We start from the raw sequence: 72,089 nt of genomic DNA, 5'->3' as shown, positions 1-72,089 counted from the left end.
TTGTAAATAGTGCCGCAATGATCATTGGGGTGCATGTGTCTTTTTGAATTATGGTTTTCTCTGGGTATACGCACATTAGTGGGATTGCTGGGTCATATGGTAATTCTATTTTCAGTTTTTTAAGGAACCTCCATACTGTTCTCCATAGTGGCTGTATCAATTTGTATTCCCATCAGCCGTGCAAGAGAGTACCCATTTCTGCATACCCTCTCCAGCATTTGTTTGTAGATTTTCTGATCATGCCCATTCTAACCAGTGTGAGGTGATACCTCATTGTAATTTTGATTTGCATTTCTCTAATAATTAATGATGTTGAGCAGCTTTTCATGTGCTTCATGGCCATCTGTATGTCTTCTTTGGAGAAATGTCAGTTTAGATCCTCTGCCCATTATTTGACTGGGTTTTTTTTTTTTTAATATTGAGCTTCATGTGCTGTTTATATATTTTGGAGATTAATCCTTTGTCCATTGATTCCTTTGCAAATATTTTCTCCCATTCTGAGGATTGTCTTTTCGTCTTGTTTACAGTTTCCTTTGCTGTGCAAAAGTGTTTGTTTCATTAGATCCCATTTGTTTATTTTTGTTTTTATTTCCATTACTCTAGGGGGTGGGTCAAAAAAGATCTTGCTGTTATTTATGTCAAAGAGTGTTCTTCCTATGTTTTCCTTTAAGAGTTTTATAGTGTCCAGTTTTACATTTAGGTCTTTAATCCACTTTGAGTTTATTTTTGTGTATGGTGTCAGGTAGTGTTCTAATTTCATTCTTTTATATGTAGCTGTCCAGTTTTCCCAGCACCACTTATTGAAGAGACTGTCTTTTCTCCATTGTATATCCTTGCCTCCTTTGTCATAGATTAGTTGACAGTAGGTGTGTGGGTTTATCTCTGGGCTTTCTATCCAGTTCCATTGATCTATATTTTTGTGCCAGTACCATACTGTCTTGATTACTGTAGCTTTGTAGTATAGTCTGAAGTAAGGGAATCTGATTCCTCCAGCTCCGTTTTTTCCATCAAGATTGCTTTGGCTATTCGGGATCTTTTGTGTCACCATACAACTTTTAAGATTTTTTTTCTAGTTCTGTAAAAAATGCCACTGGTAATTGATAGGGATTGCATTGAATCTGTAGATTGTTTTGGATAGTATAGTCATTTTCACAATATTGATCCTTCCAATCCTAGAACATGGTATCTCTCCACCTGTTTGTGTGATCATTGATTTCTTTTATCAGTGTCTTATAGTTTTCTGAGTACAAGTCTTTTACCTCCTTAGGTAGTTTTATTCCTAGGTATTTTATTCTTTTTTTTTTGTAGTGGTGAATGTGATTGTGTCCTTAATTTCTCTGATCTTTAGTTGTTAGTGTATAGGGATGCAAGAGATTTCTGTGCATTAATTTGTATCCTGCAACTTTACCAAATTCATTGATTAGCTCTAGTAGTTTTCTGGTGACATCTTTAGGATTATCTATGTATAGTATCATGACATCTGCAAACAGTGACAGTTTTACTTCTTCTTTTCCTATTTGTATTCATTTTATTTCTTTTTCTTCTCTGATTGCTATGGCTGGGACTTCCAAAGCTATGTTGAATAATAGTGGCGAGAGTGGACATCCTTGTCTTGTTCCTGATCTTTGAGGAAATGCTTTCACTTTTTCACCATTGAGAATGATGTTTGCTGTGGGTTTGTCGTATATGGCCTTCATTATGCTGAGGTTGGTTCCCTCTATGCCCACTTTAGGGAGAGTTTTTATCATAAATTGGTGTTGAATTTTGTCAAAAGCTTTTTCTGCATCAACTGAGATGATCCTATGGTTTTTATTCTTCAGTTTATTAATATGGTGTATCACATTGATTGATTTGTGTATACTGAAGAATCCTTGCATCCCTGGGATAAATCCCAATTGATCATGGTGTATGATCCTTTTAATGTGTTGTTGGATTCTGTTTGTTAGTATTTTGTTGAGGATTTTGGTGTCTATATTCATCAGTGATATTAGTCTGTAATTTTCTTTTTTTTTTTTGTAGTATTTTTGTCTGGTTTTGGTAACAAGGTGATGGTTGCCTCGTAGAATGAGTTTGGGAGTGTTCCTTCCTCTGCAAATTTTTGCTAGAGTTTGAGAAGGATCAGTGTTAGGTCTTCTCTAAATGTTTGATAGAATTCACCTGTGAAGCCATCTGGTCCTGGACTTTTGTTTGTTGGAAGATTTTTAATCACAGTTTCAATTTCATTACTTGTGATTGGGCTGTTCTTGTTTTCTGTTTCTTCCTGGTTCAGCCTTGGAAGGTTATACCTTTCTAATAATTTGTTCATTTCTTCAAGATTGTCCATTTTATTGGCATAGAGTAGTAGTAATGGCTTGAGTAGTCTCTTATGATGCTTTGTATTTCTGCTCTGTCTGTAGTAACTTCTTCTTCATTCCTAATTTTATTGATTTGAGTCATCTCCCTCTTTTTCTTGATGAGTCTGGCTAAAGGTTTAACAATTTTATTTTCTCAAAAAACCAGCTTTTAGTTTTATTGATCTTTGCTCTTGTTTTCTTTGTTTCTATTTCATGTATTTCTGCTCTGATCTTTATGATTTCTTTCCTTCTACTACCTTTGGGTTTTGTTTGTTCTTCTTTCTCTAGTTCCTTTAGGTGTAAGGTTAGCTTGTTTGAGATTTTTCTTGTTTCTTGAGGTAAGATTGTATTGCTGTAAACTTCCCTCTTAGAACTGCTTTTGCTGCATTGCATAGGTTTTGGATCATCGTGTTTTCTTTGTCATTTGTCTCTAGGTATTTTTTGATTTCCTCTGATTTCTTCAGTGATCTCTTGCATATTTAGTAACATATTGTTTAGCCTCCCTGTGTTTGTGTTTTTTTACATTGTTTCCCTGTAATTGATTTCTAATCTCATAGCGTTGTGGTTGGAAAAGATGCTTGATATGATTTCAGTTTTCTTAAATTTACCAAGGCTTGATTTGTGACCCAAGATGTGATCTATCTTGGAGAATGTTCCATGTGCACTTGAGAAGAAAGTGTAATCCACTGTTTTCTGATGGATGTCCTATAAATATCAATTAAATATATCTGGTCTATTATGTCATTTAAACCTTGTGTTTCCTTGTTAATTTTCTGTCTGGATGATCTGTCTATTGGTGTGAGTGACGTGTTAAAGTCCTCCACTATTGTGTTACTGTCAATTTCCTCTTTTATAGCTGTTAGTAGTTGCCTTATGTATTGAGGTGCTCCTATGTTGGGTGCATATATATTTATAATTGTTATATCTTCTTGGATCGATCCCTTGATCATCATGTAGTGTCCTTCTTTGTCTCTTGTAACATTCTTTATTTTAAAGTCTATTTTATCTGATATGAGTACTGCTACTCAGCTTTCTTTTGAATTCCATTTGTATGGAATATCTTTTTCCATCCCCTCACTTTCAGTCTGTATGTGTCCCTAGATCTGAAGTGGGTCTCTTGTAGACAGCATACATATGGGTCTTTTTTGGGTATCCATTCATCAAGCTTGTGTCTTTTGGTTGGAGCATTTAATCCATTGACATTTAAGGTAATTATTGATATGTATATTCCTATTTCCATTTTTTAAATTGTTTTGGGTTTCTTTTTGTAGGTCCTTTTCTTCTCTTGTGTTTCTCACTTAGAGAAGTTCCTTTAGCATTTGTTGTAGAGCTGGTTTGGTGGTGCTGAATTCTCTTAGCTTTGCTTGTCTGTAAAGCTTTTGATTTCTCCATCGAATCTGAATGAGATCCTTGCTGGGTAGAGTAATCTTGGTTGTAGGTTCTTTCCTTTCATCCCTTTAAATATGTCATGCCACTCCCTTCTGGCTTGTAGAGTTTCTGCTGAGAAATCAGCTGTTAACCTTATGGGAGTTCCCTTGTATGTTATTTGTCAGTTTTCCCTTGTTGCTTTTAATAATTTTTCTTTGTCTTTAATTTTTGCCAATTTGATTCCTATGTGTCTCAGTGTGTTTCTCCTTGGTTTTCTCCTGCCTGGGACTCTCTGTGCTTCCTGGACTTGGGTGGCTATTTCCTTTCCCATGTTAGGGAAGTTTTCGACTATAATTTCTTCAAATATATTCTTGGGTCCTTTCTCTCTCTCTTCTTCTGGGACCCCTATAATGCAAATGTTGGTGCATTTAATGTTGTCTCAGAGGTCTCTTAGGCTGTCTTCATATCTTTTCATTCTTTTTTCTTTATTTTGTTCCATGGCAGTGATTTCCACCATTCTGTCTTCTAGTTCACTTATCCATCCTTCGGCTTCAGTTATTCTGCTATTGATTCTTTCTACTGTATTTTTCTTTCAGTTATTGTATTGTTCATCTGTTTGTTTGTTCTTTAATTCTTCTAGGTGTTTGTTCAACATTTCTTGCATGTTCTCGATCTTTGCCTCCATTCTTTTTCCGAGGTCCTCGATCATCTTCACTATCATTATTCTGAATTCTTTTTCTGGAAGGTTGCCTATCTCCACTTCATTTAGTTGTTTTTCTGGGGTTTTATCTTGTTCCTTCATCTGGTACATAGTCCTCTGACTTTTCATTTTGTCTATCTTTCTGTGATTGTGGTTTTTGTTCCACAGGCTGCAGGACTGTAGTTTTTCTTGCTTCTGCTGTCTGCCCTCTGGTGGATGACGCTATCTAAGAGGCTTGTGTAAGCTTCCTGATGGGAGGAACTGGTGGTGGGTAGAGCTGGGTGTTGCTCTGGTGGGCAGAGCTCAGTACAACTTTAATCTGCTTGTCTGCTGATGGGTGGGGCTGGGTTCCCTCCCTGTTGGTTGTTTGGCCTGGGGCAACCCATAGGCTCCTTGGTGGAGCTAATGGTGAACTCCGGGAGGGCTCATGCCAAGGAGTACTTCCCAGAGCTTCTGCTGCCAGTGCCCTTTGCCCCACAATGAGCCACTGGTGCCCACTGCCTCTGCATGAGACCCTCCAACACTAGCAGGTAGGTCTGGTTCGGTCTCCTATGGGGTCACTGCTCCTTCCCCCTGGGTCTGTTTTTTTTTTTTTTTTTGCGGTACGCGGGCCTCTCACTGTTGTGGCCTATCCCATTGCGGAGCACAGGCTCCGGATGTGCAGGCTCAGCGGCCATGGCTCACGGGCCTAGCCGTTCTGTGGCATGTGAGATCTTCCCGGACCGGGGCACAAACTCATGTCCCTTGCATCGGCAGCGGACTCTCAACCACTGTGCCACCAGGGAAGCCCTCCCCCTGGGTCTTCATGTGCACACTACTTTGTGCGTGCCCTCCAAGAATGGAGTCTCTGTTTTCCCCAGTCCTGTTGAAGTCTGCAATCAAATCCTGCTAGACCTCAAAGTCTTATTCTCTGGGAATTCCCCTCCCATTGCTGGAACCCCAGGTTGGGAAGCTTGACGTGGGACTCAGAACTTTCACTCCAGTGGCTGGACTTCTGTGGTTTAATTGTTCTCCAGTTTGTGAGTCACTCACCCAGCGGTTATGGGATTTGATTTTATTGTGATTGTGCGTCCCTCCTACCACCTCATTGCGGCTTCTCCTTTGTCTTTGGATGTGGGCTATCTTTTTGGTGAGCTCCAGTGTATTGCTGTCAATGATTGTTCAGCAGTTAGTTGTGATTCTGATGCTCTTACAAGGGGGAGTGAGCGCACGTCCTTTTAATCCACCATCTTGAAGCAATCTCGTAAAGACATTTAAAAAGATGAATTTAGCCCTTATAGAATTCATTTTTCTTGGATAATTCCATATTTAGCCTGATGTAAAGATGTTAGCAGACCCTTTCAAACATGAAGGATTTTCAAATACAATGTCTTCTTTTTGGAATCCAGACAGTGCTATGTAGATGAATTTTGTGAAGACATATTAGAACTAGAATTCCAGTTTAGAAAACCAGACACCTTCTTATTCACTGAGATGGTTCACACAGTAACAAGAAGTTATTTCCAGTATGTAACTGACCACTCTCATGTTTTGGTAATCTACCACTAAAAACCGGGACATAGGAGGACTTATAAAAATGAAATAGGAGGAATTATTAAAATGGTCTACAGTTTGCAGTTTGCTAAGGACAGTGCTATGCACTTTGCATGCTTTATCTCATTTAGTCCTCCCAAAAAACTCCTGAGGTGAATATGGTTTGAATATTTCACACATCAGGGAAAAAGGCCACAGACTAGTAAGTGACTTGCCCAGGCCATACACAGCTGGTGTCTGAAACAAGATTTTTTAATTTATGTTTACAGTTATTTTTACAGTTGAATAGGCATGGACAACACCTTTAAACCAAACTAGATATTGATGCCAAGTGGAAATGGTTGGGAGAAAGTGGAAAGTTCCCCCACAATGTATTACAACTCTGGGAAAGAAACACTTGAAGACTATACCTAACAAAGGCATACAGAGGGAGCAGGAGGTACATCAGTTTGCAATAAAGGCAGAACATTTATTCTAAATCCTTGTATGTCTTTACATTGTGGCTACAGTAGCCAGCAACATGATTTTGCATTATCATATCTATGTAAAAATGCATTTCAATTCTTTATACTATTAGAAGGATCTATCTCAGTACCAGCCTAATATTAAATATGTTATTTTCCTTCCTGTTTCCCAGTCTTTTCTTAGAATTTGCTGTATTTTATACTTAGTATAGAAGGTTTCTTAGAACATGCTCCTATAATGGAAAACTATATTCTGTGCAATTTTTCTTTGTAATGGAATGTTTTAAGTGTTTAAAGTATTGAAAATACATTGAAATCCTATGCTAGCTATCAGCACACAAGATAAGGCCACTGGGACTGTGGATTTTTGTTTTTTCAAAGATGTATCATATAGCAATGGTACATGGAGGACATAATTTCTCACACAGTATAGACTAAAGGATTTGAAATGAATACTGCTTTTTGGTGGGACTTTAAGTACCATAAATGTAACTAAGATTTCTATTCCATTTGCCCAATTTGATCAACTGGTGAAATTTACTAGCTGATCAGAGAGCTAAGAAAGAATAATAATTACTATTAACAGCAACAAGAGAATTTCTGATACACTAAACAAAATGAAATACACTTTAAATTAATTTGATGTTGCTCTAGAGTCTGGAAAAGTAAGGAGTGTATATTTATGCTGGCTAAAAAATGAGACAAAACACCACAACCTTCCTCAGTCAATTACATTATAAAATTGAATATATATAGTAACATTAAGACGCTAGTACATGCTACTTAAATTAAAATCTCACATTGTTACATGGTACCACAATCCATAGCCCTACAGCAAAACAACTAAAGGTAAATAACTAAAATCTCCAAGAGTCAAGATGAAGAATTACATGGTGAGGTTCATAAGAACCTGTACTTTGTCACCTCAAAAGTTATGATTTCATTCCTACTGCTAGGTCTGGAAGCAAGTAGGTGTGCAGTAGACACATACTGTGTGAATGAGTGTTGACTGCTACAGTCATTTGTCTCATAACCAGAGTTTCAATGTACACATAGGTCCGATTCCTGAACTCAGGATTTACTATGATTAACTGTGTGACTTCGAGGAAACAAATGAACATTTCTGGGCCTTGGTTTATTGTAGAAAAGAGAACATAATAGTTCCTACGGCCTTGGGTTGCTGCGAACATCACACAACAAAATCCTCGAAAAGTTCTAAATTCATACCTTGCACATAGTAAGCACTCAAAAAATGTTAAATGCCATTTCTATTCATACCCAAGGCCAAATATTCTCAGCGCATTATCACTAAGTTATATACTCCATCTTTTGAGTTGTTTAGTTAATGATAGTGGTTAATGATTTTGCTTTGGCCCTGATACCTTTGTCCTATTATATAAAAACATCCCATGCCTGCATTTAGGTTCACACCAAATTTGGTTTGTCTATATGGGCATTCTCTTTCAGTTATCTCTTTTAGAATTGACACTATGACTACTTTTATTGCCACTAGACACCTTGGTGACCTAGTGTAGAACATATAATGACAGGATTCTAGATGAATGGGAAATTTCAATTTTAGATACTTCATTGCTAAGTGTCCATCTATAACTAAGATATAGTTAAGTAGGATGTAACTAATCCTTAGAGGTACTTTTTTTTTTTTTGCCACAAAAACTTATCTACTCTCAATTTCCATTGCTATGCCCATTTTCCCATCTCTTTCTTTCTTTACTCATTCCTTTCATTGCTCTACACATATTAACTGAAAACAAATATTACCATATCGACCCATAATTAAGACAATTCAATAACTTCCCACTGCTCTAAAGCTAAACACCAAAGTACTTAGTTGATGCTATAAGACCCTGCAGGTCTGCATCCTTCCAGTTGCTCTGTTTTCTGGAACGAGGATCCCCACTGCTTCCTGCTCTTAGCCTCACTAGCTCCCCTTTAATTCCTTTGGCCCACTGTGACCTTCATGCCACCAGATTTTGCAAATGCTCTTCTTTCTTTCTAAGTTCTCTCATAGCTCTTTTCTTCCTCTTCTACAAGGTCATATTCCATAAAACAAGCAGTGGCAACACTCTCTGACTCTCCTTTATATATATATAACATTTATTTTATATTTAATGTACTTTATTTAAAAGATACCATCACTTGTAAAACACACTGCTATTGTAAGCAAACACCAAGAAAAAGACCACTAATTATAGTTGCAAGACTCCATGGATTGTAAGAAGTATCCCAATTTCAGAAATGTCAAAATGTAAAAATAATTGCATCTTAAAAATAATGAAATATGGTGTTTCTGTAATCATCTGATTGATAGTGGTCCCTCCGCCCTGCCCTATTAAACTGTAAGCTCTATGAAGGCAGAAAGTGTGTCTATCTTTGTGTTGCCTTTTTATATTCATCACATGGCATAATCCTTGGCAGGTATCAATACTAGCAGTTAAAAAACTGTATTGAATAATCTGACAATATATGCTAGACATGTTAATTGCTTTTGTTTTTTCTTAACATGAAATGTAAACACCTCCAGCTGCCTTCTAAATATCTTCACTTTACTTATAAATTCCTCAAGTAGAATGTATATGTTATTTACTTTTGTTTACTCCACATCAGCTAAATAATATCTTTCACATAGCAGATCTTTATTAGCTGCCTTAATTATGTTCCAAATAATGTGGGGGTAAATATATAAGCAAAACAAAACTCAGTGCATGGTAAATTTTAATGAATACCTTGCAAATTTGAAGTGCACTTTTTGCCACCACAACTTGTTAAACATATTCCAGAAGAGCTGCTTTATCAATTTCCTTATATCTGCCAAATTACATCACCATTTGCCTGGTCAATTAGAATTCTGAACGTTAAGTACTTTTTACTTTTTGTCTTGTATTTAGCCTCATAGTCAATAATTATGTTCAAACATGATTTCTCTTGAAAAAATTTTATCTTTCTCTTCATCACCACTTTGTCACTTTATAGATGCTCAACACCTCACACTTGGATTTTTGAAAGTCTCTCTTATTTTTTAAATCTCTTAGCCATAGGTTGTACCTATTCATAGCTATTATTTTAACCACTTCAGTTTAAACTTTCATAGAAGTCAATTTCAACATGCTATTCTGCTAGGAAATGTTCATGATGTCTTATATCTAATTTCATAAAATCAAAACATCTTTTGCTGATTTTTAATGCCCTCTGAGTCGTTTTTGCTCATGGTAGATACCTACCACGATTCAAGACAGAATTTTTACCAACATGCTACTCTTATTCATGTATCTATGACTTCACTCCTATACTACTTATTACCAATGTTCTCCTTTTCAAATCCTTAAGGGCACAGATTTATGTCTTCTGCAAGAGTTGTTCTCTGCCCCCTACAATTCTCACTTCAGTCTCCTCTGAATGTTCAGAGAACAAATCTCACTCTATTATATGTTATTTTCTTTTCAAAATTGTCCCTCTTTTATCAACCATTCATACTCATGGTTATAATATAACTTGTTATTACCATTAGAATGCATCTGTAATCTCAATTTTCAGCACCCAGCCCTAAAACCATCACATCTTGTATCTTAGCTATCTCCCATTAATATTATTCTCCAACAATTGTTCAACCTCACTGGGAACTAAACTCCATGAGTCCAACCAATTTTTCATGGGCTATCACTTTGCTTCTGTGTTTATTTCCTACCTTCATCTATTAAATTCCACCATTTGTCATTATAATTTACCCTGGGAATCTAAGAATATACTCTTGCCTTAATCTTCCTTGCAGTACTAATCTGGAAAAACCCCAAACTTGATTAAATCCAAACCTCTGCTAAGTCTTCGTGTGGTAGATTAAAGAGATCCCTATGTTCTTCCCTTCCCTAGAGAGAACCTTGAGTAGTTTGCTTGCCCAACAGAAGTGTGATTCTTAGTCTTATGAGGCCAGGCCACAGGAAACCTTGCAGCTTTCCCCTAGGTCTCTTGGAATACTTGCTCTTGGAAGCCAGCTGCCATGATGTGAGAAAGCCCAAGACACCCTCTGGAAAAACCCATGTGGAGAGGAATTAAGGATCCTACCATCAGCCCACTGAGATCCTGGCAGGAATCATCTACTCACCAGTCTTGAGTAAGCCACCTTGGCAATAGGTCCTCTGCACCATTTGGACTACCAAAGTTGATGTTGCATGAAGCAGAGATGAGCAATACTTTCTGAGCTCAGCTTAAAATTCATGTCCGTGAGCAAAATAATGATTGCTGTGGTTTTAAGCCATTAAGTATTGAAGGGGTTTGTTTGGTATTAATCAATAACCAGTAATACCTTGCCTGCACGCATGCAGATTAACACCACTAGAGAAAAGCACAATCATGCTGACTTGCTTTGATTTACATCTTGCTCACAAAACTCAGGCAGCTCTTAAGGCTTTCCAGCAGTCATACTATATTTACTCATCCATTCACTTTCTTACTTTCTTGGAAGAATATATCTTTCATTTTCCTTTTTCCTCAAACCTGAAACACCTTTCTCCATCTTTTCCTTCAGTTGCTAACCTTGTTTCCTATTTTCTGATAAAGGAAAAGCAATTGGGATATAATTTCTACAACCTCCGATCATAACTTCTACCTACTAGTTGCTTGTAGAACAAAATGATCTTCTTCCTCTTAATATCTCTGCTCCTTCTCAGTCTGCTTTTTTGTTCCACCCCATCTCCCTTAACTTGTATCTTTAGAATTCCTCAAGGATAAATCCATGGACTCATTTTCTTCTCTATTTATACTCACTCCCTTGGTGTCCCCATTCAGTCTTATGGTTTTAAATGCCAATTGACTGGCACAGCTTCATTTACAGACATGCCATAATTAAAAATACTTTAGTCCTAAAAAATGCTAACAATCATCTGAGTCTTCAGCAAGTGATAATCTTTTTGCTGGTGGAGGGTCTTGCCTCAGTGTTGATGGCTGCTGACTGATCAGGGTGGTAGTAGCTGAAGGTTGGGGTGGCTGTGGGAATTTCTTAAAACAAAACAACATTAAAGTTTGCCACATCAATTCATTTCACAAAAAATTTCTGTGTAGCATGCAAATGCTGTTTGGTGGCATTTTACCCACAGAAGAACTTCTTTCAAAGTTGGAGTCAATCCTCTCAAACCCTGTCCCTGCTTTACTGAAGTCTTGAACCCTTAAAAGTCATGCATGAGGGCTGGAATCAACTGCTTCCAAACTCCTGTTGATGTTGATATTTTCACTTCTTCCCATGAATCACAAATGTTCTTAATGTCATCTAAAATGGTGATTCCTTTCCAGAAGGTTTTCAATTTACTTTGCCCAGATCCATCAGAGTTATCGCTAGTTATGGCAGCTATAGCTTCACAAAATGTATTTCTTAAGTAATAAGACTTGGAAATCAAAATTACTCCTTGATCCATGGACTGCAGAATGGATGTTGTATTAGCAGGCATGAAAACAACATTAATTGCGTTGCACATCTTCATCAGAGCTCTTGGGTGTCCAGGTGCACTGTCAAAAAGCGATCATAATTTAAAAGAAATTTTTTTTTTCTGAGCAATAGGTCTTAATAATGGGCTTAAAATATTCAGTAAACTATGTTGTCGACAGATGTGCTGTCATCCAGGCTTTGTTGTTCCATTTATAGAGCACAGGCAGAATAGATTTAGCATAATTCTTAAGTGTCCTAGGATTTTTAAAATTGTATTTGAGCAATGGCTCAATTTAGACACCAGCTGCATTAGCCCTAATAAGAGAGTCAGCCTGTCCTTCGAAGCTTTGAAGCCAGGCACTGACTTCTCCTCTCTAGCTATGAAAGTCCTAGATGGCATCTTCTTCAATAGAAGGCTGTTTTGTCTATATTGAAAATCTGTTTTTTAGGGTAGCCACCTTCGTTAATGATCTTAGCTAGAACTTCTCTGCAGCTTCTACATCAGCACTTGCTGCTTCACCTTGTACTTTGATGCTATGGAGACAGCTTCTGTCCTTAAACTTCAGGAACCAACCTCTACTGGCTTCAGACTTTTCTTCTGCAGCTTCCTCACCTCTCTCAAGCTTCATAGAATTGAAGAGAACTAAGGCCTTGCTGTAGATTAGGCTGTGGCTTAAGGGACTGTTGTGGCTCGTTTGATCTTCTATCCAGACCACTAAAACTTTGTCCATATTAGCAATAAAGCTATTTCTCTATCTTATTATTTGTGTGTTCACTTTTAATTTCCTTCAAGAACTTTTCCTCTGCATTCACAACTTGGCTGTTTGGCACCAGAGGCCTAGTTTTTGGCCTATTGCAGCTTTTGACATGCCTTCCTCACTAAGCTTTATCACTTCTAGCTTTTGATTTAAAGTGAGAGGTGTACAACTCTTCCTTTCACTTGAACATTTAGAGGCCATTGTAGGATTATTAATGAGCCTAACTTCAATATTGTTGTATCTCAGGGAATAGGGAGGCCTGAAGAGAGGGAGAGAGATGGGGGAATGCAGCGGCCAGTGGAGTAGTCAGAACACACACAACATTTATCAATTAAATTTACTGTTTTATATGGATGTGGTTCATGGTGCCCCAAAACAATTATAACAGTAACATCAAAGATCACTAATCACAGATCAGCATACCAAATGTAACAATAATGAAAATGTTTAAAATATTGCAAGAATTACACATGACACAAATATGACACAGAGACATGAAGTGAGCAAATGCTATTGGAAAAATGGCACTGATAGATTTGCTCTAGGCAGAGTTCCCACAAGCCTTTAATTCCAAAAAATGCAATGTCTGTGAAGTGCAGTAAAGCAAAGTGCAGTAAAAGGAGATAGGCCTGTATATCTCCAACCTTGATCTTTCCCCTAAATTCCAGCCTACTGAAATATATACACTGTCTACTTTACATCTTCACTCTGATGGCAAACCTGCAGCTAAAACTTAACATGCCTTAGCTCAAACTCTTCATGATATGCCTCTCAAAACCTGGTCCACCAGCTTTCCCCATCTCAGTCAACTACAAATTCTCTTCTCATTTCCTCAGGCCTATCAACCTTGCCGCCATCTTTGACTCTACTCTTTCTTTCCTGTCCAGTAATGAATCTATCAATGAATCCTGTTGGCTTGATCATAAAAATATATACAGAATTTCACCATGTCTATGTCTACAGCTACCACTCTGTCTTAAGGTACTGTCATCTTTGTCTCCTCATTGGTCTCTGTGTTTCCTGTCCTAGGCTGTTAGTAAGGGGTTGAGGAGAAGGCAAGGTTTTTCTCAACACAACAGGCCATGAAATCCTTAAAAAATTGTTAAGTCAGTCAGATCAAGATCAATCTTCCTAACATCCTCCAGTAACTCCCTAACTTGGTAAAAGCCAAAGTCCTAAAATGTCCAAAGAGACCACATGATCTGTCCCCTTCTGAGTCATATCCCACTTAGGCTTCCCTTCACCCACTCAAGTCTAGCTCTATTGGCCTCCTTGCTTTCCTAGAATTTCCAAGTTCTATATCTTGAGCTTTTGTGTTTGCTATCTTCTACTCAACCCAGAATATTTTATTTGCTGCTGGCTTCCTCACCTTCTTCGGGTCTTTGTTCAAACATAAATTCCAATCACCCTATTGCAAATCAGAACATCCTCAAGCCTTGCTCTCTCTAGTAGCCTTCATAGGTTAGTTTTCTCCACAACCCGTATCCCCATGTGGTATTAAATATTTTATTTTATTTTTCATCCTCCCAACTCCCTAGAATGCAAGCACCATCATCTGTTTAGTCTGTTCTATTAACTGCCAAATCCCCATCATGCAGAGCAGTGCAGGTGCACAAAAGTATCTGCTTAATAAATGAATGTACATGTATCAGTCTTACATTCCTCCTAATTACAAATCAAGCTCCATGAGGATCGGTCCTATGCCACATGCTTCACCAGTACCCTCACGCTATCTAGCACACATTTAAGGTTATGATAGTTTTATTAAAAACCCCTGATGATTGATTGCAATTAAACAAAAGGTTCCTCAGCAAATTAGTAGGGCCCACAGGACACTATTAATAGGCTTTGAAGGCGTTTAGTACTGCATCAGTGCTCATTTCCAAGCAAAATTATTATCAAAATCACAAAGCATGATGTCTGATTATAACATTTCTCAAATTAACCCCAAGACTACTGTGAGTGTACAAAGTAATGAGGGTGAATTTTGTTTCAAAAATCAAAAATTTATACTTTTTACTAAATGTGAGATTATTCCCATTTGAATTATTCAGACTTAGATCTTTGACAAATTAAAAATACTGAGTAATTTTTATACATATGAAAAACATTATTCTCATTTGTTTCTAAAACTTTCCATCACTTGGATTTTAGATCTTAAATACTATAGGAAATTATAACCCCAAAAAGTATTTCTCACTGTATACCTGTCTAATAATAGGTAGGCTTAGAAGTAGAATTGAGTATTCATGGATACCTTATGTTTTTAAAGGAATTCAAAAGTTTCCTGTGTTCAATTTCTGGGCAGATAGATAGAGTTTATTTGTGCATATTTGCTCTTCTTTAGAGACAGCGAATGGACATAATGGAAGGAGTAGAGTTTGGTAGATTACTGAAAGCTTGGTCTAAGATCACAGAAGAAATCAGTAGTAATAGTAATTGATAACATTTAAATCATAAACACAAATGTGTTTGTTATTGTGTGTTATTTTGTTTTGCTGCAGGGTTGTAAGCACCTGTTATGTCTTAACTCACTGAATGCTCACAACAACATAGAAGAAAATACTATTCCTATCCAAAACTCACAGATGAGGGAACTGAAGCACAAAGAGTTATGTACCTTATTCAAAATCACAGAAAATGAAAAAAGGCTAGGTTAGAATACAAACCTAGAGAGTATGGCTCCAGAGACAATGATCTTAAATATTATACTATGTTGCTACTCTAATAGTAAATACACACACAACACACCTCACATACACACGAACACAAAAGTATACAAAGCTACAGTCATCAAAACAGTATGGTACTGGCACAAAGCAGAAATACTTTTGTGGGGTCAATGGAGCAGGATAGAGAGCCCAGAAATAAACCCACCCCTCTATGGTCAATTAATCTACAATAAACGAGGCAAGACTATACACTGGAGAAAACACGGTCTCTTCAATAAATGGTGCTGGGAAAACTGGACAGCTACATATAAAAAAAAGAAACTAGAACATTCTTTAACACCATACACAAAAATAAACTCAAAATAGATTAAAGACCTAAATGTAAGGCCAGATACTATAAAACTCTTAGAGGAAAACATAGGCAGAACACTCTTTGACATAAATTGCTATAATATCTTTTTTGATCCGTCTTCCAGAGAAATGGAAATAAAAACAAAATAAACAAATGGGACCTAATTAAACTCAAAAGCTTTTGCACAGCAAAGGAAACCACAAACAAGACAAAATGACAACCCACACAATGGGAGAAAATATTTGCAAATGAAGCAATGGACAAGGGATGAGTCTCCAAAATTTACAAACAGCTCATGAAGCTCGATATCAAAAAAACAGACAACCCAATCAAAAAATGGGCAGAAGACGTAAACTGACATTTCTCCAAAGAAGACATACAGATGGCCAAGAGGCACATGCAAAGATGATCAACATCACTAAATTATTAGAGAAATGCAAATCAAAACTACAATGAGATATCACCTCACACTTGTCAGAATGGCCATCATCAAAAAAATCTACAAACAATAAATGCTGGAGAGGGTGTGGAGAAAAGGGAACCTTCCTACACTGTTGGTGGGACTGTAAACTGGTACAGCCACTATACTATGGAGAACAGTATGGAGGTTCCTTAAAAAACTAAAAATAAAGCTACCGTATGATCCAGAAATCTCACTCCTGGGCATACATCCAGAAAAAACCATGGTTTGAAGGGATACATGTACCCCAATGTTCACTGCAGCACTGTTTACAATAGCCAAGACATGGAGAACGGATAAAGATGTGGTACATACATACAATAGAATATTATTCAGCCATACAAAAGAATGAAATAATGCCATTTGCAGCAACATGGATGAACTTGGAGATTATCATACTAAGTGAAGTAAGTCAGACAGAGAAAGACAAATATCATGATATCGTGTATATGCAGAATCTAAAAAAAAGTGATACAAATGAACTTGTTTACAAAACAAAAACAGACTCCCAGATGTAAAGAATGAACATATGGTTACTGGGGGGAAGGGTAGGGAGGAGGGATAGACTGGGAGTTTGGGATTGACAGGTACACACTGCTATATTTAAAACAGATAACCAACAAGGGCTTACTGTAACAAAAAATAAAAATAAAAAGTGTATAATTTTTAGGAATATGTAAAAGAGATATTTATAAATATTTTTTCTAACTGCAGAGTTATTGGCATTTTAAGAAGGGCAGAAATGGCCCATGCACACAGGATATCCTCTATCCATGGTGACTATCCACTGCATGATGGAGTTTTCCCTTCAGCCACCATCAGAGCTGACAGCCCCCTCATATTTACAAATGCTTTTGGGATGGAAAATGCAGTGAAGCCCCAAGGGTGGGAACCAGCTCATTTCTCCATTCCTTATCAAGAAATTGCCCAAGTGAAATGTACAAGTCAACATGAGTCTGTCTTAATTTTTAAAAACTATAAATTTTTAAAAACTATAAAAAGCAAAGATTTCCCACATAAATACTACTCAATGTTAAATAATCCTCACAGTTGGGTATTTCCAGTTTCTCTATTCAGTCCATTCTACTGCAGCTAATTGCACTTCCTTCTCCTCTATTTGTAGTGAGATGGAAAACATAAGATGAGCATTGTCCTTTCATGAATTTCATACCCATAGCATACTGTCTGTCTAATCTTTGCATCTATTGTAAATCCATATTTCATATGAAAACTTTCTATAATCCATAATCCCTCTATTAAAAAATAAAACAGCTTATCAGAATAAAGAATAGAATTGTATTTGCAATTAAGCATCAATCCAATTAGGTAAGTGGGTTCTGGAAAGAAATATAGTTTAACAAACACCTCATACGGTGCTTAAAACAGATTGGGCTGACAGTTCTTACTACCTTGGTGTCTCATTCCAAGATTTACAATGGTATAGCTCCCCTTTTTAGCAAATTAAACCTTATGTCAAGGCTTCAAATTAAATCCAAATCCCCTCTCCTTCCCCTGCAGAAGGAACAAATTCGCCCCACATGCCGGTAGTCTAGGGGGGCTGATAGGAAACAGAGTAAAGTGAGAGCTCCCCAACCTGGAAGGCGTCACACGGCCAAATCAACTGGGATAAGCAGTCAAGTCCACTTAAGGTTATACATAAAAAGACTGGTAAAGTACAGAGAATTTAAATATAAGAATTTTTTATACCACATGAAACTGACGGGGTGCCAAAATTTTACATTTCTGTGCTGTGCAAGCACTTTATGGGGAATGTGCTTTTTATTCCATTTTTACATGTTTGTTATGGGTCTGTTTTGCAAAGATTGCTCCAAGCCTAGGTAATAAAACTAAAAAATGCACACAAATGGCCATGATTAACGCATAGAGCAATCTATGCTTCTATATGTATGAAATGCGTAATATCCCTCTCTGGATATTTCAATGTAGCAAAATGTGTGGAGGTCACTCTAAGTTTCACAAATTTATTGTAACAGCAGATCTTGCTGTGGAATTATTCTAAAATCCTAGAACACAAAGTGCTTAGTTTTGTATACTTATTTTGCCTGGAAAATATTGTGAATCTCTTTCTAATATGTTGCTTGGCATTAATGTCTGTATCAAGGATTAACAGGAATTGCTTCCTTAGGAATCTGAGATATAGCATGCATATGAAACATTTCAAAATATATTATTAGAATATTATCTTAATATGAGTTGTAGTATATTGATCACTATCCAAATAAAACTTTCTGATTTTAGAGGACACCTTGATTACCAAATATTTGTGACGCTTTCCAATGCCAGTGGAACAAAATCTGGTTCAAAACGCTCTGTAACCAGTGGGTAAAGTGGTGAATTTCAGGATTAGTCATTACTTTGTAGAGGGTTTTATTTTCAGGATATACTTCAAAATATGAACGTGTTTCATCACCATTAAGAGAGTAGGGAGAGATATGCAAACTCTTCATGGAAAACCTGAGTTACAGAAAAGCAAACAGTCTAAAACAGCTTGACACTGGTATGGTTGTCCAAATTAGGTACTGCACAATTCTAGGAAACTGTGTGTGAAAACACAACAGTATGTGTTTTCAGGAATTCCCTGGGGGTCCAGTGGTTAGGACTCCGTGCTCTCACTGCCGAGGGCCTGGGTTCAATCCCTGGTCAGGGAACTAAGATCCCACAGGCCGCATGGGTGTGGCCAAAAAAAATGTGTTTTCATCATAGATTTGTATGTTTATTAAGTGTCTCGATAAGGCAGGCATTTCAGAAGTGAGACAGCTATCCTTAATGACTAAATGGATGGTGATAGATGAAATCAGAGCACACAAATTATTTTTTTGTTTGTTTGCTTTTGTATGGAATGTTTAAATAATCTGAATAGATACTTTTTAAAATTCTCTCAGTGGCACTTTGGGATTCTGAGCTAAATTGTAAGAAACCAGTATCTAAAGGTGAGAGTTTAGGAAACAAGATATAGAAGAGAAAAAGGCTTTCAGCATATTATAAACATGAATTCTTACCCAGTTTCTTCTTTCAGATACTTTTGGCTTTCATTTGTAATTAAATTCAAGGTTTAGTTTATCCCAGCTCCATAACTGGCAGCATATTAAAAAGAACATGCCACTTGCCAATTTATTTTGCAGCTATTTGGTTCGGAGTTACACATGGATTGCTATAAAGGTTGATATCTTTGTGTTATAGTATGGTCTAAATTCAACTTCAGTTTCACAAACTCTTGGATAGAAAGCAACATTGGGTTTATTTTACTGAAGAAATTTCATTTTTAACAGATAAGTAGCAAGATGTTTGGAGAAAATAAAAAGAAATCTGATTCACCTCAAATCATGCAATTTCATGGGTATGTACACACACACACACACACACACACACACACACACACACGCCCTTTTAGGACAAATAATTCAATGATGATATATTTGTTGTGGTCCACAACTTAAATCGGCAACAAAGAAGTCATCCTTTGGGGTTGCACCAATTTCTGAATCATTCTTGAACAAGTTACCCTGCAATTTCTTCCAGTCATTGCAGGGAATCCTGTGATTGAAACTGTCAGGAGTTCTGTGAACGATTATTTTCTGTGGCTCCACATCCCTGTACCCACTAAGCCAATTTTTTGTTCTTAATATTGGATCAGATCTTTTACATATGAACCAAAACTGCTTTAGAGGATCCATTTCAGTATAGCCCATAAGTTGAAATGAGAAAAAAACTTGTTGCCCTACTTTCTTCTCTGTATTTTAGCTGGATAAGTCCTTTTAAAATCTTTCTTACTTAGGAAGAAGGTTAAAAAAATCAAACCACATAGCAGAAAATAAACTCTTTACATTCCAATTAATTGGGTAGAAAAATGTCAGAGGATGTGTCCCAACAGTATTAAAGAACAGGGCGTCAAGAGAAAACCAGAAAATGTGAACTTATGAATGAGATGCACCGTCTGCTGTTTCAGCTGGTTTTCCTCTGGATATTCTTCCAAAGCATAAAATTGCTATGTCCCACCAATACAACTCACTGGCAGAGAAATTACTGGTTCAGTAAATCTTAATTTTGGAACAGATTCTCATTTGACAACTACATTATTTCAGCTTATTTTAGTTCCATCACAAAAAGTGAAGCAAAAAGCTTCCTTCAAACGAGACACAGGCCCTTAGATTTTTTAGTATTTCCAGAAGTCTGTGACTTTTTTTTTTGAATTAATATCAATTTAGTTTCAATATTCATAAAACTTCCTCCTGTATAGCTACATCCCACCATTATGCTGTTATTGTCTTTATACATATTTATACATATTTAGTCTTTATACATTGTATAATCTATCAACCTAGATTTATAATTATGTTTTTTTATAATTGGAGTATAATTACTTTACAATGTTGTGTTAGTTTCTGCTGTAAAACAAAGTGAATCAGCTATCTAACTAGACATCATCTGCTTGATTTCAAAGGGCAGTGAGTGACTGCCTACTTGGACTTTATAGATCTAGGAGGGAATCTTCTAAGTAAAAATCTCATTTAGGTTTGCATTCATTGTCTGAAGTACATAAAAAGAATATTTTTTCAGAACAGTCACAAAAAATATCTTCCTCTATAAGACCTCAAGAATTAAAATATATGTTGAGTGTAAAGATTGTTGGCCACTTTCTGAAGGGAGGCATATCTATGAAGTAAACATTTGCATAGAATTTTTCCTAAGACTAGTTGTTTTAGAAGAAACTTCAAACTTTATTGTTATTCATTAGTTCATTAAGATGTGTTTTATATTTTTAATTACTCAGATTTTGTTTCTTTATATAAAGCAGCAAAGCTAATATCGTCAACAGAAGACTAAAAAGAAATGCAATTTATGAATACCAAAGAGTTAGCTATGGAATATATGTGGGATAGGAGTCTCTATGAGTTTATCTTTCTAATATAACTATTAATTCTCTCAGAAATATATTGTAAATGGACATATCAGTTATTATAACTGCAAGTATAAGTTTCCACATATAAAACATCTTAATATGTAATATTCAATAATTTTGCTTTATTAATTATCACAATAAGGACTTTTTTATATGTTCTAGTAAATGTTCTACTTTAAAATAAATGCACTGTATTCCCCATTCTACAGATGGATAAATACAAATCACTTCAATGCACTTACCAGAACAATACACTTGTAAGTATAATCAGAGCAACAAAATTTTCCGTGACTCAAAAAAACTCAGACATCAAATTTATCATTTTCTTGTTCTCACATAAAAGTACAGTAATGGCAAAAGGATAGGTAATAGGATTTATCCTCTTGGTATTCCCCCAAGGTGTTTCCCTCTGCGAAACTTTTATCCCTATACTCCCCACTCTGGTCACCCAACTTTCTTCAATGTCCAATTAAAACAGTTTCTACTTGAAAAGATGATTTCATTGTTTTGAGTGAGCTGCCAAAATAGGCAAATACATTTCTGTAAATAGTAAAATTCTATTTTAAATATGTTCTGCCAGGATCCAAGTAACAGTTTTAGCAGCTAAGTTTCCAGGCAAGACAATACACAACTTTTTAGTTAGTCTCTGTAACATGACCCTAATATCAGGAGAAGGCTGCTTTAGTTTCAGTGCCACCAGAAAAAAAATTGCCTTTCTCAATTTGTCAGCTTTAAAAAAATTGATTGCCATAGGGACTTCCCTGGTGGCGTAGTGGTCCCCAGTGCAGGGGACACGAGTTCGATCCCTGGTCTGGGAAGATCCCACATGCTGTGGAGCACCTAAGCCCATGTGCCACAACTGCTGAGCCTGCGAGCCACAACTACTGAAGCCCACGTGCCCTAGAGCCCCTGTGCTGCAACTACTGAGCCCACATGCTGCAACTGCTGAAGCCCACGCACCTAGAGCCCACGCTCCGCAACAAGAGAAGCCACCGCAATGAGAAGCCCGTGCACCGCAATGAAGAGTAACCCCTGCTCGTCGCAACTAGAGAAAGCCCGCGTGCAGCAATGGAGACCCAACACAGCCAAAAAATAAATTAAAAAAAATTTTTTAAAAAACTGATTGCCATAAAGTGAAAATAATATTTTGATGAAATACAATTTAAATAGCCCGTTGTAATGACCATGATAAAAATAATAAAACTATTTTGGCGATAAGGGTGTTTGAATATCTTTGACAATAACGAAATATAGTAGACAAGTAAAATAAGTTATGATATGATTTTGAAATCAGATTACTTCCTTTAAGTAATATTTGGTTGAGGTCCTTGCAGGAAATTGAGAACATTTAAGGAGAGTTTAATAAATGAACTCATTTCAAAGATGTAAGCAAAGAGTAGTGTAACTATCAGGAATAGTAGAGCCCTAGGGATGGTAAGAGCTAGTGAGATGCCCACAACCCCAGGCCTGAGGTATAAAGGGGACAAGGTGGCTACTATATCTCAGAGGTGGGGTGCCATATGGAGAGGATCCCTAGACCTGCTGACCTCAGGGTCTGGAACCCCATCAGCCATGGTGCCAGTGAAATACATTTCCTGAGCACACTCTCTCCCCACTGGCTGACCTCACCTCAAGCCAAAGGGCAAAGACCCTGTTGATGTTGTCTGTATGGGCCATTTTGTTGGGCCTTAGAGCAGAGGGGAGAAAATAAAAGATTGGACTGGGAGGAACAAAGAAAGACACAGAGAACTGTTTGTTTTAGACTCATAGACATTTATATTCATAGATAGTTTAAGATCGCTGAGAGTGATTGTTTCTTCTGATGTATGTATCTGAGGTTGATATAAATGCTCATTTTCATATAGAACTTGCTACACACACTCCTGAGAAATTTACATCTATTACTCTATTAAATCTTCTCTAGTAACCATGTTTGTTTATCCCCGTTTTCACCATCCCCATTTGTCAGATAAGGAGACTGAGGCACTGGACAGTTAGGTCAGATTTCACAGCTAGGCTGTCCAGCTAGAACTCTTAACTATTATATAATAAATCCAGTCCATGCTCTGTAGTAGTTGCCAAAGCCCCGTGATTATTCTATTAACCTAAGTGGATGTGATGGTTCAACATACTATCTGCACTTTTAGTCACTATTAGAAATACCTATCTATGTTAACACAGTATTAATAATACATAAAATACACTTTTATTCAACAAAAAGTATTAATTACTTTTTATGTGCCAGAGTTTCCACTGGCTAATACAATTAAAAACTGAACACACAAAAAGTTCAAAGACTTATTCATAGGAGAGATATCAAATTTTATTTTAATTATTTGTTTTAGTTATAACTGGGAGTGTGTAAAATCATTGCATGGGACATACTTATATACTAAAAAAAATTCAGTGTTTACCTGAATTTCAAATGTACCTGGATTTTTATTTGCTAATCTGGCAACCTGAAGATGAATAGAAGTCTGACCCTTGGAATATGCGGGGGGGAAAAAAAACCCTCCAAGCAGAGGGAATACGAGCAAAGAGACCTGCACATAAAAGTGTAGGTGTATGCTGAAGTGTGTGTTTAGAGAATAAAGAAGCAGTTTGGTTCAGTGAGGGGGGTTCGTAATGTCCACAAGATGGAAAATCAGAAAATTTGACTGCAAATGTACTTTGAGGTCAGATAATTAAAGAGTTATACCCTGTCAAAAAGAATCAGTATGAATCATGGAGAGATTTTAACTAGGGACAGGTCGAGATCATATTTGCATTTTTAGAACCATAATTTGATGGCAGTATGAAAGGATTAACCAAAGCAGAAAGGGGGAGACATTACAGAAAGCTCTTGGAATCATCCAGAAAAGAGATGTAAAAAGCCTATAGTAGAATGAAGAGAAATTAATTTATTCTTTATATCAAACATGACAAAAGGCTTTCTCCTTTTCCATTTCGTATTTTTGCCGCCACAATTTTAGTTCACATAATGTCTTACAAAGATTTTTTTTGGTTTATTTAAAAAAAATTTTATTACCACAAGTCTTATAAGATTTGGGAACTGGCCTCCAGTGACTATAGGGACCCCTGAACTTTCTTGGAACCCTGAAGGACAAGACAAATCATCCCTTGATAGATGCACTTGGCCAAGGTGCTTGGTGAGTGCCATCTATCTGAGAGACAGTCCAGGGGCTATTACAGCAAGATGAAAATCTAAACAAATGATCAAATCTGTCAGTGTAGTTTTATCTCTGTGATATTTTAACTGTTAAGATGATTTCTTATAAATCCGTTCTGTAAAGGTAGTCTCACTCTTGTCAAGTATACCAAAACCTAATCCCCATAATTTCCACCACATGCCTTCTTGAATGGTCACAAAATAAGATATTATACTTAAATATAAAATTGATCATAAGAAAAATATTTTTAGAAAGAAATCTTTCATGTGAAATGGAAGCAGTTTTCTGTATTTTCATTTTCAATGAAGTAATCATTCAGGCAAAATACATGCTCTTTTTATATTACCTACACAATTGTTTAAAAGTCATAATTGGAGGCAAAATACAGAAGTTGTTACAAAAACTTTATGTACTGGGGCTTCCCTGGTGGCGCAGTGGTTGAGAGTCCGCCTGCCGATGCAGGGGACGCGGGTTCGTGCCCCGGTCCGGGAAGATCCCACGTGCCGCGGAGCGGCTGGGCCCGTGAGCCATGGTCGCTGAGCCTGCGTGTCCGGAGCCTGTGCTCCACAACGGGAGAGGCCACAACAGTGACAGGCCCGCGTACCGCAAAAAAAAAAAAAAAAAAAAAAACTTTATGTACTTACTTCATATAATATTAATTTCCACTATTGGTTTTTCTTTTCTTTTTTTAAAATTATTTATTTATTTATTTATGGCTGCATTGGGTCTTTGTTGCTGCTTGTGGTCTTTCTCTAGTTGCAGAGAGCGGGGGCCACTCCTTGCTGTGGCACGCAGGCTTCTCATTGCAGTGGCCTCTCCCGTTGTGAAGCATGGGCTCCAGTTGCATGGGCTCCAGTAGTTGTGGCCCACGGGCCCAGTTGCTCCGCGGCATGTGGTATCTTCCTGGACCAGGGATCGAACCCGTGTCTCCTGCATTGGCAGGCGGATTCTTAACCACTGCACCACCAGGGAAGCCCTATTGTTCTGTTTTAAATGGTGCTTTTAAAAAAGAATCAGAAATCAATGAAGGTCTTCTCAATGGTGAAAAACTAAAAAAGCATTTCCTCTAAGATCAGGAACAAGACAAGGATGCCCACTCTCGCCACTAATTGGAAAAGAAGAATTTTTGCAGATGACATGATACTATACATAGGGAATCCTAAAGATGCCACCAGAAAACTACTACAGCTAATCAATGAATTTGGTAAAGTTGCAGGATACAAAATGAATGCACAGAAATCTCTTGCATTTCTATACACTAACAATGAAAGGTCAGAAAGAGAAATTAATGAAACAATCCCATTCACCATTGCAACAAAAAGAATAAAATAACTAGGAAGAAAACTACCTAAGGAGGTAAAAGACCTGTACTCAGAAATCTATAAGACACTGATGAAAGAAATTAAAGATGATACCAAGAGATAGATATACCATGTTCTTGGATTGGAAGAATCGTGAAAATGACTGTACTACCCAAAGCAATCTACAGATTCAACGCAATCCCTATCAAATTACCAGTGGCATTTTTTACAGAACTAGAACGAAAAATCTTAAAATTTGTATGGAGACACAAAAGACCCTGAATAGCCAAAGCAGTCTTGAGGGAAAAAAACGGAGCGGGAGGAATCAGACTCCCTGACTTCAGACTATACTACAAAGCTACGGTAATCAAGACAGTATGGTACTGGCACAAAAACAGAAATATAGAACAATGGAACAGGATAGAAAGCCCAGAAATAAACTCACGCACCTATGGTCAACTAATCTGTGACAAAGGATGCAAGAATATACAATGGAGAAAAGACGTTCTCTTCAATAAGTGGTGCTGGGAAACCTGGACAGCTAACTGTAAAAGAATGAAATTAGAACATTCCCTAACACCATACACAAAAATAAACTCAGAATGGATTAGAGGCCTAAATGTAAGACCAGACACTATAAAACTCTTAGAGGAAACCATAGGCAGAACACTTTAAGACATAAATCACAGCAAGATCTTTTTTGACCCACCTCCTAGAGTAATGAAAATAAAAACAAAAATAAACAAATGGGACCTAATGAAACTTAAAAGCTTTTGCAAAGCAAAGGAAACTACAAACAAGACAAAAAGACAACCCTCAGAATAGGAGAAAATATTTGCAAACGAATCACTGGCAAAGGGTTAATCTCCAAAATATATAAACAGCTCATGCAGCTCAATATCAAAAAAACAAACAACCAAATCAAAAAATGGGCAGGGCTTCCCTGGTGGCGCAGTGGTTGGGAGTCCGCCTGCTGATGCAGGGGACATGGGTTTGTGCCCCAGTCTGGGAGGATCCCACATGCCGCGGAGTGGCTGGGCCGTGAGCCGTGGCCGCTGAGACTGCACGTCTGGAGCCTGTGCTCCGCAACGGGAGAGGCCACAATGGTGAGAGGCCTGCGTACCGCCAAAAAAAAAAAAAAAAAAAAAAAAAAAAAGGGCAGAAGAGCTAAATTTACATTTCTCCAAAGAAGACATACAGATGGCCAAGAAGCATATGAAAAGCTGCTCAACGTCACTAATTATTAGAGAAATGCAAATCAAAACTACAATGAGGTATCACCTCCCACCGGTTAATCATCTGAAAATCTACAAACAACAAATGCTGGAGAGGGTGTGGAGAAAAGGGAACCCTCTTGCACTGTTGGTGGGAATGTAAATTGATACAGCCACTATGGAGAACAGTATGGATGTTACTTAAGGAACTAAAAATAGAATTACCATATGACCCAGCAATCCCACTCCTGGGCATATACCCAGAGAAAGCCATAATTCAAAAAGACACATGCACCCCAATGTTCATTGCAGTACTATTTACAATAGCGAGGTCATGGAAGCAATCTAAATGCCCATCGACAGACGAATGGATAAAGAAGATGTGGTACATATATACAATGGAATATTATTCAGCCATAAAAAGGAATGAAATTGGGTCATTTGTAGAGATGTGGATGTATCTAGAGACTGTCATACAGAATGAAGTAAGTCAGAAAGAGAAAAATATCGTATATTAATGCATATATGTGGATCCTAGAAAAATGGTACAGATGAAGTGGTTTGCAGGGCAGAAATAGAGACACAGATGTAGAGAACAATCGTATGGACACCAAGGGGGGAAAGTGGCTGGGGGTTGGGGGTGGTGTGATGAATTGGAAGATTGGGATTGACATATATACACTAATATGTATAAAATAGATAACTAATAAGAACCTGCTGTATAAAAAATAAATAAAATTCAAAAATTCCGAAAAAAAAAAATCAATGAAGGTCTAATTCTTCTTTCACACCATAACAGAACAAGAAGCAATATAAAAACAAATGGATCAAAAATGTCAAATAGGGCTTCCGTGGTGGCGCAGTGGTTGAGAGTCCGCCTGCCGATGCAGGGGACACGGGTTGGTGCCCCAGTCCGGAAGATCCCACATGCGGCGGAGCGGCTGGGCCCGTGAACCATGGCCACTGAGCCTGCGCGTCCGGAGCCTGTGCTCCGCAATGGGATAGGCCACAACAGTGAGAGGCCCGCGTACCGCAAAAAAAAAAAAGTCAAATAACAGTAATAAAAGCATGCACTGCATTCAATCAATAATGGGACCAAGAGAGTTTTGTGTATTAAGAGCATGTAGAAAGAAGGAATTATATCCTATTAGTATAAAAGAAGAGCTGAGCTTTCCTCCACACAGCCAAAACCAGTTCAGATTCATTGAAAATGACCTTGACCTTGTTGAACACATGAATGTTTCGCACAAGAAAAGAAAAATCCATAGTCCACCTATACAAACACCTGTCCATTCATTAAAAGAAACAAACTAAATAGGAGCATATTTTGATATGATTCCATAAAGAATGATCCCTTGTTCTAGCCTGTCATGTAGCCATTTCTGTATGTGATGCATAAAAACATTAAGGATTCTGTACTAACTTCGGGGTGCTTACTTTCCTTCAGCGATAATTATCTTAATGCCTGTTTTAATCAGTATTAACTGCTAGCAATAACATGCTTTTAATTATGTTTTAAACGAGTCATTTATTAGGCTGTTTTGGGAAGCAAATTAGTCAAAAGGAGCTGTTAATCAAAAACGTGTTACTGGCACAAAATAAATGTTCATTTAAGGAGCCATTTGAAATAAACCTGGCTCATTGCCTCTGACAACCTGCAAGGACACCAGGGCCTCCCGAGGATAACTCCTTCAGTACTTGCCAGGATATGCCTTGCTGCTTAGAAGTTATAAGGAGAAACATTAAGCAGTTGAGGTCATTCATCAGCTAACTTTTACTACTGTACTCAAGAAAATGAGCCTCCTAGGAACTTCACAGCAGATCTATTCTTTCATTAGCTAAGTAATATTGAGAGAGATGTTCCTGTCACTGCGAATGGAGAAATCTATTGCACTGAATTTTAGTGGTATCCGTTTTGTCTATGAGCTGTCTTTGCAAATTCCAAGGTATTTAGGCTGAAAAACTAGCATAATTATCTCTGAACATTTTTCGTATATATTCATTCCCTTTTATTGAACGATCTCTGGCTGGAATGTACCACTGGGCAAGATTATATATTTTACGTTACACTCCAGCCTTAGGACTGGGCTTTCTCACTATTATCCTCTATTAGCAAGATGCAAATTGAAATACACCTTTGGAAAATATCTCAGAGCAATTGTTTTGATGATTTAATTCCTCAATTTTAAAATAACTTAAAACTATGTATTGTTAACTAGACGTTTTGTGGGGATCATTTTGCAATGTATACAAATATTAAATTATTATGTTATACACCTGAAACTAATATAATGTTATATGTCAATTATACCTCAATAAAAACTACTTGAAAACATATGCCATTTTGCACTGAAAACAATTTTAAAGTCTAGGTATATTCATTTGTTGGCTAGTCTATTTGCCCTTAGGATTTTTGCTTACAATTTACTCTTCTATCTTTCATGTTTGAAGATTAAGACTACTAAAAATTAGATGTTCTTCAGTAAATATTTTTCCACCATATCATAATACAGTTTTGGAAATCCAACCTTCAAAGAAGACCTACTCCTTTTTGAAAAGCTTATTATGTATGTGGCCAGCAAGGTGATCTTTGCACAGCCAATCAGTTCACCACAAGGCTTGGCATGCAGTAAGCAAGAATAAATGTTACTGAATGTCTGTTCAACATATACATATATCAAGCACCTACTATATGTCAGACACTGAGTAAGGCATGAAGGATCCATAAGGAAGAAGACATGGCAAGCTCTCCTCACTGAGTTGTATAGTCTGATGTAGAGTTTAACAGTTTCCTACTTTATACAACGCTAATCCAATATAGCACTAAGAAAGCTGAACAATACTGTCTGAGGGTGATACAATCTGGTATCTACCACTTCCTGGATTTCTAGAAAGTATTGATATATTCAGAGACTTTCCACCATGGATTTTTTTCTTTTCTTTTTTTAATCATTATTTTGTGTTTGTTTTAGTTTTTCTGTTTTGATATTCGGTCTTTGAAAGAAAGGAGTCAAACAAGAGTGAATGGTCTCCAATATCCCCAGGTGTGGCTCAGTATGCTGACTGGAAAGGGAAGGTTGAGAGTCCTGTGTGGGAGATAAAAGCTTGGCTGGTATCCCAACATGGCTCCCTTTAAGGAATATAAAACATCAAGGCAGGTCTTATTCATTTTCTCATCAGGAAGGTGGCAGGAACCTAAGGCAAAGATACTCTAAAATGATTCCAGGACATGAAGATGTAGTCTGATCAAAAGATGGAGTCTGAGATGCTTAAATTCCCTGAAGTAATTTCCCCAGTCATATGAGGAGAAAAAAAAAAAAATCAAGAGTTACTCTGAAAAAAGGAAAGGCAGTCAGGCCAAGACATCCCAGGGTCTGCTTGGTCTGCCACAGAAATGACAGGCATGCCAAGGAGAGAAAATCACTAACAGTATGTCCAAAGTACATCACAGTTGTAAAGAATGAAGTTTTTCAATTGACAATCAGGCACCAGAGGCTTGGTGAACATGAGCTGGACTGCGGGGATCAGGGATAGAAGTCAGGGGTAGGGGTCAGGGGTGGAGTTGGGGTGGCTGTAAACCTGGATGAGGTTTTGCTCCCATAAAGACTAGAAGTGAGAGAAATACTTGAGACATCCTAAATGGGTTTATTATTACCTTACATCCTGGCTGTTCCCAGAAAAACAATGACTCACATTAATAGAGCTCATGCTGTGTGCCATTTTGGTGCAGAGTGCTTTATATACATTATCTCATTTAATTTTCTCTCTAGGTAGCCCCTATTTATCCTCAAATACAAGTGATAGAACTGGTAACTTAAAAGATTAGGTAGTTTCTCAGTCATACCTCAGAGATAGGACTTGAGAACCTGGGTCTCAAAATCATAGCTTGGACAACAGTCAAGGGAAGCTGCCAGACCTGTATCAGCCTGTGAGGTGAGTTAGAAATTTTGACTGGGTTATTCCAGTGGGAGGTTGTGGTTGTTCTGACTGGAACACAGGCTATCTTATCCTGGATAATGTAGAAACTTCCACCAGATCAGATCACATACAAAATACCCTCTAAGTATTTGTGAGCTGAATGGGTGGATGGATAAATGAGTAAATAAATACAGGCACCTACCAGGAGTTTAAATCTTTATTAGTTAATATATTGGCTAAATTTAATTATCATAACAACCCCGGGGGTGCAAACTAATCCAGACTCTGTACTATAAAGATTTTTTTTTAATGCCTTACATCGACATAGCATTTTTCCCATAAAAATCCAGTGATGTAAATTTTGCTATTAGTTATTGTTTGTTTTGTTATTGCTGGTGTGGAAACTGAGGCTTAGGAATGTTAAGTAACTTATTAAAAATCACATAATTATTAAATATCAAAGCCTAATTTTAAATGCAAATTTTCTTATCCAAAGTATTTTTTTTAGTTTTTTGCACTATTAGAGCCTTCTCCAATTGTAGCTCTTGATAATCTGAACATCCTAGAAAATAAATGAAGCAAAGGTTCTCTTTTTCAAGCCTGGTCTCCATTTATTAACTTGCTAATGTTGCAATGTGAATTTGAGTGATTTAAAAATCATTTCTGTATATAATGGACAATTAATATATCAGAGGATTATATACTTAATCTGTACCATAACAGTTATTTTAATGAAAATATGTTTCAATTTAAGTTATGTCAATTTAAATCATGCTGTCTATTGACTAACTCCTGACATAAATGAGGTACTCCTATCATAAGATTTTTTTAATAGTAGAACTCATTTCAAACTCTTCTCCCATAAGGCTATATTCAGATGTGAAAGGAGGGCAGAAAACTCAAGTCAGACCAGTGAGAAATGGAAGGAAATAATCATAAAAACTCTATTAACTTTCCTTCTTGTTTTCACTGGTCCCAATTCTGACTTGTGCATGCCTCCCTCTCTCACAGCTGTCCAAAATGGTGGAGAGGGAAAGGAGGGAAAGGGTCCTCCCATTCCTTCTGCAGCAAACCACATATGAGCAAAGGAGAAATGCAAAGTTGAGTTATTTTGCTGGTACCATGTAGCTGCTCAATTAATATTAGTTAATTGACTAAATATGAAAGAGTTAAGAATGGAAGGTCTGGTTTATCATGGGTGAATTGAGCAATACTGATTTTATTGATTCCCACTAAATTCTATCACTCTGTATCCAGTTGGAAAAAAATGCTTTTCATTATAAAACATTAGAAGTTTAATTCAGCATTAAGAATGACTCAATTTTACTATGTATTTAAACCCTTTGAAACATCTTCTCAGCCAAATATCGTAATAAAATTTAAAAGTACTGATAGTATCTTACTATGAGTTATTTAATTTTGATTTTTATGAAAGATTCACATTTTTAAATTTGATATTTTAAAACTGATTGCTTTTGGGGATGAATACTTGAATATATCAAAAAGTGTTAGGGTTGTGTGGGTCTCTGCATGATGATAGAGACTGGCCACTTAACTTTTCAGATGACCATCTTCCTCATTAAGTGCTATGTTAGTGCCTGTCCACTGATTATCATGTTGCACAAGCCACAATAAGAGATTACTTCTGACCCCACTCCGTAACTAAAGGATTTTCCAGTTAACGATACAACCATAGTCTGCCTGTCTTAGAGTTCTGGAGTTGCAGAAATGTGATCTTTGCAAAACAAATTAATTACCAACCGCCCTGTCTATATCATCTGGTACATTTATTTCAATCAGCACTGATGGTAACTTTCTACTGGTTCTAAACTTCTATCAAACTCTCCTTTTATTTGTTGTGGGTATAGAGTCAAACAGTTTTCACCAGAAGAAGATAGGAAACCAATGACTAGACCCATGCATGTCTTAAATCAGAACCACCTAGCATCCATTTTTATAGCCAAGTTGAAACAAAACCTTATTTGGGAGTTTTTAATAACAAAATAACAGCTTTAGTTTTCAAAGATAGATGTTTTGGCCCTTCTACATGTCACTTAGAATGGAACCAGATGTTATAGAAATTCATTTGTGAAAATCCTATACAGAACATTTTTTTCAGGCTGAGAAATTAATTTTTTAAATCTTAATGGGATAACTTGAATCACTTTTTAAAATGTAAACATCCATGGTTTTGATGCCCTAAAAAGCTAAATTTAACTCTCAGGTTTAGAGTTATTTCAGGGATTTTCAAAGAGGGTGATATTGCCCTGAACGGGCAATAATTAGTTATTTGGGGATTGGGAAAATGATCATTTTCTCTGTATAAAGTACAGATATACATACAGTACATAATGAACACTATATACACTAAAATGTCATGGGAGGATTAGATAAAGATGTGTAAAGGCTTCTAAGGAAAGCAATAATAAACATGAAGCTGAGAAACACTATGCTATTCTAATGCATTTGAAGGTCAGGAGAGAAGTCAACATATGATATAATTTATAGAACTATTCCGAGAAATTTATAGAACTATTCAGTTTCTAGTTGCTGTATTTTATAAATGAAGACAACTATTACTTCAGCTTCTTTCATTTTAGACTATTCTTTAACAAGTTACGTTCCAGGAACAGAAACCTGCCAGCTCTAAACTATCCATAAATATCTTCCTATTTTCTTCTATAGAACTTGGAGTTATAAGTGATATGTTTAGCCACCGTGACATGTTTTGCTCATATACTACTCTTTTAATTGAGATATAATTGACATATAACTTTGTGTAAGTTTAAGGTGTACATGTTAATTTGATGCATTTATATATTGCAATATGATTACCACTGTAGCGTTAGCTAACACCTCTATTATGTCACACAATTATTTCTTTTTTGTAGCAAGAGCAATTAGTCTCTTAGCAATTAGTCTCTTAGCAACTTTGATGTTTCTAATACAGTATTGTTGACAGTAATCACTATGCTGTGCATTAGATCTCCAGGACTATTTTATCTACTAGTTACAAGTTTATACCCTTAAACAACATCTCCCCAATTCCTCTGTCCCTCAGGCCCTGGGGACCATCATTCTACTCTCTGTTTTTACTAATACAGCTTTTTAAAACTCTCTGCCTTTTAGTGATAATTTAGAGTTTATAGGCATTTCCCCATCACCACACTTTTTCCTAGATGGGTCACTTATTGACCCCAAATAAACACTACACAAATGCACTTGTGGGTACCACTATTCTCTAACTAGGTGAAATCACTGATTCAGTATTCGGTTTTAAGTGATATGCTTACATGGGTGTCAATGACATCTTTACAATTCTTAGGCAATAGACCTATGCTTGCTTACTTCACAGAGAAAAGTCAAATATCAAAATAAAAACATGAAGGAGACCTGTTACTACTACTAACTCTTTTATTTACTTACCTCTCAATATTTAAGCTTCTATCATGTCTCAGAACAACCAAAACTCCAAGAGTAAAAATATCAAACAAGGAGAAAAAAAACCCCTGCATATCACTTTGGAAATGTTACCAATACTTATTCTAAGTCCAGGGATGAAATAGCTTAAATTCTAACCTAAAATAATAAAAAGCAAAATCAAGAATGTCTTATTTTATGTGCAATAGAAACATTAATACAAATAGCAACAAAAATATATATCACATAAAATGCTGTAAGTGATCACTTACAATTTCTGTTAAAGTTAAGAAATGAGTAATTATGGGAAACACCTCAAGCTTATCACATCAAAAACATTTATAATATTCTCATAACAATGCTGATTTGAGGAAATAGCACATTGTGGTTGGGGGGTGATTCAGAATAAAACATCATAGTGTTTTCTATTCTAAGTCCATATTTAAAATATCTAAAAGTAGTGTTGGTTGTGGATAAAATAATATTTTAACTCACAAAATTCTGAAAAGGACATTATTAAATGACTACTAACTGTATACATGGAGTATATAATAATTATATTAATAGAATAATATTAAATACAGTAATCAAGTCCAAAAATAATAAGAGCTCTCAATTAACCTAACATGTTTGTACCTAGTCTTACATGAAAAAAAGACAAGGAATTTTAAAAAAAGAAAATTTTTTGGGCTTCCCTGGTGGTGCAGTGGGTGAGAGTCTGCCTGCTGATGCAGGGGACACGGGTTCGTGCCCCGGTCCGGGAAGATCCCACATGCCGCGGAGCGGCTGGGCCCATGAGCCATGGCTGCTGAGCCTGTGCGTCCGGAGCCTGTGCTCCGCAAGTGGAGAGGCCACAACAGTGAGAGGCCTGCGTGCCACCAAAAAAAATTAAATAAATAAATAAATAAAATGTTTTTGACTTTGTAACATATATTATCAGTCTAGGATATGCCACACAGTCACAGACTAAGAAATATGCTGTCTCATTTCTTTTACCTTTTATGTCTGTAATACACCATATATAAATATATAATTAATAAATAGGTAATATAATTAACATTATTTAAAAAGTAGGAGCAATAAGTATATCTGGTCAATAAAAGAAAAATGAAGATGAAAAAGTTGTGAGAATAAAATGATTCAGTGTCTTAAAGACTGAAATGATCACAGGTCAATGTGTTTTTTCAAGTATCAAATCTTATATATGAAACTGTTTAAAAATCTAAAAATTAAAGGAAATGCATTGTTACCTCTGGAATTTTTGGAAAAGAATTTCTAAAAAGATTCATGTAGAATATTTTGCACCATATTATGTAGCAAAACATAAAGCACTTAAAATTGGGGGGAGGAAAGCCATTGATAAAATCAAAAACTTGCAAGAAAGCAAGAAAACACTTTCCATGAGGTTCAATCTCATTTCATGATAAGCAGTATAATTTCATGGCTATAGTTTCTACACACAGCAGCTCTTTAGAGTTAATAATATTGTAGTATTTCCTTAAAGAAAAAACGGACACATGACAAAATGCTAAGTGACTTTTGGTCTCTTTTGGACTCTTTTTCTTCAAACGTTCATTACTTACTCTAGGCCATAATCAGGTTCAAGAACTGATGTTAGGTGTCAGAGGTGGACAAGAAATAACAATAGAAACAAATATCCATGAGTAGTAGTTGTAGGCAAAATCATCTCTTTTTCATTATTAAATTCATAGGCTTGAATTTTCATGGACTGCTTTTGTGTATGCCAAAGGAAGGTGATTAAAGGAAATCTCAATGGAACCATTAACTTTAGTGTAGGATTTGGTAAGACTTGGACACCATCCATAGTGTTTTACTGACTCAAGTACCAAAACTGCTCCCATATTTTGTACCATCTCATTAGTCACTAGGGATAACTTCAGAGGGTCCTCAGGGTATTAAGTAGGGACATCAGTTCAGTAGGAATAGATCTATTACATATATTGATTGAATAAGCAATTTATAATACACCAGAAAAAATATTACATATTTGACAATAATATTCTTTTGAATAATATTAGAAAATTAAATCAGAAAAATAAAGTTATAATTTGATAAAAGTACCAACATATATTCTAGGCTTTATAAAGCACTAATATCTGAAATAGCATTTAATGTAACAATAAATAGTATTTCAGGGGATAATATCTTAAATTATTACCATGATATAACTAGTACTCCAAAATTATTCAGGGAAGTGATTTTTAGGAGAAAAACACAATAATCAAAAAAAGCCTCATGTTTCTATGTATCCTTATTTAGTTATTCTCATAATCTTGGAATCATATATATCATAATTTTTAAAAATTTTAAATTCTTATGTTTACACATGACAGACTGACCAATACTTTACAGTCCCTGGTTATGGTAAATAATCTCCAAATAATTTAACTGTTAAAATAAAATTGTGAGTAGGCTCAGTAGAAAACTGACTTACCATGTTATAGACCATAGCCATGTCATGTAAGAAGCTATGAAAAGTTTATTCCAACCATAGTGGTGCCATATTGAATTACATTTTACTTAGTAAACTTTTCTGCCTAAATCACTATTTTCACTTTGTATATACACTGTATTCTAGGTCTTATTACCATTACATTATCTCACATAAATATTAGGACTAGGTATACTCAATGAGACCTTTTTTACTGAATGACATAATTTTTCAATCAAAATTTAACCACAATTTTCAGAGTTTGTCCTGATGGAAGAAATTAATGGAAAACTAATTTATTGGAAAGAGATACTGCTTGTTTTATTTACTTTGCTTTGAACTGAAACTTCCTATGTCACTAGTTAAACTTTTAAAGAAAAACAAGGTATTAGAGAGGGAGGATAAAGTAAAAATTAGTTTCTGCAATGTACTGAAGATAAAAATCAAAGTTGTCATTTTTCATACCTAATTTAAATGTTTTGAAAAATAAAAAGAATTGTATTTTCTTCATGGTAATCTCCATTTTCATCCCTCTTTAGCTGTACTTAGTTCTAGCTGAAAGCAACTCAAATATAAGTATAGTTAACCCTTGAAAAGCATGAATTTGAACTGTGCAGGTCCACTTATGAGTAATTTTTTTCCAATAAATATATTGGAAAATTTTGGGGAAATTTGTGAGAATTGGAAAAACTCAGAGATGAATTGTGTAGCCTAGAAACATCAAAATAAAACGTAGAAATTAGGTATGTCATGAATGCATAAAACATATGAAGATACTAGTCTATTTTATTATTCACTACCGTAAGATATACACAAATCTTTATATCTATTATAAAAAGTTAAAATTTATCAAAACTTAATGCATACACTTGCAAAGCATACATGGCACCATTTGCAGTCTAGAGAAATGTAAAAATTAACTGTAGTACGTCCTGTACTATGGTAATAATTTTGTAGCCATCTCCTGCTGCTATTGCAGTAAGCTCAACTGTTGTGAGTATCCGCTTAAAATGCCTTGTGACTCTCATCATCTCAACATGAGCAGTTTCTCCAGTAAATTGCATATCACAATAAAAAGTGATCTCTCTCAGTTCTTGTGTATTTTTCATTGTGTTCAGTGCAATACCATAAACCTTGAATAACACTCCAGGACCCACGCAAAGTGCCACTAGTGATGCTGGAAGTGCTTCCATGAAGCAGAGAAAAGTCATGACATTACAAGAAAAAGTTGAATGTTTATATGCTGTAGATAGAGGTCTGCAACTGTGGTTGCCAGCCATGACAAGATAAATGAATCCAGAGTAAGGACCATTGTCAAAAAAAAAAGAAAAAGAAAGGAAATTCATGAAGCTATCACTGTAGCTATGCCAGCAGGCATGAAAATCTTGACTTTCTGAAAAATACATTTTTATCTCACATTGAGAATGTAGCTTTTATGTGGGTGCAAAATTGCTATAAGAAAGGCATACCTATAAACTCTAATATGATTTGAGAAAAAGCAAAACTTAAGGCAAAAAGAAGGTGAAGGATCTAAAGCTGGAGAATTTAATGCCAGAAAAGGATGGTTTGATAATTTTAGAAAGAGGTTTGGCTTAAAAAATGTCAAGATAACAGAAGCAGCTTCTGCCAACTAAGAGGCAGTAGATGAATTCCCAGACATTACTGGGAAAATCACTGAGGAGAAAGGAAATCTGCCTGAACAGGTTTTTAGTGCAGATGAAAGTGCCCAATTCTGGAAAAAAAAAAAATGCCACAAAGGACATTTATTAGTAAGGAAGAGAAGCAGATACCAGGATTTAAGGCAGGAAGGGACAGGCTAAATCTACTGCTTTGTGCAAATACAGTCGGGCTTATGAGGACTTCCCTTATCTATAAAGTTGGTAACACCTGAGCCTTGAGGGGAACGATAAATACCAGGGGCCTGTCTTTTGATTGTACAACAAGAAGGTCTAGACCACAAGAACACTTTTTCTGGATTGGCTCCATCGGTGCTTTGTCCCTGGTCAGGAAGTACCTTGCCACCAGTAAGAGACTGCTTTTCTTAAATTTTCAACATCTTTATTGGAGTATAATTGCTTTACAGTGTTGTGCTAAGTTCTGCTGTATAACAAAGTAAATCAGCTATATGCATATGTATGTCCCCATATCCCCTCCCTCTTGCGTCTCCCTCCCACCCTCCTTATTCCACCCTTCTAGGTGGTGGCAAAGCACCGAGCTGATCTCCCTGTGCTATGCAGCTGCTTCCCAATAGCTATTTTACATTTGGTAGTGTGTATATGTCAATGTTACTCTCTCACTTCGTCCCAGCTTAACCTTCCCCCTCCCCGTGTTCTCAAGTCCATTCTCTACGTCTGTGTCTTTATTCCTGTTCTGCCCCTCGGTTCATCAAAATCATTTTTTTTTAGATTCCATATATATGTGTTAGCATAGGGCATTTGTTTTTCTCTTTCTGACTTACTTCACTCTGTATGCCAGACTCCATGTGCATCCACCTCACTACGAATAGCTCAATTTCATGTCTTTTTATGGCTGAGTAATATTCCATTGTATATATGTGCCACATCTTCTTTATCCATTCATCTGTCAATGGACACATACGTTGCTTTCGCATCCTGGCTATTGTAAATAGTGATATAATGAACATTGTGGTACATGACTCTAAGTAGTGGGATTGCTGGGTCATGTGGTAGTTCTATTTTTAGTTTTTTAAGGAACCTCCATACTGTTCTCCATAGTGGCTGTATCAATTTACATCCCCACTAACAGTGCCAGAGGGTTCCCTTTTCTCCACACTCTCTCCAGCATTTATTGTTTGTGGATTTTTCGATGATGGCCATTCTGACCGGTGTGAGGTGATACCTCATTGTAATTTTGATTTCCATTTCTCTAATGATAAGTGATGTTGAGCATCCTTTCAAGTGTTTGTTGGCAATCTGTGTATCTTCTTTGGAGAAATATCTATTTAGGACTTCTGCCCATTTTTGAATTGTGTTGTTTTTTTAAATATTGGGCTGCATGAGGGCTTGTATATTTTGGAGATTAATCCTTTGTCAGTTTGTTCATTTGCAAATATTTTCTCCCATTCTGAGTGTTGTCTTTTTATCCTTTTTATGGTTTCCTTTGCTGTGCAAAAGCTTTTAAGTTTCATTAGGTCCCATTTGTTTATTTTTGTTTTTATTTCCATTTCTCTAGGAGGAGGGTCAAAAAGGACCTTGCTGTGATTTATGTCATAAAGTGTTCTGCCTAAGTTTTCCTCTAAGAGTTTGATAGTGTCTGGCCTTACATTTAGGTCTTTAATCCATTTTGAGTTTCTTTTTGTGTATGGTGTTAGGGAGTGTTCTAATTTCATTCTTTTACATGTAGCTGTCCAGTTTTCCCAGCACCACATATAGAAGAGGCTGTCTTTTCTCTATTGTATACTCTTGCCTCCTTTATAAAACATAAGGTGACCATATGTGCATGGGTTTATCTCTGGGCTTTCTATCCTGTTCCATTGATCTATCTTTCTGTTTTTGTGTCAGTACCATACTGTCTTGATTACTGTAGCTTTGTAGTATAGTCTGAAGTCAGGGCGCCTGATTCCTCCAGCTCCATTTTACTTTCTCAAGATTGTTTTGGCTATTCAGGGTCTTTTGTGTTTCCAGCCAATTGTGAAATTTTTTGTTTACTTCTGTGAAAATGCCAGTGGTAGTTTGATAGGGATTGCACTGAATCTGTAGATTGCTTTAGGTAGTGTAGTCATTTTCACAATGTTGATTCTTCCAATCCAAGAACATGGTATATCTCTCCATCCATTTGTATCATCTTTAATTTCTTTCATCAGTGCCTTATAGTTTTCTGCATATTGGCGTTTTGTCTCCTTAGGTGGGTTTATTCCTACGTATTTTATTCTTTTTGTTGCAGTGGTAAATGGGAGTGTCTCCTTAATTTCTCAATGAGATTTATCATCATAAGTGTATAGGAATGCAAGATATTTCTGTGCATTAATTTTTTATCCTGCTACTCTACCAAATTCATTCATTAGCTCTAGTAGTTTTCTGGTAGCATCTTTAGGATTCTCTATGTATAGTATCATGTCATCTGCAAACAGTGACAGCGTTACTTCTTCTTTTCCGATTTGGATTCCTTTTGTTTCTTTTTCTTCTCTGATTACTGTAGCTAAAACTTCCAAAGCTATGTTGAATATAATGGTGAGAGTGGGAAACCTTGTCTTGTTCCTAATCTTAGAGGAAATGGTTTCAGTTTTTCACCATTGAGAACGATGTTGGATGTGGGTTTGTCATATATGGCCTTTATTATGTTGAGGTAGTCTCCCTCTATGTCTACTTTCTGGAAAGTTTTATCATAAATGGGTGTTGAATTTTGTCAAAAGTTTTTTCTGCATCTACTGAGATTATCATATGATTTTTATCCTTCAATTGTTAATATGGTGTATCACATTGATTGATTTGCATATATTGAAGAATCCTTGCATTCCTGGGATAAACCCCACTTGATCATGGTGTATGATCCTTTTAATGTGCTGTTGGATGCTGTTTGCTAGTGTTTTTTTTGAGGATTTTTGCATCTATGCTCATCAGAGATATTGGCCTGTAGTTTTCTTTCTTTGTGACATCTTTGTCTGGTTTTGGTATCAGGGTGATGGTGGCCTCGTAGAATGAGCGGGAGTGTTCCTCCCTCTGCTATATTTTGGAAGAGTTTGAGAAGTATAAGTGTTAGCTCTTCTCTAAATGACAGAATTTGCCTGTGAAGACATCTGGTCTTGGGCTTTTGTTTGCTGGAAGATTTTTAATCACAGTTTCAATTTCAGTGCTTGTGATTGGTCTGTTTATATTTTCTGTTTCTTCCTGTTTCAGTCTCTGAAGGTTGTGATTTTCTAAGAATTTGTCCATTTCTTCCAAGTTGTCCCATTTATTGGCATATAGTTGCTTGTAATAATCTCTCATGATCCTTTGTATTTCTGCAGTGTGAGCTGTTACTTCTCCTTTTTCATTTCTAATTCTGTTGATTTGAGTCTTCTCCCTTTTTTATTGATGAGTCTGGCTAATGGTTTATCAATTTTGTTTATCTTCTCAAAGAACCAGCTTTTAGATTTATTGATCTTTGCTATTTTCTTCATTTCTTTTTCATTTATTTCTGATCTGATCTTTATTATTTCTTTCCTTCTGCTAACTTTATTTTTTTTTGTTGTTCTCTCTCTAGTTGCTTTAGGTGTAAGCTTAGGTTTTTTTTTTTTTTGAGATTTTCTTGTTTCTTGAGGTAGGATTGTATTACTATAAATTTCCCTCTTAGAGCTGCTTTTGCTGCATCCCATAGGTTTTGGGTCATCGTGTTTCATTATCATTTGTTTCTAGGTACTTTTTGATTTCCTCTTTGATTTCTTCAGTGATCGCTTGGTTATTTAGTAGCATATTGTTCAGCCTCCATGTGTTTTTATTTTTTACAGTTTTTTTCCTGTAATTGATATTTAGCCTCATGGAGTTGTGGTCAGAAATGATACTTGATATGATTTCAATTTTCTTAAATTTACCAAGGCTTCATTTGTGATCCAAGATATGATCTATCCTGGAGAATGTTCCATGAACACTTGAGAAGAAAGTGTATTCTGTTGTTTTGTGATGAAATGTCCTAAAAATATCAATTAAGTCCATCTTGTTTAATGTGTCATTTAAAGATTGTGGTTCCTTGTTTATTTTCATTTTGGATGATCTGTCCATTGGTGAAAGTGAGGTGTTAAAGTCCCCTACTATGATTGTGTTACTGTCAATTTCCCCTTTTATGGCTGTTAGCATTTGCCTTATGTATTGAGGTGCTCCTATGTTGGGTGCATAAATATTTACAATTGTTATATCTTCTTGGATTGATCCCTTGATCATTACGTAGTGTCCTCCTTTGTCTCTTGTAATAGTCTTTATTTTAAAGTCTATTTTGTCTGGTATGAAAATTGCTACTCCAGCTTTCTTTTGATTTCCATTTATGTGGAATATCTTTTTCCATCCTCTCACTTTCCATCTGTATGTGTCCCTAGGTCTGAAGTGGGTCTCTTGTAGACAGCGTATATATGGGTTTTGTTTTTGTGTCCATTCAGCCACTCTATATCTTTTGGTTGGAGCATTTAATCCATTTACATTTAAGGTAATTATCGATATGTATGTTTCTATTACCATTTTCTTAATTGTTTTGGGTTTATTTTTATAGGTCTTTTCCTTCTCTCGTGTTTCCTGCCTAGAGAAGTTCCTTTAGCATTTGCTGTAAAGCTGGTTTGGTGGTGCTGAAATCTCTTAACTTTTGCTTATCTATAAAATCTATAAAGGTTTTAATTTCTCCCTGAATCTGAATGAGATCCTTGCTGGGTAATCTTGGTTGTAGGTTTTTCCCTCTCATCACTTTAAATATGTCCTGCCACTCTCTTCTGGCTTGCAGAATTTCTGCTGAAAAATCAGCTGTTAACTTTATGGGGATTCCCTTGTATGTTATTTGTTGCTTTTCCCTTGCCTCTTTTAATATTCTTTCTTTGTATTTAATTTTTGATATTTTGATTAGTGTGTCTCAGTGTGTTTCTCTTGGGTTTATCCTGTACTCTCTGTGCTTCCTGGACTTGATTGACTATTTCCTTTCCCATGTTAGGGTAGTTTTCGACTATAATCTCTTCAAATATATTCTCAGTCCCTTTCTTTTTCTCTTCCTCTTCTGGGACCCCTACATTCCGAATGTTGGTGAGTTTAATGTTGTCCCAGAAGTCTCTGAGACTGTCCTCAATTCTTTTCATTCTTTTTCTCTATTCTGCTCCCTGGCAGTTATTTCCAACATTTTATCTTCCAGCTCACTTATCTGTTCTTCTGCCTCAGTTATTCTGCTATTGATTCCTTCTAGAATATTTTTAATTTCAGTAAATGTGTTGTTCATCACTGTTTGTTTGCTCTTTAGTTCTTCTAGATCCTTGTTAAATGTTTCTTGTATTTTTTCCATTGTTTCCAAGAGTTTGGATCATCTTTACTATCTTTACTCTGAATTCTTTTTCAGGTAGATTGCCTATTTTGTCTTCATTTATTTGGTCTTGTAAGTATTTACCTTGCTCCTTCATCTGTAACATTTTATTTTGTCATTTCATTTTTTTTTTTTTGATGGGTGGTGCTGTATTCCTCTTACTGGTTATTTGGCTCGAGATGTCCATCACTGGAGTTTGCAGGCACTTGGTAGAGCCCGCCTTGGTGCTGAGATGAGGAGCTCTGGGAGGCCTCACTCTGATTGATATTCCCTGGAGTCTGAGGTTCTCTGTTAGTCCAGCAGTTTGGACTTGGAGCTCCCACCACAGCAGCTCAGCCCCAACCGCCGGCCTGGGAACCAAGATCCCGCAAGTTTTGTGGCGCGGTTAAAAAAAATGAAAAAGAAAGAAAGAAAGGAAGGAAGGAAGGAATGAAGGAAGAAAAAAAGAAAGGATCAGCACAATATCAAAGAATAAAATACAAAATAAAATTAGAAAAATAAAACATGTATTAAGAAAAAAAACTATAATTGAAACAACTGGTCGCTGGGGGTTCCTCCCGGTCCCCTTAGGTGTCCGTGGTCCCCCACCAGTGCCTGGTAGGTGCCCTAGTTGTGAGGAGATGTGAATTCTGCATTTTCATAGTATGCCATCTTTTCTCCGTTCCTCTAAAATTCTATGTCTTTTAATTGAAACTTTTTCAAGTATTTTCAAGAATATGAAGTTTTATAAAATTGTCTTTTCAAATTTTTCAAATAGAAGTCTTCACATAGGATTAAAAACTTGCTGTTCAGGAGAAACATAAAGCATTACCAGGAGCACGTGTCTTCACGGCTGTGCTTCCAGGCTTAAGGATCTTTGTAGGGGCCTTAAGCCCACTTGGTTTTAGCATACTCATTGTCCTTAGTATGTCAGAGCTGTTTTTCCTTTTCCTGTTGCCACTATCTTTCCCCAGTTATTGATACAACTGTGGGTGTTTCTATAGTGAAGTCAGTCTCTGGGTGAAATCACTCGCCGCTGCCTCGGTTACCATCAGTCTCCACCACCTGCCACACTGCAGCAGCAGCAACAGCAGCTGCGCAGTCGCGACCTCCCACCTCCTGGCTCATTAGCTCCAGGCCAAGAGACTACTTTTAAAGTTCTTTTGTTATTGGACAGTGTCCCCTGGCCACCCAGAATTGCATGAGTTCAACACCAAAGGTGTTGGTGGTCTACCTGCCCCCAAATACAACATCTCTAATTCAGCCTCTAGATCAGGGTGTCATAAGAACCTTTAAGGCTCATTACACACTGTAATCTATGGAAAGGATTGTTAATGCTATGGAAGAGAACCCTAACAGGGGGACCATCACAAAAGTCTGGAAGGATTACACCATTGAAGATGCCATTGTTGTTATAGAAAAAGCTTTGAAAGCCAGTAAGCCCTAAACAATAAATTCCTGATGGAGAAAACTGTGTCCAGATGTTGTACATGACTTCACAGGATTTCTGACAGAACCAATCAAGGAAATCATGAAAGATATTGTGGTTATGGCAAAAAGGTGAAGGGTGAAGGTTTCAAGGTATGGATCTTGGAGGAATTCAAGAGCTAACAGACAGCACAACACCACACCAGAGGAATTAACAGAATTTGACTTGATGGATATGAGTGCTTCTGAACCAGTGCCAGACAATGAGGAAGAAGATGTAGAAGGAGCAGTGCCAGAAAACAAATTGACATTGAACAATCTGACAGAAGGATTCCCATTATTCAATACTGATTTTGACTTCTTTTATGCCATGGACCCTTCTATGATGCAGGCACTGAAACTAAAGCAAAAGGTAGGAGAAGGATTGGTGCCATAATGATACATTTTTAGAGAAGTGAAAAAGCAAAAATGTCAGACAAATTATGATGTAAAGTTACATCAAGGGTGTATGCCTCTGGTGCCTCCCCTTCTACCTTCTCCACCTCCGCCACCCCTGAGACAGCAAGACCAACCCCTCCTCCTCAGCCTGCTCAATGTGAAGATGACCAGGATGAGCACCTTTATGATGGTCCACTTCCACTTAAAGAATAGTAAGTAATCATCATGCCTACAGTATAAACTTATCTGTTGTGTATGTGTGTATCTTTGTGTGAAAATCTATGATTAGGTTGGCCAGAAAGTTTGTTCAGGTTTTTGCATAACATCCTATGGAAAAACCCAAACAAAGCTTTTGGCCAACCCAGTAATTATACGGCAAGAACTACATGAGAGGTTTTGTGCCACCATCACCATCACCACCACCGCCACCACCATCAACATCACCCAAGTATTCATCATGTGCAAGACCTGTACTGGAGTGGACAGCCTATCCTGACATAGACATAAAGAGAGTTATCTTTAATATAAAATTAATAATGTGTTAGCTTTCTTACTGTTTTATAACTTTGCTTTCAAAGAATTACATGACTATACAGTATGCCTCTCTCTCCTAATGGGAGAAACTGAGTATCAGCTGATCATCACAGGTAAGTGGTTTAAAAAAATGTAACAGTGTTTCCAATACTGTATTATGAATATGACTGTAGTACTGTATGCCATAAAATTTTTATAATGATTCATTCATTAGTGTGTAGGCTAGGCTATCATGAAGCCATGGTATTGATTACACTAAGCTACCATAAAACAATTGTATTGCTGTTTCTTTGTTCTCAGTGAATCATTTTAACTGTAAATAAATATAAATTTCTTTTTCACATTATCTTTTCACTTTTGATGTCTAGTTTAGCAATACATAATATATCTACAATGCTTGGTATCATGTAAGACACTATTGATATAGGTACTGATGGACAGACCATTCACCTTGTAAACATACAATGTAAACTTATGTATAAATACAATGCAGTACTATAAATTTATTTTCCTTACAATTTTCTTAATAGCATTTCTCTTCTCTAGCTTGCTTTAAGAATACAGTATATAATACATATGATATACAAAATATGTGTTAATCCACTGTGACATTATCATGTAAGGCTTCCAGTCAACAGTGGGCTATTAGTAGTTGTTTTAGGAGAGTCAAAAGTTATATGTGGATTTTCAGCTGTGCAGGAGGTGAGCACCCTTAACCCCTGTGTTGTTCAAGGGTCAACTGTACTTTGATCACATCATGCTTTCACATTTTTTTAAGATATCAATTTCCACACCTAAAGAGTAAATATCTGGCTTAAATTATCTCATGTCCTTTTTGTGCTAAAAAGTCTATATTCATGCAACCTTTATGCTGTCTTCAAACACAAGATAATCACCTGAAAACAGGCATTTACTTCATACACCTCACTGAGAAGAATGCAAAAATCTACCAAATCCATAATATCAAGAATGGAGTTGAAGAGCCTAAAGAGATGAAAGATTTTGATGAATTTTTGAAAGACTTAAAGCAGATAGCATACTACTGTAAAATAAAACAGAGTTGAGAAAGCTGAACCCCACACAAGAGAAGACTATAGCAAAGATGAGAATGTGACAACTGGAAAGAAAGGAATGTATTCTCAAGAGAGACAGTGACTTTATCTTTTAAGGTGGGAGACACTTGAGCATGTTTAATTATTGATAGAAGCATCCAACTGCAAGAGCATGTCCAAATAATCAGAATGCAAATTGAAAACCATTTGAGATTAGTGTTAAAGATGTTTGTTGTGACATTAATATATTCTGTTATACAAATTTCTCCACTTACACTTAGATACTCAGGGATGGGTGCAGAGAATAGAGATAGCAGTGTTCATCCAGGTTTGAGTTTTCACTGAATAAGTGTGATGAAAAGACAGAAATTAGTTACTGGCGGAATGTTCCTAAAATGATAGATCATGAGACCTACAGTGGATAAGATATGTAGGAAAAAAAAAGAAGGGGTGATGGATTTGGACAAAGTAAAAGGGTAATTAACTGAAGGTTTTGCATGTGTCATTAAAGACTGTAGTTACGGAGCAACTGAAAATGCAACTGAGAAGTTTCCATGACATTTTCAATCATGTATGAAGGCAAAAGAGTGAGTTTCAAACATGCAACAATTTAGAAGTTTTGACCTAGTTTTACCTTGCTAAGAAACTCATTGGATGTCCTCACAAACATTACATAAGGAATATGTGGAAGTTATTATCGTAGGTTCCATGAAAAAATAGAACTCACCCAGAAATAAAAAAGGAAAAGAAATCCCAGGCTGTTGGTTTGACCACAGGTCTAAAATATAAATGAGAACAGGAAGCCAGGGGACTCTTAGTTAAATGTTTCCATGAAGAAAGAGGAAACTTAAAAAAAAAAAGTGTGATTAAGAATCTGGACATTCTTAGTTATATATTGAGCAGACAACTTTCTTGTCTTAATTTAAAATTACAGTCAAAAGAGTTGCTCAAGATGAATCGAATATGAATTGGATGGAAATATGGCACATTTTAAAACATTTAACACACTGCTTGTTTCTTTACTGAATAATAGGTAGAGCAACAATATCATACATAATATATACAGTTTTTCAATGTCTAGAAAGTTCGAGTAACAAAATAATATATATGGTATAAAATTTGATAGGGTAAAGCTTTATGCTGAAATACGTCTGGAGATGAAGAGGAGAATATAGGTAGATGAGTTTGTAGTGGAAAATTAAAAAAAAATAGAGGTTTGAATTATGACCTAATATACAGATATAGTTACCAGAAAATTAAAAAATAGTAACATAACTAACCAAACATGAAGTAAGGGAGTAATGAAAGTAGGAAGTAACATATTCCATTAATCTTCCATGTAGATAATGTATAACATTAATCAACTGAATTCAGAGGTAAAAGAATAATATTTAGAGTTATTTTTGTAACTGACAGAAGAACTAAAACGAGAAAATGCTTAAAGTTTTAACATTTTGGACACACAAAAGGAGACAAGGTGTGACAGAGAATACTACTTTCAATTAATATCTTTTGTACTCTTTGGGCATTTGTTTAAACTCTAGTATAAAGATAACATACTCTTTATTTCCTGGTTCCTTGAAACATTTTCACTCTATTTTAATTTATTGCAAGACATTCTCTGTGGGACCTTCCCATGAAGACCATCCAAAAATCAAAGGCAGGAAATGAAATGACTAAGTAATTGCTCAATGGTTTAAGTTACGTTAAAGCTCCACATTCCTTCATAATTGCCCATTTTACTCTAGATACAATTCAAGGTGTAAAACTATGTTTCATAAATCTCTAAATAACTGTGTACTAACAAGTTTTGAGATTGTGCTCCGCAGTAGGCTCATTCGGAAAATTATGATTAACTATGCTGACAGAAATTTCCAAATTTCATTCTTAGGGATATATACATACGTGTAAGAGAGAGAGAGAGATTGAGAATGATTTCAAGGAATTGCTTCATGCCATTGTGAAGACTAGAAGTCCCAAATCTACAGGGCAGGTGATCAGGCTGGAGACCCATAGAACAGTTGATGCTGCTGCTTTAGTTAAAGGAAGTCTGGAGGCAGAATTCTTTTTTCCTCAGGGGAACTTCAGTCTAAGACCTTCAACTGATTGGACGAGGCCCACCCACATCAGGGCGCATGATCTGCTTTACTAATATATACTGGTAAATTGTTAATCTCATCTAGAAAATATCTCCACAGTGACATCCAGACTGGTGTTTTACCAACTGGTGTCTGACCAACTGGGTACCATGGCCTAGCCAAACTGAAACATAGTTAACCATTGCAATGACAACTATTACTATATATGACTACTTTAATTTTTAAATTACCATTTAAAATATCCACCATAAAACTAAAATACTGAAAGATAAATTATTGCAAATAGAACATTTAATTTCAACATTTATCATAGACAGTATTAAAATACCACATTCAATTTATGTATGGTTTCTCCTGAATCTCCAATAAAGTATTTTTTTTCTACCCTCCAAAATTATATTAGCCCTACTTCTAAAGGATTCTGGATAAATCTGTAAAGGTTGTTTGAAAATGAACAAAGTGGACAAATGGAAATTTGTTCCACTATTTATTTCTTGCTGTAACTTTCATAAGATTCCCATTTTTGATTTATCAATCTCTGTTTCTATACTGTGTGAAAAATTACCTAGTAAAAATATGTTCTCAGATCAATTCTACCTTTTGACTTTATCTGTTCTCATATAATGCCACCTTAAAATGTATGTACTTAAACCAGAATATTTCTAGTATAGCTTAACTAACATATTGTTCTAATGTACATTATAGAAATAAATTTTCACTGTAAAATTTTTACTTATTAATGTGAAATGAACAAAACTGTTCCAGCAACAAGTGGCCATTTTTTAAAATCCATTTTACAGTAAGACTGACAAAAATTCCCACTGACCTGCTGGCTTCATTTTATGTGCTAACACTGAAGCAGAGTTTGATTAGAGATTCCGAATTTATTTACTTTCCCTCATTGTTTATGTCTGTGTACACTTAAATGGCTGCCATGTTCTGATTCTGGCTCAAGGGAATATGAGTTTTAGGAGAGTTAATGGGAGAAGAATGTATGTGCATGCAGCCAATGTATGCACATTCTGTGTGTGTATATTTATACACACATCTATGAAATACTTGTGTAACTGTACTTATAATTTACTTACCTACTCTCTCCAGCCTCTATCAGAAGATGCACGTGATCCATCTGTGTGTGCACATTTGTGAAAAAAGTCTCCATTCATTGTTCCAAATGATTCAAGAAAATATGAAATTAGTGTATAAACCTGTGTGAAGAGAAAAATAGAAAAGGCATCCCATGAGTTTCCTAATCTGGGTATGACATAACTTGAGAGATAAAATTATTCAGTGCTATATTTATAAAAGGTGGAAGTTTGCAGAAAATACACAAAATATCTTGGGGAAACCATTCATCTGAAGCAAAGATTCTGAATCTTATCAAAGTTGCGTGATCATATATGGAGTTAGTGGTAAAACTGAAATTAGAGGTCAATTTTCTTGAAGATTAGCTTAGACCCACATCCTTGTTCTATTGAGACTCAGTTTTCATATTATGCTTCACACTAGGTAGATTCCTTCTGCAAACAGACTTAGAATAATTCTAAAAGAACTTGGGAAGAAAGAAAATTTCCATAAGAACAGACAGGTTTTGGTTTTAAAAATAAGACGCAGAACTCTAGCTACAAAAGTGTTCCAGAAATGTAGTTTTCAAATTTCTAAGCCTCTGTGGTATAGAAAGGCATCCTAAAAGGAGTGTAGAATAGAATATCTCAATAATTGCTACAACCTATATCTTGGCTGCTCAAAATCCATGCACATCCCTCTACTTAAACTTCAAAAGAGAAACAGTACCAGTAACTATGTTTACCTACTATGCATAATTACATAATTATGAAAACACACCTAATCTTTTATCAGTAGGAGAGATCCGTAATCATATCAGGAATTTTATCCATCTCTAAGTGAGATTCAATACTCTTCTAGGTATCCTACGTTACTATATTATAATATTCAGATAATTTTAGGTCACCTCTACCAACTAGGTGACCTCTGATTAAAAAAAAAAAAAGATTGGCCAGATATACGAGACATTATTAATAGAAACTAGTGAAAATACTTGAGACATAACTAATAGAAAATATCCAAGTGGAAAGATTAAAACAAATCTTTTGTTTATGTTGTGTGTTCCACTGTGTTACAAAAACAGCAAAGCATGTTCTGACTCACAAAACAATGATGCCATCCATTGCACTGAGCCACAGTCAGCTCTTTCATAAGAGGCATGATGTTTTCAGCTCTACAGCCAAAAATTCATCTACAGTCAGAAATTCATCAGAAAGCTATAAATGCTATGATTAGTCAACAAATATATCTTACGTAGATTTTAAGCTCTGGATAAAACTTTCAGGAGTGATTTAATAATTATAGCTTTCAAGTAAACCTAGGGCTCTCATGAAGAAAATGGTGACCAGGTGTTTTGTAATACCATTATAGGGCACATTTTTTTTTGTAAATATATAACATAATAAAACATGTTTAAGCAATACCCTGAGGGCTTTGTCAGTTACATGAAGAGATCACTAAGAGTGATATTTGTTATATGTTGACTTCATTGAAGAGAGATGATTCTTCTGAGCTTTTCAAAAATGGGAGAGAATCTTGGTGTGAGGTGGCATAAAATGATTTGCTGGAAAATGGTATGACAGATGCCTGCTCAGGGTCCTTTTGACTTCACATTTGTGCCATCCTTTAATAACACTATGTTTCAAGAAATGCTTTGCAAAGGTCTCAAATGGAAATTGAACTTAGTGTGAATTCAGGCAAGTTCTTGAAGTTTCTAAGTCCTGGGTTTTTCATCTGTAAAATGAAGAGATCGAGCTAGACTGGGATTTTCAAAATGTGTCCTATTTATCCACAGACTGAGGTATGCCACGGGGCCACATGAGCGAAGTTCGCACACTCTCTCCTTTACCTTTACAGCCTGATTCTAGCTACTGGAAAAACTGATGTCTGAATTTCATTTGAGCAAAGATCTCCATGTTCCATTCTAGAAGCAGTAAAGTACAGTGAAATGAGTTCAAATGTACTTTTCAATGGCCTGAAATGGGGCAAGAGACTGAACCTCTTTAAATCTTGGTGCCCTTGCCTATAGATATTCAGGATAGCATCTCTTGATGGCAAAATGCCATGGCAAACTGAGAATCTCTTGACTTCCAGCTTTATGATCTATGATGCATTTCTTCTGCCTTTTTCTCTGCTGAATCGCTAACATTTTTCTCAAATGTGCAAGGAAGAAGTCTTTTTAGTCAACTAAGAAGAAATAAAAAAGGGATTCAACACCTTCTATGATTACAAGATAAGGAAAAACTCTTTCAGTTGGTATAAGAGTATATACCCAACCATGTTAGAACAGCTTTAAAATACATTCTTTGAAGTACTTTGGGGCCATCTCAAATATAATGCAAAGAAAATCTTTGACTTAGCTATTGCAAACATTTATTCAACCGCAATGCAGTTATTACATGTATTATGTTACTATTTTATGTCTGTGTTTATACATGTAATATATTGGTACACATACGTATGCTTCCTTATTATCTTTCACTTTATTTTCCTAATTATTGCTAAGTTGCCTAAAAAGCTAGACCTCAGCTTTTAAGTACCTGAAACAAAAGATAAGTAGACAGGGGAAAATGTATGTTATTGGCAAAAGTGGAAACCCTAGAGGAACTGTGCTCATCCATCCTTCTTGTTATGTTTCTTCCTATCTCAAATCAGCTCTTAATCACTAGTTGTGCTCCACTAAAAGTCTTCTACCCCTGCTGAAGCTTGAGTGAGCCCTGAATAATCAGTGGATGCATTCTCAAACATGAACTGACAATGCAGAGGCTTCAAAGTTCTGAGCCACATGTTAAGTTTTAGGGAAAAAAAAGTCACTCCGAGCATTTTATAGACAGCAAAACTATCCTAAATAACTCCAAAAGATCATCATAAAAAACAAACGAAGAGTCCAAGGACATTTTTTGTTTGTTTGTTTCCATGAGGGCAGATATTTAATAGAAAATTAACAGAGGGCTGAATGAAATAGAATTCCTTTCGAACATCTAAGTTTTCAGAAGTGTAATGGAACCCTGGGTTCTTGGGACAACATACACTGGAATATTGGAATATCTGCTGACTTAGAATTGAACTGTGGTTTTATCTCCCCTACAGTCCATCTCACTATTGCAGATTGCTGGACTAAAATTTTTATGTGAATATGTTGATAAGCATTTTTTGTGTGTTTGTTTTGTTTGTGAAGATTGAGTGTAGACAGATTTCATTAATAATATCTGACATAAGACAATTTTAACAGGATACTCTCATTTCTCTGTGTTTCCTACCTGGATTCTGAGGAGAAACTGATGTGAAAGTATTTGCAAATTCTTGCTGATAGTTCAGCTAAAAAGTCACTCCAATGGGAAACAGTATGGAGAGTCCTCAAAAAATTAAAAATAGAACTACCAAAGGATCCACCTACGCTACTTCTGGGTATTTATCTGAAGAATATGAAAACACTAACTCAAAAATAAATATGCATCCCTATGTTCATTGCAGCATTACTAGCAATAGCCAAGATATGGGAACAACCTAAATGTCCATTGATGGATGAATGGATAAAGAAGATGTGGTATACATGCATACAATGGAATACTACAGAGCCATAAAAAGAAGAAAATCTTGCCATTTGCAACAACATGGATGGACCTTGAGGGTATTACACTAAGTGAAATAAGTCAGGTAGAGAAAGACAAATACCGTGTGATTTCACTTATATGTGGAACCTAAAAAACTAAACAAACGAACAAACCAAACAAACAAAAAAACAAACTCATAGATACAGAGAATGGATTGGCAATAAACAGAGGGGAAGAGCATTAGAGGGAGGGTGAAATGGGTGAAGGGGGTCAATTGTTTGGTAATGGATAATAACTAGACTTATGGTGGTAATCACTTTGAAGTATATACAAATATCAAATTATAATGTTACACCTGAAACTTATATAATGTTATAAACCAATTTAACCTCAATTTTAAAAAAAGGTCCCTTTCCTACAACCACTTCAAATTCATAAAACCACGTATTCCTCGTTTCAGCACTGGAAAGCTCAGAGCCTGGCATATGGTAAGTGCTTAAAAACATAATTGTTGAGAATACAAGAAATTATTATTTTATCAAAGTTTCAGATTATCTTTCCTTGCAAAGAATTCAAAGCTAATTTTATTATATAAAAACTATACAACAACATCACAAAAAGAATTTAAAATAGAAAAAAGGAGAGAAACCATTCATAATCTTGTTTGAATAAAAAAGTAGTGCACTTTTTGTTATTTGACTGTCAGTATTTTTTCATATGGCTATTTCCAGAGTTGAAGTGGTAACACAGTAATATTTTATATTTCTATTTTCTCATGTTGTGATATCATTTCTATTGTTATCATTGAAATAAATGTATATTACTTCATTTTTATTATGCTAGTGGTGAATACAAGGTTGTTTATGTCACCATTTCAAAGAATATTGCAATGGATAGATATGTTCTTAGTTTGTCCCATTTTTACTGGTTTTTCTGTTAGATATATATACAGAAGTGGAAAAATTAGGTTAAAATGTATAAAATTTTATACAATTGATTATATAGATCACTGAATTATTTCCAAAAAAATGTACACATGATTCATCAGCAAGGTACAGAAATTCCAATTTCAGAGCAACTTCACAAGTATTGGAAATAATAAACTTTTCTAGTGTAATTGAAAGAAACTGTACTTTGTTTTGTTTTGTTTTGTTTTTTGCGGTACGCGGGCCTCTCACTGTTGTGGCCTCTCCCATTGCAGAGCACAGGCTCCGGACGCACAGGCTCAGTGGCCATGGCTCACGGGCCCATCTGCTCTGCGGCATGTGGGATCTTCCTGGACCAGGGCACGAACCTGTGTTCCCTGCCTCGGCAGGCGGACTCTCAACCACTGAGCCACCAGGGAAGCCCTGTACTTTGTTATTTTAACTATATTTCTAGGATTGCTATAGAAGTAGAAAATATTTATGTTGTTATGAGTTATACTTTGTCTATGATAATTCATATGAGTGAGTGGTGTGTAGTTACCAGAAAACAATAGTTAATATTTATGGTAAGAGTTTGGCATGTATTACCTCATTTAATCTTTAAACCCTATAATGACAGCATTTTAAAAACTCATTTTAATATATATGGACACTTAGGGAAGAAAAATCACACAGTTCATACATGTTGCACCTAAAGTAATTCAAAATTATCCAAATATCTAGAGGATGGGATGGGAGATGTGAGTGAAGACATGCAAACTGAATGAGACTGCTTAATTCCTGTTGGAGTCCTAGAAGTCTCCCAACTTGACTTGTATTGTTGTTGTTGTATTTGGCTTGTTAGTTTCATTGTTTTAAAATTCCTGAACACTATACAATCATTTCTTGAAACTAATATGTCACTTGGTATTTTGAAGAGTCCACAATACAAAATTCTCTTTGTCTTCATAAGCAACACTGGAACAATCTATAGTGAACTTCTAGGTGACAGAAACCTTATGGGATGGTTAAAGGTCAAGGTCAATGTAGTTATGAATTTTTAGTTGAGTAACTTGAGACCAAGCAGGTCAACTGATTGGCCCAAATCTGAATTAGTAAGTAGCAGAGCTGTGACATTTTGTTACCCTATATTTCCTTGTACTATCTTGCTATTGATTCTTTGTATGGAAATGTTTGCTTTGAGGGTGGTAAACATAATGTCAGAGTCCTTTCTCTATGGCAGGAATTAAATTTTATAATCTCTTCCAAGCAAGGTGTTAAATTCCTGTTATTCCAAGCCCTCACCTGTGCATTAAATCCTCATGCAGAGACAGAATGTGAGAGTGCAGTACAGGCTTCCAAGGATACAATTAACCCTATTCCTATTTGTACTGCATGTCACATGGTCACATTAAAAGATTTTATTGTTTTGCAGATAAAGATTGTTTGAGGCATCCTATGTTCATCTTGAATTATTCATGAAATATCATTATTTATTCATTAGTTCCTGAGCAATCTTGCTTAGTCCAAGTACCTATACTCTTTTGTTTCTTATATGAAGATGTGTTAGGATAATAGCTTTATATGAGATGTACAGTATTAAAGGGCAGCTTCTAACCATTTAACCTAGCATGGACATTTAGAGACAGAACACCTCACTGGTAAAGAATACACAAGAAAATTAAGATAGGGGATGCTAATCAGAAACAAAGTCAAATCATTTTACATTAATGGGCAATTGTTCAAATGCTAGTGTCTCACGATTAATAGTACTTATTTAGAATCTATCATCTGAGTCTCTGAAAGAACTCAAGAACTGAAAGAACTTAAAACACTAGTTTTGAACGAGTATTCAAAAGCCTTAGCTTAGAACGTATCTAAATGCTCTCAAATAATGCTTTATCAACCTGTTGATTTGGAAGTAGCAAAGGAACTCCCTGGGGAGAATATAAAGTAGAGTTTTATGAAGCATGATACACCAAGAAACGGTCTATGTGAATGATGAATTGAACAGTGAGAAGGAAGAGGATAAAAACAGAAATACAGAAAAAATGAGGTGGGAGGGGCTTCCAAAAGTTGTTTACGAGTTAGAAGATACCCCTGCTTGTGGGAATAGGAAGGACTTAAGAATGACTTACCCAAAACTAAGCAAATGAGATTATAGATGGAATACCCATATCATATATTTCCCAAACTAGTCCCTTTTAAGAGTGAAAGTGGGTTTCACTAGGACAAGAAACATAAACTAAGACTGTATTAAGTAAATCAGGGCATGTCATTATCCTAAATATAGAGGACTTAAGTGAATACTTATAACGAAAAGTATTTCCTGTTTATCATGCCACACTAGAATCTACTCAGCCCTTTGGGGATACTGAGAAATAATGCTCAGTAGAGTGTGTAAAAAGTCTAAAAAAGGATATATGTGAAATGACTGAAGGAACTCAAAACATTTAGCTTGTGTAAACAAAGGTATCAATAACTTATCATGATAGTTATTCTTAAGTAGTTGAAGGCATATCACATTATCTATGAGCAAGACTTACTTGGCCTAGCTGCACAGAATAGAACTAGAACTAATGTGTGAGTGATGACTGGAATATAAAAAGAGTTTATGACATGGTATCATGTTTTAGGAAGTCTGGGTTTACCTAGGTTGGAATCACAACTTGGTTGCCAATTATTTAGAGGAAGTTAGAGAGTTCTTACCTCTGTGTCTCAGCTTTCTCATACTAAGGAATGACTTCTCTAAGGTTATGCATGTGGCCATCTCAGATTCCTCACTGCTAGTTGTGCAGGGAATGTTCTTATATAAAGAGAGATAGAGCATCAACCCCCATTCTTGGTTAACAAGATATCTCTGGGAGGTCTCTCTCTACTTTCAGTTATCATCACACCTCTTTAAAGTTGGACGTATTGCTCTTCCTTTCACATTTTATCCTACGTATAGGTACATAGTTCAGGTGATACAGGTTGCACATCTATACAAAACTCAAGTAAGGGGTAGATGCTAAGACAGGAAAAGGGAGTAACATGAACCAAGGCAATCCAGTTTTAGGAAATTGGATATAAGTTCAACTTGGAGTCTTACGGTAGAAAATTCATGACATGGCTTCATTGGGCAAGTGCCATCCATCTACCTCTGGCACTGGGCCCTTGCCCTCTAAGCTAAAGAAAGGGGCATTATTTGAACATATTATAAGGCAGAGTTTTACAAACTTTTCCAACTAAGTATCTCTGATAGAAAGAGCAAGAGAAATGGGGCTGTGTGTTTGTGTGCTCATACAAACTTTGGGGAAGGGTTATATGTGACAATGTGTGTGTTTATTTATGTGCTATCAGGCTGAAATGGTCTATCAAAAGCATAATATTCCTTTGGATTCTTACAATTTTCTTTAAAATCCTTAAAAATATTGCATGTACTCTATATCTACCTTATTTTCAAATAAATATAACAGTATAAAATGAGTACAAAAAAAGTTGATGATGCAAGATGTGCAGTTTTTCCCAGGGAACCTCATATACTTTATATTCCTCATAACTTGCATAATATCTGCTTAGTAAGTTAGGGTTGCTGTAACAGAATACCATAGACTGGGTGGCTTATAAACTACAGTTTTCACAGCTCTGGCGGTTGAGAAGTCCAATATCCAGACACCAGCAGATTTGGTGTCTGGTGAGAGTTCACATCCTGGTTCACTGACAATCATTTTCTCACTGTGTCCTCACATGGTTGAGGCAGGAAGGAGCTCACTAGGGTCTCTTTTACAAGGGCCCTAAACTTATTCTTGAGGACCCCACGCTCATGACATAATCACCTCCTAAAGGCCTCACCTACAAATGCCATCACACTGCACATTAAAATTTAAGATATAAATTTGGGGAGGACACAAAACATTCACTCTATAGCAATATCCCCAAGGTTTTGTTTTTAACTGTGCATTTATGAAACAGGCATGTACATTAACAACTGAAGAGGGCAGAAAAATCCCCCAAATGACATAAGCAAATATATATATACCCAACTATCACTATAACTGTATTTTAGAATACTTTCATGATGCTAAAATGAAACCTGTACCTCTTAGGTATCACTTCTCATTCCCACCTCCCACCAGCCCTAAGAAACTACTAATCTATTTTCAGCCACTATGAGTTTGTCTATTCTGGACATTTCATATATTAAAAAAAAATCATACAATATGTAGTTATTTTTGACTGATTTCTTTCACTTGGCATAATGTTTTCAAGGTTCATCTAGGTTGTAGCATGTATCAGTACTTTAGACATTTTCATTGCTGAATAATATTCCACTGTATGATTATATCACACATTTTATTTATATATTCATCAGATGATCATCTGCGTTGTTTCCGTTTTACACAATTATGAATAATGTTGCTCTAAATATTCATATACAAGTTTTTACATGGAAATAAGCTTTTATTCTCTTGGGTATATATCAAGGAGTAGACTTGCTGAGTCATATGTTTCAAATTTAACATTTTGAAGAAATCACAAACTGTTTTCCAAAGCATCTGTCACGATATAAATTTCTATCAACAATGTATGAGAATCCCAATTTCCCCACATTCTCATGAATATGTGTTTTAAAGCATCTTTTTGAGAAGAGCCAACCTAGTGGGTGTAAAGTGGTATCTCATTGTGGTTTCGATTAGCACTTCCCCAAAGACTACTGATTTTGAGCATTTTTTCTTGTATTTATTGGTCATCTATATATCTTCTTTAGACAATACCTATTTAGATATTTTCCCCATTTTTACTTATCAGATATATAATTTGAACATATTTTTCCCACTTTGGATAGTTTTTTACTTTATTGATGATACTATTTAAAGCACAAAAGTTTTTATTTTGATAAAATCCAGTTTTTTTCCTTTGTCACTGTGCTTTTGGTTTTATATCTAACAGGACATCACCTAACCCAAGACAACAAATATTTACTTATATTATGTTTGCTTATAAGAGTTCTTACATTTATGTCTACAATCCATTGAGTTCACTTTTGTATATTGTGTGAGATAAGAGTCCAGCTCCATTCTTTTGCATGTAAATATACAGCCCCTTGCATTGATAAGCCTATTCTTTACCCACTGAATGATCTTGGCACTTTTACCAAAAATCATTTGACCATATATTTGACAGTTTATTTCTGGACCCTCTGTTCTATTCCATGGGTCTGTATGTCTGTCTTTATGCCAGTACCACAGTATTTTGATTATTGTAACTTTGTATTAAGTTTTGAAATTAGGAAATGTGAGACCTCCAACTTTGTTCTTGACTTTAAAGGTTGTTTTGGTTGTTTGGGGTCCCTTATAATTCCATGTGAACTTTAGATGGAATTTTCTATTCCTGTAATAAACGATGTTGGGATTGGAATAAATCTATTCCATTAAATCTGTAGATCACTCTGGAGAGAACTGGCATCTTAACAACATAAAGTCTTCTAATCCATGAACAAAGGATGTGTTTCTATTTATTGGGGTCTTCTTTAAGTTTTTTCAACAACTTTTTGTAGCTTTTAGTGTACAAGTCTCTTGCTTTTTTGGGTTTTTGCTATATATATTTTTTTATGTCATTGTAAATGGAATTGTTTCTGTAATTTCTTTCTTTCTTTTTTTTTTTTTTTGCGGTACACGGGCCTCTCACTGCTGTGGCCTCTCCCGTTGCGGAGCACAGGCTCTGGACGCGCAGGCTCAGCGGCCATGGCTCACGGGCCCAGCCACTCCACGGCACGTGGGATCTTCCCGGACCGGGACACGAACCCGTATCTCTTGCATCGGTAGGCAGACTCTCAACCACTGCACCACCAGGGAAGCCCTTTTGTTTTGTTTTATTGATCAAAGATGTTAAGCAACACCCTTGTTGGACACCTATCACTTTATTCCCTAGATGTTCTATGATCCTTTTCCATAAAGATGTCTCTACAATCTTTCCGGTCTTTACGGTAATTGTGTCCTCTTGACTCTTCGTATTTAAGCACAATTACTTCCCCTCTATTACTTTGTTATCATGGATGTTAACAAGCACAGCTTTATCTGACTGCCTTTCCAACTATCCTCGCCTGCAGAGGAGAACCATCAACAAACTTATCAGTGATGCAGGTGCCTCTATTATCAGCATATTCCTTATGAATTCCTTAGTGAACGTTGCATCCACTCAGTCTTCCCATTGAACATAATTTTTGGTGAATCTTCTGCCCTTACATAATATAGTCATTCTAGCATTTCCACCTACCCCAGCCTATTATTTTTTCTACCATCTCTCAGGGTAACATAGACATTTCCACTTCACTGAAAGCTGACCATTATTTTTCCAAGATTCTAAGAGCAACCCAAATGGCAAGTTTGACCCCATCCTGTGGGGTTTTTCTCAATGTGCTAAATTCTGTGTCCTGAAAAAGTGTCCCTAATTCAATGAAATCTTGCTGATCTAATCTTACATTCTGATCCTCTTGGTCAAGTAGCCTTGAAGAACCAGTCTTAGGAGGACTTTCTTCATCCCTGTCAATACATGCCACGTAAACCTTGCAATTATTTAGAGTTATAGTCTCTATCCTCCCTTATCAAGCCCAGCACATCCTCAAGGCAAATTATGCTGCGATTTAACCCTAGGTTGTTGTTTTTTTTTGGCCTGGCAGCAATGACAGCAGGTAGGAACAGCTCCTGAGGGGCCACCTTTTGTCTGTGGGAGAGAGACTTCTGCAGAATCTTCCAGCACAGCTAGATCCTACATCATTTTTTTAAAAGGATGGACCATTTCTGGAAGCCTGAAAAGTCCAGGCAAGTTGCAGAGTCAATATCCTTGGGGATATCCCAACTTGTATCTCCTTATCATATTTCAGGATATCAGAATCCTCTCACCCTTCACATAACAGATCTGCTTTGCTGAGCAGTCAAATATCTTTAGAGTGCTTGAGCTCTTACAATTAGGTCTTCAGTCTGCTGCTCATCTGTGTCAGCCCTTCCACTGCTGGAGATAATGCCTTCTGTGATTCTTACATTAACTGCTTGTTAAGAGGTCTCAGTCTTTCATTATCCTCTACAGGGCTTAAATACATCACAGCAGTAACCAGCCAACTCTGCTGTCTTTGTAGGCATTGTTACTCCTATATATTTCAACTTTCCACACTTTATACCTACCACTGTATTCCCTCTATGGAGAAAATTTCCCAGATTACTGTTGGTAAAATTGTCAGCAATTGAAGCACCACATTTTTCTAAGTAAACTGCATGCCCTGCCTACCAACCAAATTGCCATCCTGCCTGTGAATGAGTCATTCCCAAATCCCAATCTTGTAGCCTCCTTTCTCAGACTATCCCAGTAGCAGTACCATTTTTATTAAATTTAGGTCTTCCAAGAAGCAGGCATCAAGATGCGATTAAACATACAAGAATTTCAATAGGGGAAATGTCTGTGAGAGAAAACAAGGATGAAAATAGGAAAGGCTGATCCTGAGTGAAGGAGATAGGGAAGGAAGGTTGGATGAAAGCATCATATAATACCAGGAAGTATAAGAATGGTTTGGCAAGAATTTCAGGGAGAGTTTGAGCCAAAGTCCACCATCAGAGGAGTCTCCTGTTTCCAAGATTGGTCCAGTGTTATGATTGTATCCCTGCTACACTAATCATTGGTTGGTAAGAACCTGTGGCCTATGTGAAGCCTGTGCTTTTTACAAATGAGGCAATGAATTTCAGAGTGCAACTCAACCTTTAGACAATATTGTTCCCTGGAAGTTGGAGGTCTGTAGGTATACTCATGGCTGCCACTCTATGTAAGATATCTTCAGTTCAAGTCTAGAAATTTATTTTTTAAATTGATCAGGTTGGATTTATCATAAAAGTATGAGCCTATTTAAATTCTAGATAATCTAGTAACATATCTAATTAAATTCAGATATTAAAGAAACAAGAAAAGAATTTCTGCTACCATTATTTAGTGTAACAAACACTGTAAGAAAAAAGAAAATGAATATATATGGAAAGAAATAATTACATGTCATTATTCATAGAGGATAAAATCATCTATATAGATTATTAGGTTAATAAGAAAATTTAGCAGTTTTCTATTAGGCCTACAATCAAAAATTAAACTTGTTCCTTCAGACAAAAAACAATTAGAAATTGTAATTGAAATGCATGGAGAATTTTCAAAGTAATATATAATAATAAGTAATAAATGCTAGAACAATATTCAGAAATTTTATAGAAAAAATTTACAAATTTATTGAAAGATAAGAAGACCTAAATAAGTGGAAAGAAAAACCATGTTCATGAATGGGAATTTTTCATATTTTTAACTTCCTAAAATTAATCTCTAAATTAAATGTAATTCCAAAAAAAATTACAATGGGAATTTTTTTATAAACTAACTTTAAATTTTATATAAAAACAATAGGGTTATGAATCAATGAAACAAAGTTTGAAGGAAAATGAAAGTGGAGAAATTTTCTCTATAAGTTACAAATATATTTATAAATCTATAGTATGAAGAGAGTGTGGAATTTATGTAGAGATACATAAAGGGATCAATGAATCAGAACAGAACACCATACGTATATAGAAACTTTAAACATGAGCAATCTTCCACTCCTGGCTAAGAAACAGTACCAGGGAGTGGATTTATCCTCTGTGCCTAAAACAACCATACCACTGAAAAATTTATGAGAAAACTACTTTCAGACATTAGGCAGTGCAGGAAATCGATCACTGAGAAAGAGGAAACAAACAAGGTGAGCCCTTTGATTGTCTAAACTTACTGCCTGGAGAAAATATGTAAGTCACAGAGGCAGCAAGAAACAAAAACAAAAGCAGAAACCAAAGGAGACCCTAGTAGATCCTAGAAGTCTCCCTGACTTGAAGAAATAAAGTTGTGAGTCCTAAGCGACCAAAGCAGTCTGAGTTCATAGGTCAGAGGACCAGAAAGGAGAATGATACAAAAGATAAAGTTCTATAGGTCTATAGAAGGTCATTCTCAAGTCTTCAGCTGAGTACTGATTAGACTTTCTGAACAGAAATTTCCTGAGGTCCCAGAAATATCCATCTAAAAAGATTAGAGGGAAAAAAATCCCTAGAGCTGGACAGAGACTAGAACTAGTTTGTGTTTTCCACCAACCAGAATGGGAAAACCTTGTAATTAATGAAAAACCAGGGAGTCAGGGAGTCTACTTAAGTATGGCTTAATAGTAAGTCAAATTTAGCCAAGGATATAGGCTTCCCTTATCTTGATCCTAACAGTAAACTTAAATAAAGGAACTTGAAAGGAGCAAAGTATTTTCAAGTAACTTAGCTGCATACCAAAAACAAAAGCTTAATAGTATTTGTAGGAATATGAAAATACCTGGCACCCAACAAGGTAAAGTTTACAATATTTATAATCAAATAAAAAATTTCCAGGCATGCAAAGAAATAAAACAATATGACCCATAATAAAGAGAAGTTATTCAATAGAAATTAATTATTAGTTAGGAACATTAAAACAAAAAATATGAATTATATACTCCAAATGTTCAAGAAGTTAAAGATTGACCACGTTAAATTCAGACATAAAAGATATATAAAATATGACCAAATCAAATTTGTAGAGATGAAAAATGAATGAGATTAAAGAACACAGAGAATGAGATTAACAGCAGATTAGACTTGCAAGAGAAAAGATTAGTGAAACTGAAGATAAAGCAATGAAAAGTGTCCAAAATGAGACACAGATAAAAGGGACTGAAAATAAATGAACGGATCATAATGAGCTGTAGGACAACTTCAAGCAGCCTAATATACACATAATGAACTTCCCAGAAGATAAGATAGAAATTGGGAAACAGAAAAAAGTATATGAAGTGGTTGCTTAGGGGCAGAATGGACAATGATGGTCTTGAGAGAGAGAGTACAAAGGGACATGAAGAATTTTGGGGAGACAGGTTCTTTTTCTTGATTGTAGTGACGATTTTATGAGTGCATATATATATATAAACTTATCAGTTTATACAATTTAAACATGTGCATTTTGTTACATTTCCTTAAAACCTTCATAAAACTGAAAACTTAGTGGGGAATAAATGGTCTAATGATTTTGGGAGAGCTTGTCATAAGGAAAATAAAGATTTACTCACTACGTTACATAGTGTATGAAAATAAATACTAGACGTAAGATCTAAGATTTAAAGGTAAAATTTGAAACATCAAGAAAAAATGTTTTTATGACTATAAAATAGAGGTCAAGTTTTTAATAAGACCTAAAAACTAAATACCATAAGAGTGAAAGACTGATACATTGAGTTATATGAAATAAGGATATCCCATGCATCAAAAAACTTCACAAAAACATGAAAAGATAGATTGCATAAAAACTATTTACAATCCAGAGGATTACTATATAGAAGACAACTTCTGTCCAATTAATAAGACAAAGAAAACTTATTAGAAAAAATGATAAAATATTAAAATAGTTGATACATAGAAGAAATTACATTTCCAATAAACATAAAAAAGACCCCTGCAACCTCACTAGTAATCAAGAAACTGTAAGTAAAAATGACAGTGAGAATGAATCTGTATTTTCAGTAAGTAACAAAATGTTAAAAATCCTGATGTTACACATTGTGAAAAGAATTCAGGATAACTATAACTGACATTATTGTACACTGCTAGTGGGAATGTAAATTGTTTAAACACTTTGCAAAGCAAATTGTTATTATCTATTAAAGTCAAACATCTATAATACTTACACTTTAACTAGAAGTTCCACACTTAGTCTTTCACCATAGAGAAAATCTCATGCGTTAATTACCAGAAGATACTTATTAAGAATGCTACTCCAGTAATATTTAGAATAGAGAAAAATTATAAAAACTCAATGTCCATCAGCAAAAAACTGGATTTTAAAATTGAGTTCATATATATAAAAAATGCTATATGATAGACAAACTAGATGAACCAGTTATGTATAACAACACAGAAGTCTCAAAAACATAACAATGAGTTCCCATAAACAAGTAACATAAGAATATGTAAGCAAAATAACAAATAAATAATAGTTTACATTTTTCCCTTTATTTTTTGAAAGATATTTTTGCTAGGTATAGAATTTTGAATTGACAGTTTTTTTTCATGTTGGTACTTTAAATATTCATTTATTGTCATTGGGTTTGCATAGTTTCTAAGAAGAAGTCAGCTGCATTTCTTATTTTCATTTTCTCTCTGGCTGCTTGCAAGGTGTTCCTTTTATCTTTTCCTTTTTTAAGCAATTTGAAAATTTGAATATTATGTTTCTAAGAGTGTGTATGTGTGTTTTCTTATTTATCCTGCTTGGGTTTCCCTGAGCTTCTCAGCTCTGTGTTTTAATACCTTTCATTATTGTTGGACATTTCTTAGCTACTATTTCTCAAACCTTTCTTCTTCCATGTTCTTTCTCTCCTTTCCTTGTGAGACTCTAATAATGTGTGTTAGACTATTTGATATTGTATTACAGCTGTGTATGCTTTTGTTTGTTTTTTCATCTCATTACAGTTTTTGGATGCTCTGTTTTTTCTTTGTGATTGTATTTTGATAATTTTATTGGTTAGCTTTCAATTTCTTCTTCAGCTGTTTTGAGAGTGAGCTCTTTGAAGTCATTTTTCACTTTTGTTGCCTTTTCATTTCTATTTTTTTATTTAACTCTTTTTCTAGTTTTCAACTCTCTGTTGAATTCCCCATTTATTCCTTCATATTGCCCATTCTGTGAAATCCTTTAACATATCACTCATGGTTATTCAGTTCAATAATATCTGGATAATATCTGTCTGACTTTATAACTTTCTCTCTTCACAGAGGGTGAAGAAAATTTTTAAAATGTTTCTTCCTTTTTTTGTCTTGTAATTTTTATTAAATGTTAATGATAAGGTATAAAAAAGTAGAGAATGAAGAAAATAGTATTCATTCCTGCAATGGGCATATCTCTTCTACCAGGCTGTTGGTATGGGGTTTTAGCTGGTTTCTCTCTCTCTCTCTCTCTCTCTCTCTCTATCTTGCTATGATAACTTAAGGACACAACAGTCTTCAAATTTCTTTAGTGGTGAGATTCTATTGGTTGAACTTAGGGTGATGGCTCCAGAGTTAGAAGGATTTTCTCATTGTCCTTGCTCTATCCTCAGCTTTACCCTTAACTACATGCTGTGCCACAGATGTGGTCTCCCCACTCTCTTGTCCTCCCTCTGTTGATACACTTTGCTGCTGCTTGTTACTAGATAGGTTACTCAGCTGATGATGTGGGTCAGGACCTTTTATCTGTTACCCTCATTCAACCTGAGTCTAAGGCAGGCCATGTGTTCTTATGCTTTGAAAGGGTGGTTTTATACTTTGAAATATAAAACATAACACTACATGCTGTTTGTTGACAAATACACATATTTTGATTTATATAGCCATAAGTGAGATAGATTAATACTAAATATAGGATTGTAGTATACTTTTGCAGAAAGAGGATGGAGAATAAATTGGAGCAAGGAACACATAAATATCAATAATATGTATATGATTTCCTAACCTGGTTAGTTGTTACAAGAATATTATTTTATTATTGTATTTTATATTTTATGTGAATATTGGGCACACATAATTTATGTTTAATAAGATAAAAATATCCCAAACTTAGCTTGAAATTTTATTCTAATTAGCTTTATTTTTCCTTTCTTCAATGATAGCCACCCATTATGCACCAGACATAATACTTCTTTACCAAGACCACTCAGATTTTTGTAATGTGACAATTAGTAGAACATAAATTTTTAAAAAATTAATCATCTGGAAGAAGAATTATTTCTCTACAAATATTTATGATTTTATTAAACTGAGTTCTATTAATTGGGTAGGAGTCATAATTGCCACACAAACAATGGGAAGCTATGACTAGCTGAAAGAACTATTTGGAACACAAAAACTAGACCAATTAAAGGCTATATATATTTACGGAAGAATAGCCTTTAAAATCAGCCTTAGCCAGGTTAGAATCTCATATTGCTAGTTGCATAAACTTGGGCAAATTGAATAACGCTAAGCTCTTTTTTCCTCAAATATAAAATGAAGATAATATGCCTACCTTGGCAGAGGGATTAAACAAACAGGGTACTTATTTTAATTTGTACAGAATAAAAATGTGTTCTTAAAAATAAGAAACTACTTCTGTGATTTTAGGAATGTCACGTGCCTTTTATGTACCAGTTTCCGTTTTTCTGACTAACCATAATTGCTTTTACCACCTACCTACAAAATTAAAAAATAAGGATAAAGTAAGATAACATATAAAACTTGCTCAGAAAAGGTATGGTACTGTAAAAAATTAAGTTATTATAGTGACTGGGTGCTTGCTTTCTTTCAGACAATTTAGTACCAGAATGGAAAAGCACTAAATTGAGTGAGATTAGAGATTTACCATTCTTCAGTGATGAGGTAAGCACATAATAACATGTTTAGCAGTCCAAAGGAAACAGAGCTGTGAACAAAGTTTTAAAAATTAATGGTAACACACAAATCAGAAAAATAGCAAAATAACATAAATTTGGGGTTTTATTGCTTTTCTTGGCTTTTATTTTCAATATCATGATTTTACTTTTTGCAAACAGGATTTTAATTGGAATGACAGTATGATGTGTAAACAGGTCTATAATAAATATAAACCATGGATCAGATGATCATGTGTATGGAATTGTGAAACATAGTATGGACAACTCAAATATACTGCAAACTTAAACATTTTTGAGCATCAGAAAAAGTTTTGACTGTATGGAATCAGTAATAGATTTATTTTAGAAGTAGTATAGATATACATCCTCCACATTTTTAATAAATTAATACTTAATAAAATTTGTGATAATTTTTACACCTTATTCTACCATATTTAGTCCCAACAATATTTGAAATCTATCCTACAAGACTTTTTTTCCTTTTTCCTACTTAAAAGACTGAAACTGTTCTTACAAATCCAAATTAGTGTGTTTACAAAATTTATATAGTTTGTTTGCCTTGCTTTGATGTTTGGCAGTTGTCCATAAGTAGCTATTCTGACTAATCTCAATTCTATTCCATCTAAGATTTATAATGGTGGTGCTGAAAGAGTTTCATGAGGCACATAGTGAGAATTGTTTTCCTTTTCTTAAAGTTGAAAAAAATCAAGACACACTTGCGATTTCACAAGATGATAGTATTGGTCATAACATGAGCGCATAGCTTCTCCTAAATGCAAACAATACATGCAATGACTGACATGGATACCATTTTTTAAAGAAGAGATAACATTTGATTGAACCTTGGATCAGATTTCAAACCAATCTGATTTATTCCACTGCAGAAAAACCCTGACTCTTGACGGGAAGAATTTAGTTTAATTATCTACCACTTATGTCAGGGGAAAATTATTATGAAAAATACGAACCTGTTTCTAAAGTTCACCATGAGGCTACAGTTGTAACAGGAAGAAAGCATTAGTGATTTGAAGCTCAACTTACTTAGTTTTCACTTATGGTGGGAATGTGTGCTGAAAGTTGAGACATTTGTTACCCTTTCAGCAAAATAACTGAGGTGCTGGCTTTTTGACCCTATTTGGGTACCCATAGATGGAAAGAAGAAAAGGGATTTCAAATCAGAGTCCCAACATTTGAGTATGTTTTTCTCCTTTCCCTTTTTGGTTCACGGCTCTCAGGCATCAAAAGCATAAGGTATCTTGGCCTCTTCTTTTCACAGCTTGAAAGTCAGTAAAGCTTTCAACAATCTCCTGTCCTTAATTGCTTTCTTTTCCATATATATTATATATAATTTTTCCCAAGCCCCAAAACAGCCATTAAAATTCACCATCAGCTATCCAGTTATAGAAGTAGCACAGAAAAGAGCTGAAGAGAACTATTAGTCATTGGCATAGAGCCAGGAATTCAAGCCTGATTTTCTACTTCTATTTCTTGAATTTAAGAGAATATGTCCCAAAGTAATTGCAGCTTAAGAGAAACTCTCAAGCCACACCATATATGTGTGTACAAGGAGAGAAAGAAATACAGGTGAAATGGATTAAAAACTACCTTGATTCTCAAAGTTTAAGACCCTTCAACAAAATGGATGAAATTTCAAGCTCCTTTGTCCTTTCACACTAAAGTTTCACAGTGTTGCAGGGTTTGTCCGCACTTGCTACAGAATAGGTTAAACCCAATGATTCAAAGTAAATTCTTTAGCCATCTTCAAGTTGGCTAAATAGCAGCTCTTTTAAATCAGATGAATACCCAGTAATCTATACCATCCCTGGAGCATGAGACAAAATGGTACTAAGGTTGACAGAGGGTCCTTTAAATATTCCTCAACTTTCCTAAAGATCTGTGGTCCTGCAACAAACTTGGCTCTATTTCCTGTCAAATTTTTGCTTGTCTTTTTTAGTGTTGAATTTATATTTCCTCAAAATATACATCATTTGGACTCCCCTGTCTCTGACGTCCATTTATTCTAGAGCATCATATGCCAGACATGATCATTTGTGTTTTATTTTGCTGTATGTGTATGTACATTGTATTGGCCCTTCTACTACCTACCAAGTATAACACTATCTTGAACATAAGAGAAATAAGGTACTTCTAAACTCTGTGCATTTATGGATATTTTCCATGTTTTAAAAACAGTGTGATAATATTACTTGTTATAAGAAAAATAATTAATTCTAAACTAGGTATTTCTATATTAAGGATCAGTTACTTCCCTAGTGATCAGTGCTAGTCTATAAGAGATTTCAGGTTGCCTAATCCTCTGAGGATTGAACAATTTTCAGCCTGTATATACCAGCATCTAATCTGATCGTCAGTGTGTTTTTTCATACCAAGTGCTCAGTAATGTGATTAATCTCTTAGAAATACTCATATTTCTCTACTATTCCCAATCCCTGGGCAGCTATGGGAATTATTAGTGTATTACTTTGTTGTTGCAAATAGTCCTAGCCCATTTGACCCTAGATTGACTCAAAACCATGTATATTTGTTTAATGGGCACAGTACCAAACTGAGAGTTTTATTCAGTGTTTCATCCATATGGTGACATTCAAGAACAATTGGTAAATATCATGAAAGAGAAAATCAAGCAAAAACATAGAACATTATCAAGTAGACCAGTTTTTAAATTTATCCCCCAAATAGGTCCACATTTTATACTCCAGGGAATATAACTTAATCACATATAATTACTGAGGCACAACTACTCATGTCTCCCCACATGACATATGGAACATATGAAAGACTGCTAGTTTAGTGGCAATCTGGCCTCTTGTTTCTGAGCTATAACCTTAGAGGTCATTCTGTAAGATTTTCATACTCTAGGTAACATGCTTTATTCTTCTTATATGATATTAGGGCTGGATTTTCCAGTAGAGTATATAAACTACAACATTTTTAAAAGAAGAACAAAAATCTACATACAGTAGGGGAATTTTTTCCCAACTACTTTCTCAACATTAAATGTATGTTTTAACCCACTACAAAAACATTCAATTACTATATTGTATATCAGAAACTAATATAATATTGTAAATCAACTATACTTCAGTTAAATATATATATAATTGAAAGTCTAAATATTTCTTAATTAAAATATTTCTTTAATTGAAAATACTTCATTACGTGAAAAGAACTTAAATTTACAGAATACTTTCACATAATGAATCTGTCACTTGATAATAAAAAAGAAGCAGGAGACCAATTTGATGAACACAAATCCATGCATACAGAATGATGTTAAAGCTTATTTTTCCTTAAAAATTATGGCTAAAAAGTAAATCTTTCTAATCTAGTTAAGAAGTCATTATAATAAATTGTTAAATTTAACTGTTCTCTGTAAAGATTTCATTTAAAAAATTTTTAAATAATTGTCAAAAATGAAATTAACCCAGTTAGCCATACAGAACAAATCTACCAAGACCAAGTAATGTCTCATTCAAAGTCTGAATTTATGTTTTCCTCAGGTGCTGTAAGACATCTCCAATATGTATATTTCATTGCTTCCCACAAAGCTATATTATACATTTAAAAGACTAAAGCAGCTAAATTCTAGTTTTGTTGTTTTACATGACGTATTTCAAGCACATGCTTTGAAGTGACAGCTTGGGGTAGAGTGAAAAGAAATTAGAACAATTCCCTGGAACCAACATTTGTTTTGTATTCTAATCCCAGTTATAAAGTTAATGAGTCTTCTTAGGGAATTGGAGTTCAAATAGTGGGTTAAAAGTTCACTGAAAGAACAAAGTTCAGGGAAAAATTCAAAGGCAGTCAAAAGAATAATGAAGAAGAAGAGAAGGTGAAATGGAAAAGTCTAAAGGGAAAGGATGCTCTGAAATATGTTACACACACTTAAGAACAAGACTAAAAATCTCCAAAAAGAACGGAAAATGAGGTCATTTACCATTGTTCTCCATGGCAAGCACTATTGATGGAGGTTGCTTAGATGAATATCAAAAGCTATTATTTTTATTCAAATGCCCTCTCATCTTAACATGAATAGTCACCTCCCCTTAATAACATTTTAAAATTAATTATATCAGTTCATTCAATTAAGGGGATGCA

The sequence above is a fragment of the Lagenorhynchus albirostris genome, chromosome 6 (genome assembly GCF_949774975.1).
Source record: "Lagenorhynchus albirostris chromosome 6, mLagAlb1.1, whole genome shotgun sequence".
Taxonomy (NCBI): domain Eukaryota; kingdom Metazoa; phylum Chordata; class Mammalia; order Artiodactyla; family Delphinidae; genus Lagenorhynchus; species Lagenorhynchus albirostris.
The sequence above is the reverse complement of the archived record's forward strand: the minus strand, read 5'-3'. Positions refer to the sequence as shown.